Source organism: Ursus arctos, unplaced genomic scaffold (genome assembly GCF_023065955.2).
Source record: "Ursus arctos isolate Adak ecotype North America unplaced genomic scaffold, UrsArc2.0 scaffold_23, whole genome shotgun sequence".
NCBI classification, from domain to species: Eukaryota; Metazoa; Chordata; class Mammalia; order Carnivora; family Ursidae; genus Ursus; species Ursus arctos.
The window spans coordinates 5,678,841-5,750,929 of record NW_026622908.1 but is presented as its reverse complement, the minus strand read 5'-3'; positions in this window follow the sequence as shown (position 1 = coordinate 5,750,929).

The following is a 72,089-nucleotide window of genomic DNA, read 5'->3' as shown; positions in this document are numbered from 1 at the left end:
TACATCATCTCCAAAAGCAGTTTTCCTCACCCCATCCTTGTATTATATTATTGAGTGAATGGAAGGAAAAGTCAATACAATAACTTGCTTTTTAAATTGAGAAAATTACATTTTTATTTCCCTGGAACTGTTCTGAGCTCCAAGGCATCCCCAATCAAACTAGCTAGCATAAAGATGTACAAAGAAAAGTTTCTCAGGAATATCTTGTGCTTTTAAATCATCTCAAGTATTTTGATGCTCAGCCTAACTATTTTATGTACTTTTAAATTTTGAAACTGCTAGTCTTAAGCAATTTTAGAGAGAGATTCCATGTGCTAAACTTTGTGAAGTTTATTTTTATTTACTTTAACTTACTCTCTGTTCTCTTTACAAATTTCCTAGGAGAAATATTCCTTAGGAGAAAGTTTCATTCATGCAACAAATATTTACTTGAGGACCTACTATGTGCTGGACATCATTCAAGGCACTAGCAATTCATGGCGAACAAAACAAAAAACCCTGCCCTCCTGATGCTTGTATTAAAATGATGTATTTAACAGAAATCTTTGTATATTACCCTCTGCCCAAATAAAACACATTCCTACACTACTAGCATCCTCTCAACGTGGTAAGGTCAGATATTTGTCAGAAAGATATTCAGGGCTTACATTATTAAAACATGTAAATATTATTTATTCCCAGCTGATCCACATGGTGTACTTTGATTATATTTCCTGGTTCATTTGCTTTACTTCTAGCAATTCCCTCACTTTTCATTTGTCTGGTTTTCCTTCTGCCCATCCTTGTTTATTCCTTTTCCTGATCCTATTTGTTCTTCATTCTTGGTTTCCTCTCTCACTTTGGTGGATCACATTCACCATTTGATAGATAGATTTTCTGGACATGGAATTGAAAATTATTTTCCCTCAGATTTTGAAAATACTCTCCACTGTTTTCTATTCCCAGTGTGGAAACCTATTTATTTATTTATTTATTTATTTATTTATTTATTTATTTTTCTCCTTCTTCTTCTTCTTTTTCTTCTTCTTCTTCTTCTTCTTCTTCTTCTTCTTCTTCTTCTTCTAGGTATCTCTCTCAGAATCTTCTCGGTAGTGCTCTAAAATACCATGAGGCTGTACCTTGGCATAGGCTCTTTTTATTTATTGTTTTATTTATTGTTATGAGCACTGAGAGCACACCTATAATCTGAAAATTCATGTCCTTCACTTCAGGGAAATTTTCTTGCTTTATTTCTTTGATAATCTCCTTCCCCACCCCCACCCCCTTGGGTTCAACATTCTGAGAGGTTTTGGTTTTGGTGTTGTTGTTTTTTTCCAAATTTACATGGTTTTTAAGTTCTCTTGATCATATTTTTAATTTCCAAGAGCTTTTTTATTTTTATTCTGTGAATGTTACTTTTTACATCCTCCTGTTTTTATTTAATGGATACAACATCTTCTTGTAATTCTCTGAAGCTGTTAAATACAGGTTTTGTTTTTCCCTAGGGGAATATCCCCTAAGGAATATTTTCCTAGGAAATTTGTAAAGAAAACAGAGTAAGTTAAATTTTGTTTTTTTCTTCTCACATTAGAGGTTATCTTCACACCTCTAGTTCCCCTTGACCACTTATTTATACTTAAGAGGAAGGTAATAAACTGCTAATCAGAATATGGGAATGGCAGAATTGTCCATCAGTGGGCCTCACTATAGAGTGATTAGATGGAAAGCAACCTCCCCATTTTATTGGGGGGGGACCCTAAACTATGAGTAGGTATAAGATTTTTCCCTTGTCTTTTCATTCTCCCTAAGAGTCCTCCAATCACCTGCATGGGTCACTGGGATGGGAGTTTTGACGTAGAGTATAAACTAATGAGTAGGGAAGGAGGCCGAGAGTTTTGCCATTCTTTATGGTAATCCTCCAGTCTTTTCTAGGACCGAGGAGGAATAGTCATCTAACTGCATAGGATATAGAAAGAAATCTTGCGTCTATGTACTCCTCTGAAAGGCTTGCAATCACTCCACTTTTCAGCCCATGCTGTATCTCCACCAACAGAGGTAACCAACTGCTCAAAACCAGGACCCTGTCCTGGGTCCTTGCTTCTTAATGGATTTCCCTGCCCTACTAGAGTTTATAGTAGAAATTTATGTCTTTACAATGCCTTCTCTTCTACTCAACCAGTTAAGAACACTGGGTGAAGGACAGGAGATACAGACAGTCTTTGCAGAGCCTCAAATTAGACCCAATTCACTGGGTGCTTGACCTCAGCTGATCCCCACTCCCCATCACAGGCCACCTGCCTGGAGGCTTTTTCCCCAAACCTGAGAGAAATAGAGATGCCAACATTTAACCCACAGAAGTCCCTTCCAGAAAATATTTTTAGAGTTGTCTGTCCCTGCCAGAGAATGAGCAAAGCACAGTGGCCCGGACCCAAGCTGGTCACTCTGAGAGATGGACAGACTCAGTGAATGACGTCAAGGAATTACTCAGGTTGGGTTCCTCTGAGATGATTAAAATTCTCTCTTGGCTCAGACCCACAGGACCAAAATTGACTCTCTCTTCCCTGAGAGCATTGTTCCACACTACAAAGGAAGTAGAAATACAGGCCCTTAAAACTTTCTTATAAAGCTAATCAGAGCAAAATTTCCTGCATTCAACACTCAGAAAAATGAGAATTTTGGTAAATTCCCAGGTAACTGAAACATTCTTTAAATGCAAAAATGTGCAGTTTTAAAAGCCATTTTGGATGGTAACCCTTTTTAATGCATACATTCTCCTCTTAACCTTCTCTGGATGACTCATAGCCATCGTGGGTCACAGTACTACATCCTGAGCAAGGACCTGAGTTAGCTGGGCTATTTACCTCCATACCCGCTGACCCCAAGTGCTGTGCTTTTTAACTCTTGGCCCATCATTTTTAGTTATTGTATATTCCTCTTAGCATATTAGTTATTCTTATTTAGTTGCCTGAGATCCTCTCAGTCAGGACCTCAAGATGATGTTTTTGACTTTTGATGGTTTCTTTTGGTCACTAATAATATATCTGCCCCTAGCCCCAGGCCCAGTCTACCTGAATTTTCACCACCTAAATTCAATGCCATCAAAAAAAGAAAAGAAGCATGCTCAGTAGAACTGGCTGGAGCAAATCAAAAGGAGGGTGAAAGGAAAGATGTGAGTATCTCTCTCATGAGTAATGTTAAAGAGCTCTAATGCATTTTCCTATCTTTTCTGGTCCTTGGCTATGTCCCATATAGAGAATGTTTCTGGGGAAGTGAGCATTTCTATGGTGTTAAAGAAATATGAGATAGGCCATAGATATAAAAGAGGGTCTTGCATAACAGTGCTGTCCAACAGAACTTTCCACAATAATGGAAATATTCCATATCTGTGCCATCCACTACAATAGCCACTAGCCCCATGTGGCTTTTGAGCACTTGAAATATAGCTAGTGCCTATATTTTTTAAATTTAATTTAGTTTTAATTAATTTAGTTTTTTAAATTTAATTTTAATTTAATTTAGTTTTAATTAATTTAAATGTAAATAGCCGGGGCGCCTGGGTGGTTCAGTTGGTTAGGTGTCCACATCTTGGTGTCAGCTCAGGTCATGATCTAGCAGTTGTGGGATCGAGCCCCACATCAGGCTGTGCTCAGTGCAGAGCCTGCTTCAGATTCTCTCTCCCTTTCCCTCTCATTCACTCTCTGTCTCTTGCAAATAAATAAAATCTTTAAAAAAGTAAAAATAAATGTAAATAGCCATATTTAGCTAGAGGCTACCGTATTGGACATCAGTCTACAGAATAGAATAGTGGTTAAATGCATAGATTCTAGACTGTCTATTATTCAAATTCTGACTCTCACATTTATTAGCGGTTTGACCACAGACAAACCTCTTGAACTTTCTGTGATCTTCCTTTGTAAAATGGGGATAATAATATTGCTTATTTCATAGCGTTTCTGTGAGGATTACACAGGTAATAAATATAAAGTGCTTAGAATAGTGTATGACAAACTAGTAAGTGCTATATAAATGTTAACCATTGTCTTATATCGGGTTTTTCCAGAAGCATAACCCAAGACAAGAATTTAAGTACAAACTGTTTATTTGGGAGTTGTATCAGTAAGGGAACAGGGAAGTGAGACTGGAAAGGGAAGATAACCATTACAGAGTATAGCAATAGGTAGGTTACACCTGTAGGCAACTGGGGCTTTATCCTGCTTGAGACCTTCTGGAATACTGTAGAAAGAAAACCTAGAATTGTCCCATCCAACAAATGACTCCAGTCCATCATCGGTTAAGGGGTGCTTCCCAGAGTGCAAACTCCCAACACATCTAGCCAGTCCTGCATAGCCAAGCTTCTGGCCCAGGAAGAGAGTCATAGGGGCTAATAGTTGAAAGCTATGGGTGCAAATGGAACTGGTAAACACTGGTGGGGCATGCAGACAATCTGCTATAGTCATATTAATATTATAAAGAGTCTGCCACTCCTTAATGACCCTCCCTAGAAACAGGCAGGGATAAGTGTCTCATCCATAATATGTTGTGAAAGATTAGCAAACAGGTTGTTATCTGCTGGTGTCACCCCCACCCATCTGATTCTTAAGGTCTTTCCTCAGAGTATCTAGAAAGCCCTTTGGCAGCCCCCGAGTCCTACAGTCTGTTAACTTCAGCGCTCCTTTCATCAATAGACAAACACACAGAAAGATCAGTGCTCTCTATTCTCTTGAAGCAATAAATCAAACCCATACAGAAGGCTGCCATTCAAAGGTAAATATAAAGGCCATGCTGTCAGAAACTTATTAATGCTGGATAAAGGCCAGCAGCAGGAGTCAGGAGAGTGGGTGTGGGGGGTTCTCAATCATGATTTATTAGTTTTCATGAACCGATTTTTTATTTCTTGTTGAACAGACCATATTTTCTCAAACCTCACATCTTAGAAATTTCCTTGGCCAAGAAATTACTGGAGAATTTTTTCTGCTTATTGTTGAAGATAATTATAACAGCTTTTATTTTATTTTATTTTATTTTATTTTATTTTATTTTATTGTATATAGGTATTTTCAGCTTTCAACATTGGTGAGTTAAAATTAAATTTTCATACTCACTCCTGAAAGGATGGAGGGCTATGGGACATGGTAGAATGACTCTTAGCAATAATGCTAATTGTTAACATTTGACATCGTATTCAGCAGGGTGCTTAGTGTCATATAACAGAATCCTCTAAGCTAATTTAAACAGGACAGTATTTGTTACAGAGTATTGAGTAGCTTATAAAATTTTTTAAAAGGCCAGAGAATCAGGTCTGGATGCCACACAGCCAGGAGAAACCAACCACGCCATGGAAATGTTCTAGTAGGAAGTTGTTGCTGTTCACCTATAGCAGTTTAGCCTCCAGGCAACTACTCCGTGCGTGCCCCCCCGAATATCCAGGACCCTCTTATACAGCCAATATCTTAAAATTCTCACTCTTACCTTCATGAATGTCTGCCTGTTCGGAAAGATTGCCAGAACTTAAATTTTGTGTGGAACTCTACCTGTAAGAGGATCAGAGAGGAAATGTTTTTAATTTTCTAACCTCTAAAGGAAGGCTTCAAAGAAGGGGTTTGGATGGTTATCGGGTCAGCTACACTCAGCTTCACTTGGATGTGTAATAATCTTCTCTAAAAAGGAATTTTACAGGTGTTTTTCTATGCAAATCTATTTCTCCCCCACTTTTACCCATAATAGTAAATGGCAGCACTAATAGCTTAGTGTATTCAGCTCAAAATTTAGGTATTATCCTTAATTCCTCATTTCTCTTCATCTATATCCAGTCCATCATTAAGTCCTATTAATTCTACTTTCCCCACCCTAAACACATCCCAAATCCGTCCATTTCCCTCCATCTCCACTAGTGTCTTAGTCTGTTTGAGCTACTATGACAAAATAACAGACCAGGTGGCTTATAAACCATAGAAATTTATTTGTCACAGTTCTAGAAGCTGGAAGTCCAGGATGAAGGTGCTACCATGATCAGAGAAGAGCCCTCTTGTGGGTTACAGGCTTCTCACTGTATCCTCACATGGCAGAAGGGGGCAAGGGAGCTCTCTGAGGTCTCTTTTCCATGGCCATTAATCTCATTCGTGAGGGCTTATGACCTAACCACCTCCCAAAGACTCCATCTCATAACACCATCACACTGAGTAGTGGGATTTCAACATATGGACTTTGGGAGGTCACAAAAATTCAGGCCATAGCAACCAGGGACCCTGGTCCAAGCCACCATCATCTCTTGCCTGTAGAATCCCAGTAGTCTTTGAACTAATCTCCTGGATGTGACTGTTACCTCTGTAATCCCTTCTCCACATAACTTTTACGGTGATCTTTTAAAAGCATAGATTGATTGTACTGAGTCACCCCTCTATACAAGTCTGCAGTATAATTAGGATAAAAAATTAAATACTTTTATATAGATTTTAAGACAGATGTGATCTACCTCTTATCTGTCTCTCCAGTATCCTTTGATGGCAATCTTCCCTCACCCATATGCCCACACTGGCTTTTTGAAAAGTCCTACAGCTAACAAACAAAAATCTTTCTCACCCCAGAGTCTTTGTATTTGCTGGTTCCTGTGCCTAGAAAAGCCTTTCTTATCTGTCAATCTTCCCCTTCTATGACAACACCCCCCCCAACACATACACACCCACTACTCTTTTGATGGCTAGCTCCTTATCACTCCTTAGTTTTCAGCTTAAAAATCAAATGTCTCTACTTAAAAGACTTCCCCTGACCTCCCCATCTAACGAAGTCCCTTCAATCTCTTTATGATACTAATCTGTTTTTACCTCCTTTACATAACTTACCCTCTTTGAAATTATCTCTGAAATCTACTTATTTGTATATTATTTGTCTTCTTTCACTAGAATGTTAGTTCCTTGAGAGCAGCCTTCTTAAATATCTTGTTTACCACTGTATCTCTAGTACCCGAAAGTGCCCGGCACAAAGTTGGCTTAATAAACATCTGAAGAATCATGGACTGACTCTGTAAAACTTAGCAGTGTACTAAGAGCTCTACTTAGATCATTTTTTTAAAAAGATTTATTTATTTGACAGAGAGAGAGACAGCCAGCGAGAGAAGGGAACACAAGTAGGGGGAGTGGGAGAGGAAGAAGCAGGCTCCCAGTGGAGGAGCCTGACGGCGGGGCTCATTCCAGAACACTGGGATCACGCCCTGAGCCGAAGGCAGATGCTTAAAGACTGAGCCACCCAAGCGCCCCTCTACTTAGATCATTTTACATAATCCTTATGTATTAGTCTGTGTTATCCAGAGAATCAGAATCAATAGGAAACATATATGTATTTACTATAAGGAATTGGCTCACATGATTATGGAATCTGACCAGGTCAAGATCTGTAGTCAGCAAGCTGGAGACCCAGGAGAGTAGATAGTATAGTTCCAGTCTAAATCCAAGTCTGAAGGCAGGAAAAGACTGATGTCCCAGCTCAAAAACAGCCAGGCAGAGAGAAAGAATTATTTCTTACTCAGCTTTTTATTATATTCAGGATTCGGTGGATGAGATGAGGCCCACCCACACTGGGGAGGGCAATCTGCTTTAATTAGTCTACCAATTCGAATATTAATCTCATCCAGGAACACCCCCATAGACACATCAGAAATAATGTATGACAAATTTCTGGGCACCCTGTGGTCCAGTCAATATGACACATAAAATCAACTATCACACCTCACAACAACTCTTTGAAGTAGGTGCTGTTATCCTTGCTTTCCTTTTGAGAAAACCAAGTATAGAGAAGTTAAGTACTAGCCCAATGTCATATCAAATAAGCTTAAGAGTAGGATTTAAGCATAGACAGTCTGACTCCAGAGCTCACACTTTAAATATTGGTATTTATTTGCCTCTTTCACAGCAACTGTAGATATTTATGGAGAAGCAGAACACTCCTGATAAATGGCCGCCTCCTGAGCTCCTCCAATTCAAATAAGCATGCAAGGTAGAGCAAACTCCAGGCAGACCCAACTATCTTGGCAACCAGAAATAATTACTACAGAAGGCTTTTGGGGGACCAAGTTCACTCCTTTATAGACCATCACAATCCTTTGATCATCTCTTTTTATCTCTTAAGTATATTTGAAAAACATGGCAACACCCTAGCACTTTTCAGACAGGGAGTCTCCAGTCCCAAGACCAGAGCCCCATCTCTCCTGAGTTGATTACTTCTCCATAGAAGGTAGATGGCATTGGTCAGAGATGATGTCTATTTTCCAGAATTGAAAGAATAAATGAACTATGAGGTATAGGAGTCAGAATTTACCAAAAGTCTTGACCCAAGGGCAACAAATGTGATATTCCAATTGAAACCAATTCTAATCCTGAGAAGGTAAAAATGCTATGTATATTTCTGTCCAGAGATGGACAGTGCTTAGAACAGTTGCCTGGCACACAGTAGCCATTCAACATATACTTGTTAAAATGAAAAATAGTAGTATAACAACTTTTTTTGCTTATTTGTTAATTTGTTTTGCTTATTCATGATTACCACTGCCTTGCTGGATCATTGATGTGTTTGTATATCCAACTTTGTGGCCTGGACTTAGGAAAAACTGCATTGTTCTGTACAATAGAGGGATTAAAAAAAAAGGAGTTCCCTTAGGGCAGTCTGGAAGGGATGTGTGAAAGAGAAAGAGGAGACAACTGAAGCTTCAGAACTCACAGGGGTGAACAGCTAGTAAGAAATATTTCTTGGTAGTTAGGGAATGAAATGAAGGACAAAAAAAAAAAAGAATGAAAACAAAACCCCTAATATGAAAATTTAGTTTATTTATCTGGCAAATGGTGATGTCACTTCTCCCTTTACCCTTATACCTTTAATACAATTTATTATAACTTTTTTCTGTTTTGTTGAACTGGATATTTTTTAGGAAATCAAGGAAGAGTTTGGGTTTTATCTCAGACTCCACATGAGGAAGAATCAAAAGACAGTACGCACAAAAACCGAAACTTAGAGATGATGAGGTATGAAATCAGGGTTTGAGCTGACTCTACCTTGTAAGGGGACTCGTAAGGGGTTGGTAGAGCTCAGCTCACATCTGGGGCTGTTCTGGTATCAGGACAGCCTTCAGTGGAGAAATTTCTCAAGGTTATTGACTTCCATTCAGTAGAAATGGGAGTCATCCCCCATCCTTCTCTCCTGTGAGATCCCACTGGGAGCTGTTCATTGAAAAATCTTCATGCCATTGCATCAACCCCCTTGGACTCACCATGCCTGCCCCTAGGCAGCCTGTGACTCACAAGTACCTTGTTGCAAAAGAAATCCAGCAGAGGGCAAAGCTCTCACCTTACCTTCCTTATTAAGAGCTTCAATGTTCTCATGTGTCATTTGGTAATTGAGATTGTCAATTAGTTGCTTCATTTCTGATCCTCATTTTCCTCTCTTTCAGCTAAACTCAACCTTCAGCTCACACAATGGAAGTCAACAAAGTGAGGTAACAGCTTTCTATGTGAGTCACTCTGGGTGACACTGTGTTCAGAGAGCACTGTGGGGCGAGTAGACAGAGTCCTCCAGGCAAGTGTTTCAGCCATCCAAGAACTGGCATTCAGCCCAAGAAACACTCTCACCTGATGACGGACTAGTGGGATGAGTCCTGGGAGGAAATAGTTCCCAACAGCCAAAGAGAGTCTCTTGGCTCATGCACAACAATGCTCTTCTCGATTAAAAATGTTGTCATCATTCACACTGCAATGTAAAACCTTTTACACTGTGCTCACATTTCTATAGGCTTCCATCTACTCTGCATATTAAAGACAGGACCCTTCCATGAAACAGTGACATCTCTAAGTTACTGTTCTGCCCGAATAGCCCTAAATAATGGAGAGAAAATGGTTTGAAGTCCTCAAAGGGCAAATGCAAGGAGAGAGATTTCTATGAGCTATTTCTCTTTGCTGAGCACTCAGAGGAAAATTATAAGTGGTTGGGAGAAGGCTTTGTTTTCTAAAAGACTTTTAGTTATTCCTGAGAAATCCCTCTGCTTATTCCCGGAGAGAGGTCATCTCTTAGATGCTGTCAGTCAGACAGAGATCAGCAGTGAAGGAGAGGGGCTCAGAGAGATTTCCAACTAATGCAGCCAGAGGAAAATTGCCAAAGAAGCGGGACTCCTTAGGGTAAGTAAATTGAAGGATATTTGGGGGAAAAAAAATAAAGCCTTTGAAAATGAAAGATAGAAGGATGCTGTATATACAAATTGCCCTGTACGTCAAATTCTGAACAACAACGTCGCCATGGCTGGCTGTGCAGAGCAATGACGCAAGATCTTCTCAGCTATGCTTGCTGGCCCTTTCCTCCAAAGTTATCTATCCTGCTTCCATTCTCATTCTCATAGGACTTGCAATATGCTGCTCATAAAAATTTCACTTTGGTCATAATCTCAGTGGATCCTGGCTGAGAACTCTGGGATAGGGACTTCTATATAGAGATTGGGGAAATACAGCCTAAATACAGAGACTGGCAGAGGAGAGGTAGGTTGCCTAGCCTAGTCAGAGAGGACACTGCCCCAGAGCTTTAACTCCAGAAGTAATTGGCACTGACTATCAGATTTCAATGGTGAAACAAGGGATCAGGAATCCATAAGGGGAGGGACCACTCAAGAGTCTGAAATATTTCAAGTCACAGAGTATGGATCACACCCCAATACCCAACCAGAAAATTGGTGGAACTGGAGCCAACCTCCCCCCTCCACCCCATGAAGGTAAAGCTGAAATTGGAGTATTAGAGCTGTATCCTCATGATTGAGTAGAGACAGCTAATTAGTGAGGATCAACATAGGGGTTCGATACTGTGTTTGGTCATAAGAGAAGTAAGGAGAGTACTAACTTGATACTAGAGGATCCTGAAATGCTGGTTCCTAGTTATAACTATTAGGGGAAAAGAATGGTGGTCTGCAGGGAGAGGATCTAAAAGGACCCAAATGGGGGCTGAATGGCTGGCAAGTAGTCTGAGGACCATGACAATTCCAGGCCCTCTAAGGTGGTAGGACAGATACTATTAAGATATATTCTGCTACAGTGAGACTATTCTACCAGAGAGGATTTGTAATTAAAATAGGCGAACAGGAAATATAAGACAAGAGTCTGACAGTGGTTTTGTTGCAATTCTTAACGAACTCAAGAACAAAACCCAAAAGACCCAAATGACTAAGAAGCTCCTGGTTGAATTTTAGAGCACTAAACAAGCAGTCAGGGGTTTTTATGAGTTTTGTAAGTCTTGCCTACCCTTCCCTGTTCCACTCCCAGTCTCAACTATTCTGTCTACCAGAAATGCACTTTAGTCCTTGGGCTTGGCAAAGCAATGGGTGTGTTCAGTACAAAACTGGTAGTTCAACAGCAACGTCCAAAGACAGGCTGATTTCATGATATTTTCCGGGGCACACAGATCCTTTAAAGTAGGACCACTTATAATAACAATAATAATAACAATGGAAGACCACATTTATTTCACAATTTCATACATCTAAGCTAACGGCTAATATTTATTATCCATTGTGTAAGTCTTCACAACAACCCTATGAGCTAGGTCCTATTACTGATTCCATTTTACAGATGAGAAAATTGAGGCTCAGAAAGATTAAGCAATTTTCCCAAAGTCACATGGCTAGTAAGTGCATGTGACATATAAAGGAAACTGGCTCATTCAATACTCCCTCCAACTTATTTCTGGTATAACACCCAGTATCATAGAGGCTGGAAAAATTAGAAACTACACTACCCAGAGCCCCCTTGAAACTGGGCTCCATGTGCAGCTTAGGTTCTCACAAGCAACATCTGGAGGCAGAAATAACTAGGCAGAGCCTCGATGCACGGAGATTATCTGTGGTCTCTTCATGTGTTTCTTTCAGAGCAGCTGTGTGGGAAGTTCAGTTTCTGGTCCCCAATGTCATAACTGCAACAGCAGCAGAAACAGCGGGACTCCCCTAAAATAGTCCTGTGATGTGCTTGACTGTTTCTCCAAGCTGTTGTGTTCTTAGCTGTGTAGAAACCAGGCTTGGTTCGTTGGGCTCTCCAAAGTTCCTTTAAACTACATAATCTCCACTAACAAACATTTTCTGCTTAAATAAGTAAAAGTGAGTTTTGTCATCTACAACTGAAGCCCTGAATAATCAATGTGAGAGCTAGGATTCAAACCCAGGCTCATCTGACTTGAAGCCCAACACTTAACCTGAGTTTTACTGAGAGGCAAGGACAATCTTAATTGTAGGGAATTCTATCAAGCAACATTTGACTCAACTTTCTTTAATCACTTAAGTCTCTGTGAACTATTGAATGCTCCACATCCAGCTAATCATACATATCCTTCCTTCACATATCAGATGTCTCCGACAAGGAAGCCTTCATCATGCCCCACTCCTGTTATTTAACCCAAAGGCACCCTTATAGTTGCCCTACCCCAGCATTCACCTACTGTCCTGCTCATTTCATTGGCCATAATACCTACTAAAGTGTAAGGTCTGGGAGGGCAGACCTTACTCCCCTCCTTTTTTTTTTTTAAAAGATTTTATTCATTTATTTGACAGAGATAGAGACAGCCAGTGAGAGAGGGAACACAAGTAGGGGGAGTGGGAGAGGAAGAAGCAGGCTCATAGCGGAGGAGCCTGATGTGGGGCTCGATCCCATAACGCCGGACCATGCCCTGAGCCGAAGGCAGACGCTTAACCGCTGTGCCACCCAGGCGCCCCCTTACTCCCCTCCTTATTCCCAGCACTTATCACAACCTCTGGCACAAAGTGGGCACTCAGTAAATATGTATTGAGTTCTCAAAACCCACCCCAAGAAAAATAAATATATAAATATGAGAGGTGGTGGGTGTGTTAATAAACTAGATGTGGGACTCCCTTCCCAATGTCTATGTATATCAAATCACCATGCTGTACACTTTAAATAACTAACAATTATATTTGTCAATTATACCTCAACGAAGCTGAAAAATATAGATAGATAGATGATAGATAGAGAGAGAGAGAGAGAGATACTGAATGGATTAATTACAGAGACAACTCCTATGTAGTGGTACATAGCTAAGGGCATTTGCCAGGCATTGAAGGGGAGGATATCTGAATCCCTATGTCCTGTATCACATACATTTGTTGCTGATAAACTCTCTGCATCAGGGTTGGAAGTTTGGGTAACTGAAGACAAATAGGGTGAGAGTTCTCAGTAATAAGTGCGCTATCAATAGTATCAAGAAGTAGGCAGTTTAGGAGGATCGGTCTAAGTTGTAGAACATAGAATAGAGATTCCTGACCTGGTTAGTGAAACAAGAAACGACTAGAAAGAGTCTGCAATTCTCACAATTCTGGTTAAGGGCTTCGCTAATGCCCTAATGAGAAAGTATTAGTAGTTGGCCCCAATACACACTGCGGAAGTGCCCAAGTAATATTTGTAACATAAGACAATATTGGAAATATACATAATATATATTATTTACAATAGAAACTACATATAGCACATATCATAAAGTGTATATATATATATAAAATAAACATATAAGTAAATTCTCAATAGCTTCTGTTTTCATATACTTCATCCTTGCCAAATAAAAATTTGTTGTTTTTATTAAGAAAATGTTTTTAAAGACCTTTCAAATTGTTAATGAGTAATACCTGAATGAAGTAGAACTAACCAGCTGTCTAACTGAGTAGACTAGGCAGCCATCCCCTTCCATATCCATACATATCATCACCTCTGAAAGAACAGTGAAGATCTTTATTTAATATGAGTTATTGCAGATGATTAGCTCTATTTAAACCATTCCAATGACTGATTATATTTATTTGTTATATTGATATATGAATTCTCAAAGGATATAACTTACGGGTGTGGGTTGAATTTCACAAAATGATAGTTCAAGCACTTGAAATACTGACTGAGAGAACTAATTCATCAATGCTGGCAAGAAATCTTAATATCTTAATTGGTTGTAATATAGGATTCCCCGGTTTTAAAAAAGAAAAAAAAAAAGAAAGAACAAAAAACCTTCCCCTGTTTCCAATCAATATATTTCTAATGCTCCTTGGATTCCCTCTTATCTTCTACCCTCTCCCATTCCCCATTCTTCCCTATGAACTAAACATTAAATGTACCAATTAAACATGTAATTTGAGCTAGTGGGTTTTCCTGCTTATTTTAAATCCAAAAATAAAGAGCTCTACATTTTTATAAAAGGGCATAAGAGATACCCTAACTAGGAAAGATGGCTTGAATTCCTGTATGTTCGAAGAAAAAAATAGTAAACTTGTTCAAGAAAGGATTAAAAAAATCAGCCAGTAGATAGAGATTTAAGTTATAGAAATGAACCAGGTAATTAAATGTCCAAAACAGTGGGATTTTTCTTCTCATTCTCTTGCCTAATATGTACACTTTGTGAGACACCGATTCTATAAACCAGCGAGGTAATTTGTCCACTGGGTCCATCAGTTACTGGAGATGGCTTCAAAAGAACTACAAGGCTTCTAAAGCCAAATTGCCCAGAGCCTTTTATGTGGCAGGCACTTTGCTAGGTGCCCTAGAGAAAGCAAGAAGTATAAATGTTTTACAAGAATTCATGCTGGAAATGTATTCCTAATTACTCCTGTGGAAATTTCCAGTCAGATAAGAATCTAGCAGGGTATAGGTCTGGGGCAAATTACTATTTTGTGAATGTACTTACAGTAGACTCAGTTCATGCGTTACCCCAGATTCTTGCAGCCATACCTACTTGGCACTGCTTGTGCCCACTTCCACTCCCAACCAAGCATGCTTCATACAGTTCCCACCGTCACAAAGCACATCACTGAAGCTTCTCTACCCCTCACCACACACACACAGATCAAGTGGCCCCAGACATAGAACTGATTGGGAAGCCAGGACCAACAAGAGCTCTGCTTCCCCAACAGCTGCTTGGAGAGGTGAGGTAGCATAACCCAGAAGTGCTCAACCAGTAGAAGACAAGACAGGAGGGAGCAAATAAATGCACCTTCCTTTCCCTCTTCCTCCCCTACCCCTATCTGATGCCCACACCATGGACAGTTTGAAAGACGCAGTAAATGCTTATCTGGCCTCTCTGAAGACATCCTATGAGGCTGAGCAGTTAACAGGTTTGTTAGCCATGAGGTGGTGGCCAGCTCTGTAACGCATCCCTGGTTTGCCCTCCCTCTTTCCCCTGCCTCACCTCTCTTCTTCCCTCACTTTTACTTTCCTGGGATTAAACTCTCCTCTACAATGTTAGGACGGAGGGGCACCTGGGTGGCTCAGTTGGTTAAGCATCTGCCTTTGGCTCAGGTCATAATCTCATGGTCCTAAGATAGAGCCCCACGTAGGGCTTCCTGCCCAGTGGGGACTCTGCATCTCCCTCTCTCTCTGCCCCTCCCCCTCTGCCTCTCCCCCTTCCCCCATGCTCAAATGCACTCACTCTCTCTCTCCCAAATAATTAAATAAAATCCTTAAGAAATAAAATAAAATCTTAGGATGGAAATCTTTGCCTCAGATCCTGTTTTCTAGGAAACCCATGCTAGGATAGTCCCCATGGCTCTGGGAAAACAAACCTCACAACAGGATTTGGAGTTGGATTATTCATTGATCTGAGGGCAACAGGGACCCTGTGGAGGCAGTAAGCAAGGTGGCAATGACCCCTGACACACAGGCAATCACAAGTACTGAGACTTTTTTCCACCTGTGGTTAACTGGAAGGCAGAACAACAGGAAATTTGGTATTAAGATTATCAAGTGACTGTTTCACTTGACTGGTATAATCTTATGGGGTTAACCTGTTTCAGGGTCTAGAGAACACTCCATATACCCTTGAGGGGGCAGCTATTTGTCCTTACTGCAATTGAGACAGCCTATGGTTATGAGTTTGCCTTCCCCACTCAGCACCACTTCTCATGGACTTAAAAATGTGATCTGTTGATACCGTGCCCCACACAACATTCTCAAAGAAAGTGCAGCAATTGGCTTCCCACATACCCATCTCCAGCAGTATCCAGCTCATGGAATGATGGAATAGCCTGTTAAAGGCTCAGACAAGGCACCATGTCAGGGTCATTTTGCCAAGATGGGTGCTTTCCTCCGGGATACAACATATGTATTAAACCAACAATTTTCAAGGTGTGCTGTGTCCTCTGACCATTACTCCCAGTGACCTACTTATAGAATTTGTGCTTCCTGTCTCTGCAACGTTAGGTTCTGCTGTGAATCTCATGAAATCCTGGTGAACAAGAAATAGGTATTTGGAATGTCAGAAGGACAACTGGTTAAATGAAAAAAACAAAAACCAACAACTAAAGTGTACTGATCAATTGACACCGAGCTGGAGAGAAGTTTGTAGTTCTATGTCTAAGGCTACATGAGCATTTGGATCAATGATTTGTATATGTCTATTGAAAAACTTGCTCAACAGAAATGCATAAGTATTCAGAGGATGCTCTAGTGTCCAAAGGGATGGACATTTATCACCAGACAACAGATAGTGTTAGCACCAGAATGAACTTTAGCTTGACATTTTGGGGAGAGTATAGTGAGCAACCTGAGATCTGGGTCTTCGGTCAACATGTTTATATTTAAGGATATTCTGGATCCCCAATTTTTATCTCTTTGGAAAGCGTATTCTTAAATTCTCTTTTTGTATTTCAAATACTTCACTATTCCATTATTCAAGGAATTATTATTTTTGTAGAGTTATTTTAAACCAATAATACATAGGCAGAACCACTGACATTTCTACTTAGAGAAAATTTAAGGGTGCTGTACCTATAAATCCCTAGAATATCTGAAAGATGGTCTCTAGCAAGAGTTTTAAGGAAAAAATACATAAATCTAGTAACAAAGGAGAACCAGTGAAGTTGTTTAAAATAAAAGGAGAATTTGAAAAGTGTTGCTAGTAAACATTCACTAATGAAATATTCATAGAGACAGCTGTTCTAAGGACAAAGGTCTCTTTAAAGTTAAAGGATTATATTATTGGATGCAGTTCTATGGAACTTGTACTCTGAAGATTACAGAAACCATTATCTACAGCAAGATTCTGTTAACAGAATAAGAAAAACTCCAGAAAGATCCACCAAAAAGAGTGAATCAAAAATGTCTACATTAAATAGGCTAGTGGCCCAAGGACTCCCATGATGTCTAATCTGCAATATGAACAAATGAAAACACCTTCTGCTTAACTTACCTCAAAGTTTCCCAAAACATGGTTTCTAACTTCAGGGGCTAACTGTGCTTGAAGAGACAGGCCCTGTGGAGTTCAGTGTCGTATGTAACTGTATTATATATAACCTTCCACTCAAAAGAGGAATACACAACTGTATTCAAACTTTCTTAAAGCTTCTAAAAACCTTCGCTGATTCTTGGTATGAAATGTGTCCCCACAAAATGAGGCTTCCATGCAGACTTTTTGGATAGGTGGAATGTTGCGTATAAAGAAATTATGAAAGATCCTGAAAATACAATTCTATTTTATGTCCTGCAGCATTCTGGCACAGTTACCAGGTATGCTGACAAATATTCTATTCATGGGGTAGAGCTGTTCTGTGCGTGTGGCCAGGGAGATAACCTGCTGTGTAAATGAAGACAACGCAGGAGCTGGCAGGTGGCAACTGACATGCTCAGCCAGACTTGGCAAGTGAGAAGACAGAAGATGGGGTATATTAATGGATATACTGGCTGGCAAATTCAAGCAAGGTCTCACTGTGGTCAGTATCTTGGTGCACTCTCTAAAGCCAAGCTCTCATTCTAAGCTTTGAAGTGTAAAAACTCAATCTTTTTTTCAGTGCACTCAGAGTTGACCAGTCTTGGGGAATTGACCCCCCCCCACCACCACCACCATGAATTTAACTCACCAAAGGCTGGTGTATGTAATTTACAATGCCTTTCTCTTTCCAAGGACCAGAATGTTGTATCATTTTCTAGAGATTAATCTTTCTCATTAACATACCTGAGGAGCTAAATTATCAGGATCTTCCTTGGCAGAAAATATTGAGATGCAAGAAATTTGATGGCCAGTAGGGATATTTCATTTCATCACTGGCAAAGCCTGGTAAGATCCTGCCCCACAACAAAGGTTCCTTCTTTGATCAGAATCCTCTGCTAGATATGGTCATTTTACCCCTTGGATAGTACTGAACCAATAGTGACAAATTCTTATCTTCCAGTTTTCCTTTTTATAGACTTTACATAGGATAATACTATAAAACACAACTTCAAACAGATTGCAGAATTTGTTTACTTATGCAAATATTTATTTTTTGCAAATATTTATTTATTGCAAATATTATGTTCCCTTCCCCCAAAAAATAGGTTAATACTATCAGTCAGAGACTGAATGTTTGTGTCCCCCTCAAATTCCTATGTTGAGATAGTATTTGGAGGTGGAGCCTTAGGGAAGTAATTAGTTTTGGATGATGTCATAAGGGTAGGGCCCCTATAATGGGATTAGTGTCCTTATGAAAAAAAAAACCAGTGCTCTCTCTCTCTCCATATACAAAGAAGAGGTCATGTGAGAACTCAGCAAGATGACGGCTGCTACAAGCCAAAAGAAGAGGCATCAGAATGAAACCTACCTTGCTAGTACCTTGATCTTGGACTTCCTAGCCTCCAGGACTGTGAGAAACAAACTTCTATTATTTAAGCCACTCAGTCAATGGTATTTTGTTATGGCAACTTGAACAGACTAAGACAAATGCCATTTGCAATAAGATCACACACATTGTTACATCCACCTTCCCGGAGTGGTTTTTGAAGTATTTTTTTGCTGGCCCATTTGGAACAAACAGATCAATTCTTAACCACTATACCTTGGTCTGGTGAGTTGGGGGAGGGTAATGCCTAAATCCACCAATAAGTCTCTTTAATGGCACCTTGGAGATCTTCCAAGAAGAAGCATAAATACCCTGGGTTCATTTATAGGTCATAATTTGTAATTTGTCTCCAGGGTTTTTAAAAAGAAGTATGTATTTATATTCAGATTGATGGCCCATCATCTTTAACCCTGATTAAATAGGTTTGGGGCAATGTACAGGCTAGTAAAATTCCTGTGGTGGATATATTTCCTGAAAGCCACTTTGAGCTTCTTACTCTCAGGGGCATCAGGTAGTAAATCACTGGCTCTATGGAAATTCATCAAAAAGACCAGACCACAGATAGAGCCGTGGAGACCTGTGCTACAGCTGAAGTGTGAGATTATTGCTCTTATGGTCCTGTGATAGGTTTTGTCCATGTTTGTTTCCTAAAATATGCCAGGCACTTGGCAATGTTCTTTACCTACTTTAACATTCAAAGCCTCTATGGTAGGTATTATTATATCTACTTTACAACTTGGAATAGCCAGGCTAAAAGACATTAATTAACTTTCCAAAGATATATATCGGGTAGACGGTAATTCCAAGATGGGAGCTCTCATCCTTCCATTCTGTTTCTTTTTACCAAATGCAGGTGCTTCTTAAATCAACCAAAAGTTTAAAACATTATAGAAGTAGTCAGCTGGATAGGTACTCAAAAGGATCCATTAAATCCAAGAGTTAACCCAGCACTACTAATTAGCAGAAAATCTTTGCAGAAAATTAGCTTCTCCCCCCATCTATTCACCTGGAACTGATTGAAAAGACCCCTCAAAAAGGTTGAAAATATTTTAGTGGTAAAGTCAGTGCCCAAGAAAACCCAACAAATAGAGCTAGAAAAAGTTGCTTGAGCCATCTTTAAAACCCTGAATCTGTAATTGATCTGAGAAAGAGATTGCAGCAGTCTCTACATTTATCTCAAAAGACGACTCCCAATTTTTGAAAATTCCTAAAGCTTTCTTTTTTGTTGTTGTTTTGTTTTGTTCTATTCTGTTTCTGAAAATTCCTAGAGTTTTCTAAGTTATTCCAAAGCTATCAGCCTGGTATAACATATGGTACAACACATGCTGTTGTCACCCTTTTTGGAAATTCGGAAACTGTAGTTTCACACCCCTCAAGGATTCAGCCCTCAAGAATCCTTTCATTTTACCCCATCCTCACGTCAACAGCAGTAGCACATGATGCTTATCTGGGGCACTTTTTCAAATGTGTAGAAACATTTTGGCCTATGGACAATTCATGGGGAAACTGTTAAGGATGCACCAATAAAGCAAAGACTAACATGTTTAAACTTTCTATTGCTGTGTAACATTCATTCATAAAAATTTATAAATCTAACATTTAAATTAGATCTAAATACACACCATTTCTCTTCTCCTCTTCTCTCCAGCTCCCCTCCACAGTCCCTCCTTGTCTTCTGCCACTAACTTGTCCCTCTCCACCATAAGAAATCAGCTTTCAGATTCTCAAAGAGCAGTATAAAAGCCTTCACAAGACAGGCTAACATTAAAAATGAATCACACAAATTAATTCCCTTGTAAGCCCTACTGTACAAGGTCTGACTCTGAATTCCCACTTTGATTTTCATTTATGATTTCACCCTGTAACTCATGCTTTACAGACGCTTTATCTGTTAATTGACACGCACCCTTGTTTTCAACAATGTCCACCTTAACCACGGTATTGCTGGGACTCTGGGTGCGGGGTTTCTCCTGTATGTTCACAAATAAGACATATTAGTCACCACGCGATATCCACCACCACTCCCCTTTAGCACCCACTTGATGATGTCTACTGCTGCACCCAATGCCCATAGATGATCCTCATCCAATGGGAATCATCACCTTCTATCTGAACAGTAGCTCTTTAAGAACTATCTCTGCTCCATGCTCAGTCCACATATAGTTTGGAGAACTGACCGCACATCTTGGTTGTGCAGTAGGCACGTAACATAGGCCTAACCAACAGGAGCCCCCATCCTTTTTTATATAGTGATTTCTTCAGAGTTACAATTGTAACTTAACCAGTACAATGAAAGCCACACCTGGAAGTTTGCCTGGTGGGAAAATCTGCCGAGAAAGGAGCTAACATAGAAGAAAGCAGAGTCAAGTACAGAAACAGAGTCAATCCAATGACTTTGTTTCAATCCTGGATCTAGCCATACCTGAAGGTGGAAATGCCCTCAACTTTCCAGTTAGTACATCTTCCCTTTTCCTTTAAACTACTCCATCACTTTTAAATAAAAAGATTCCTGACTAATGCACTTAAAGAGTTATAGCTACTTTTTGGCTTGTAAAGTCTGAAATCTAATGTAAAACATGTAACTCCCTAATACCTACAGCTCCATCAGAAGTGAAATTTATTATATTTTAAGATCAAAATAACTTCCTTAAATGTCTTTTTCACCCACAAATTTTCCCTCTATTTAAGGATCTGCCCAGATCAAGAATTATTCTTCTTTTCCGGCCCTGAATACACTTTGATTTGTTAAACTGCTTTGAGACAGAAATCTCAGGACATTAAAAGAAAAAGAAAAAAAAAACAGGGCAGAGGGTTTCACGTGCCCTTTTATTCCATATTAAATATAATGTCCAATAATCCTTTTGTATCACCTTCCTAGCATTCCACAGTGCCTGGAGGCAGAAAGTATCAATTATTCAGGCAGCCTGAACCCCAAGCTAGATTGCTCATTCATGCTGGGGACAAATAACATTGGGTGGAGTGTCTGAAGCCAGAAGCCAAGCCTCTGTAGGAAATTTCTGAGTCATTTCTACAGTACGGTAAAAGAGGTGCTCTGACCTTTTATTACATTCTCTGAGATTGAAAACAGAAGATAAATTCTAGCCATAAACTCTCCTAAATTTAATCCCATCAAAACCTTGTTTGGTTGAAGTCCTCATTAGGGGAATCCAATTTGATCTTACACAAAGGTACTCACTTCCCCTAAATATATTAAGGCAACCATTCTCAACCTGCCTCAGAATCACCTAGGGCATATTTTGTTGTTTTTAATACTTTCAAAAATAAATTTTCTGATTGATAACTATTTGGGGAAAGGTAGGATTATTTGGGGATTTTCTTGTTTGTATTCTTTATTTTACTTTTTATTTTTAAATAATTTGAGACTTATAAGAAGTTGCAAAAACATCACAACACATGCCCTCCTGGGTGTTATACGCAACTAATGATTCGTTGAACACTACATCAAAAACTAATGATGTACTATATTTTGGCTAATTGAAAATAATAATAATAATAATAATAATAATAATAATAATAATAAAAGAAGTTGCAAAAACAATATAGAGAGTTCCTGGCACCCTTCACCAGCTTCCTTCAATGACCAAACCAGGAAACTGACATTAGTACAATACTATTAACTAAAGTACACACCTTCTTCAACTTTACTAGTTGCACATGTACTCATCTTTTAAAAACACAGGTGTCTTCTACCACCTCAGATTCTGAGACAGATGGTCTGGGGTGGAACCTGGGCATAAATATTTTATAAAAATTTTCCTAGGCAGCTCTGTAGTGAAGGTTAGGAACCACTGAATTAAAGACATACATTCAACAAGGTGAATTAGCAAAATTCCTAAACCAGTGAATAGAATCGGGATATGGTATTTATTTTTTCTCAGGGCAATCATATTTTACAACGTGTATGTGATATTTATCCTATGACTTTAGGTCCTCCATAATCTAAGAATAATGATAATAAATTAATGACCTACATCCCCATGAAAAGAAAAAATCATTATGTGGCCATGCAATATGATATTCAAACCCCCACATGAAGACTTTCTCAGATTCCCCTGTATCATCACTATGTGGTATCACCAAGGTCAGAGTGAATTGGACCAGTTGTCAACAGTAAACTGGACTCTTTCCTGAGAATCAAAAATAGTGCAAAGAGGTGACTGTATTTTTTTTCCAAAAAAGCAAAGCTCAGGAGATGTGGTGTGCTCATTTTAGCCACATGGACTGGATACCAGGAGCAGGCACATGGAAAGAAGCTGCCCGGATTTCTATCTGCTTTCCAGCTCCTGGTCCAGACCTTCCTGAGCCCCGACTGCACTCTTGGCCTTTGGTTCCATTTGTCATTCTACATCCTTTTAAGAAAATCATTTTTGTTTAAGCTCAATCAAGTTGGCATCTAAGGCTTCATCCAAAGAGCACTAACTAATATACAGGATTCCCTAAATGCTAAATTGATCACCATTTCTCATACACCAGCACTCCATTCTTCTGTGACTTTGCTCATGTTCTTTCCCCTGGCCTGGAATTCAGCTATTGGAGGGGGGGAGGGGTATCATTCATCTTTGATTTCCCAGAGCCCAATTTAGCGTTAGAAACAAAGCAAGTGCTCATATACTGTGGTAGACAGAATAAAGGCCTCCCAAAAATGTCCACATCCTATTCTTCAGAACCTATGAATACTATGACTATGTTGCCTTACATGGGAAAAGGGACTTTGTGGGTGTGATTAAATTAGAGTTCTTAAGGTAGGGAAATTATCCTGGGTTATCTGGGTGGGCCCAATGTAATCACAAGGGTCCTTATAAGAGGGAGGCAAGATGTTGAGAAAAAGTGAAAAAAAGAGATGTGACCCTAGAACCGGATGTTGGAGTGATGTTCATTGAAGATGGAGGAAGAGACTCATGAGCCAAGGAATATAGTCAACCTCTAGAAGCTAGAAAAGACAAGGAAACAGATTCTTTCTTGAAGCCTCCAGAGGAAACATAGCCCTTCCAACACCTTGATTTTAGGCTTCTGACCACCAGAACTAAAAAAGAATAAATCTATGTTATTTTAAGCCATTAAGTTCATGGTCATTTGCTACAACAGCAATAGGAAATTAATATGCTTGCTATTCACTGACAGGTTGATCAAATGGTTGAGTGAATAAATGCATGTGAAAATATGCATTTTCCCACTTTGGTCCCTGATATAAACGAAACTACCCGAAATCTACACAGCAGCCAGATCTACTGACTTCCCACCTGAGCCTCAGTGGCTGGAGCCTCACAGAGTTAAGATGAGCCTTAACTATCTGCAAAGAGTCAATGGGCTCCCCTTTGGGGTAGGAAAGTGGGCCACCTGCCACTTCCACCTTGCAATAGTTTCCTCAGCTGCATCCAGACGCATCAGGTAGCCTTTGGCAGGCTGGAAAATAAATATCAGCTCTTTCTCTTAAGCTACAGAATAATTGGAAGTCAAATTGTGTATCTCTGGGAGGTGGGATTTTAGATGGTTTTTACTTTCATACTATGCTTCTCTGTGTTCTTATAACTCTTTACACTAAATGTATATTTTTAGAATGAGGAAAATAAATAATAAAACAGTTTGCATTCTAGAAAAAAAAAATCCTCTTTTACCTAAGCTTTCAAAACGCAATTCCACTTTCGATGACAGTTTTCTTTCTGGAAAACAAGTCAACAACTTACAAGAACCATCTTGTTTTCAAAGGAAACGCATATTAAGATAAGAATGGAGTGTTATATGGGATTAGGCTGAATGTTTTTCTCTGACTGTCTCCTCTGATTGCAGTCAGCATCCACAGTCAAATGACAGTGCTGCATGTTATGAGTAGAAGAGCAAACAGAACCTGCCCCGGTGATACAGGACTCCAGCCTTACCAAGGATGCCTGTGGCATTATTTCCTTATTAGTCTATTTAAGGGACCAGGAGATGTTTTCTGCAAAGGGCAGATAGTAAATTTTTAAGCTCAAAACTTCTCAACTCTGTCATTGTAGAATGAAGGCAGCCATGCACAATATGTGAGTGGTGTGGCTGTGTTTCAATAAAACTTTATTTATAGACCCCGCAATTTGAATTGCATATAATTTTCATGTGTCACAAAATATCATTCATCTTTTGATTTTTTTCAACCATTTAAAAATGGAAAAAAAAAAAAGCTCACAGACCATAAGGAAACAAGCAGCAGGTGAACTTGGCCACGGACCAGAGTTTGTCAACCTTTAGTTTAGATCATTTTTCTTTCTAGTTTATATTATTTTTTTTTTTACAAAAAGTTCAAAGAGTAGACTTTTACTCTCAATTATGTAATATGGAGTTTTCTTTATAAAAATATAGCTCTATTTTTTTAGAAACATGCATTAAAGCCATTGTTTTATTATGTATATACTATGATTATGCCTAAATATTTAGAATCTTTATATGCTAAAAAGTTACTGATTGTCACTTCCAGTTTCTGGTTCAGCATACAAGGAGCTTGAAAATTCCCCCTCTATTGTAACAAGTAAAAAGCTAAACAGACTGAAAAATCAACAACTCTTCTAGGATCCATAAGACAAGTAAGAACACGGGGAAAAGTGCTGCCTCTAAAATTGGACAGACAGACAATCAAATTTAGGGAGTCACAACTTACCATAACAGAGACTTAGCAGAGGAAACTACCTTGGGAATCCATGTCAGGTGAGCTGAACCATAACTGATGGTTGAACCATAACTGAACCATAACTGATGAATAGCTGGAGGTTGCATAAGGACAACTCTGAGAGTTAAAAACTCGAGGCAGACCCAGCCATGGGGAAGGCACAATTTACCTTCAGAAGCATGACTAGGTTCTCAGAGTAAATACTAGAGAAAAATCCCCTTGTGCTTCTGGCAATGGAAAGGGCAAAGAGGCATTTTGAAATATACCAGATCATTCTGTTTTTCTTAACAAGGACTGCCCTCAGGAGAAACTAGTTAACCAGAGCCTAACCTGCTGGGGTATTATCAGAGCGTAACTGACCTAGAGGAAGAGAAATGCCCAATAATAGTCAGCCCTAGCCTTCTACTCTAGCCATCCACTCCTACTAGGGGGAGAAAAAAACTAAGGAACACTTGTGACATTCAAAATTCAGAGGCATAAAAAGTCGGAGACCTAATTATAAGACTATAAAACACTTCGCTTTCCCCCCACACATCACCACCATATTACTAAATTTACAGCAATCAGTTTTTACCTAGTACATTATATCAGGCACTCAAGAAAAAATTACAATGCATACTAAAATGCAAAAAAAAAAAAACAAAACCACCACCCCATACAATGTGAGTAGACTGAACAAACATCATAAACAGACATAGAAGGGATGTTGGAATTATCAGATCAGAAATTTAAAAACACTATGGTTAATATGTTAATGGCTGCTCTAATGGATAAAGTAGACAGCATACAAGAACAGATGGGCAATGTAAGCAGAGAGGTAAAAATCCTAAGAAAGAACCAAAAAGAAATGCTAGAGATCAAAAACTCTGTTAACAAAATGAAGAACACCTTTGATAAACTTATTAGCAGACTGAACATGGCTAAAGGATCTCTGAGCTCGAGGATATGTCAACAGAAACCTCCAAAACTAAAAAGCAAAGAGAACAAAAGCTGGAAAAAACAACAGAGAATATCCAAGAGCTGTGGGACAGCTACGAAAGGTGTAACATATGCATAATGAGAATATCAGAAGGAGAAAAAAGAGAGAAAGGGACAGAAGAAATATTTGAAACAATAATAACTGAGAATTTTCCCAACTTAAAGTTAGATACCAAGCCACAGATCCACGAATCCCAGAGAACACGAAGCAGGATAAAACAAAACAAAACAAAACAAAAAACCCACATATACTTAAGCATATCCTTTTCAAACTACAGAAAATCAAAGGTAAAGAAAAAATTCTGAAAGAAGCCAGAGGAAAAAAAAAGAAACCAAGATAAGAATTACATCTGACTCTTCCTCAGAAACCATGCAAGCAAGAAGAGAATGGAATGAAATACTTAAGTGTTGAGAGGAAAAAAAAATTCTGCCACCTAGAATTCTGTACCTTGCAAAATTATTCTCCAAAAGGGAAGGAGAAATAAAGACTTTTTCAGATAAAAAAAAATTGAGAGTATTTGTTGCCAGTGGACCTGCCTTACAAGAAATGTTAAAAGAAGTTTTTTTATAGGGAAGGTAACTCAGTTCTAGATAAAGAAAAAAGGAGCATCAGAGAAGGAACAGGTGAAGATAAGCTATGTTACCAATTACCAAAAATATTATTTTAATTATTAAAATATCATATTTTATCTAGTGAGATCCTGGATAGGTATTTTATAAATATCTGTTAGAAATAATATATACTATATATGGCATATATGATGTGACAAAAGTAAACCCAAGTGTTTGAGCTGCCATTTAGCTATGCAACTATTGTCCACATGAGAATGGACATGAAATGGTAAAACAAGAATGCCCCCACGTGGCAGCAGCCATGGGAGATAGAATCTCAACCTGGACCGAACAATTCCCAGTAAGGCAGGCAGAACTGAATCCCTGTGTTGCTACTATGAAGGCAGACTGCTCATCATCCAGATACAGAAGACAGAGTGCTCAAATTAGAGAAGGACAGGAAGCAAGGAAGCAACAAGACCTGGCAAGTGGAGAGATAGGTCATTCCTAGGGCAATTAGAAATTATACTTTGCAAAGTATATTGGCAGTAACAATACTCCGTAGAAGTACAATTGATAAATACCAGACTCTAAGTGAACTTTGAGCAAGTTCATAAACAGATTAAGAATGAATACCCTAATACAAGGAAGGAACAACCCAGAGAAAAAATAGCCATGGATAACATGCATATTCTGAGAGTTCTGAGAGTCCAGAATGTGTGAACTCTGAAGCCAGTTTGCCTGGAATTGACCCCAACTCTGCCACCTGCTAGCTCTGTAATGTAGCCTTCTGAGCCATCTGCATGACTACAAGGTAATAGTATCTGTCTCCTAGGGTTCTGTGAGTGAAAAAATGAGGTAATTTACATAAAGTTCTTAGAAGAGTGAAGAGTGCCTGGCTACTAAACTAAGGGCTATTTAAATGTTTAGCTATTGTTATTGTAAATTTTTAAAATTTTTGTTTTGAATGCTTATTTCATGTCAGGCACACTCCCAATACTGTGAAAGAGATGAAAAAATTTCATTATCAGAATAATCCCATGAGTTACACAATTATTTTCCATTTTACTGATGACAAAATTGAGCCATAGAGAGGTTTAAGAAAGTGCCCAGGAGCACAGAGCTAGTGAGTCTTGGAGCCAGACCTGAGCCCGAGTAATCAAGCTATAGACCCAATGCTTTTCATTGCCTCCCAGTGAGAAAGTATGGCTCAAGTTAACCATTTATATTGTTCATGATCTGACATCCCTACTAGAATATAGGTTTCATGGAGCCTGGGATTTTAGTCTGTTTTATGCACTTGGCAGCTGCAAGTGCCTACAAGAGTCTAGGGCACATTAATAGGCACTCAATAAATACTGAGTGATAAATATCCAGAATTAATGTATGAATGAATGAGTGGGCAAATAAATTAATGAATGATCAATCAATGGTTAAAGAAATGGAAATGATACCAGAATTTCATTTTATAGTAACCATTGTTATAGATTAACATTAGAATTAAGTCAAAATAACTATCAGTTTTTTTTAAAAGATTGGAGAAAGTGGTTTAGACCAGAGGTCTAATTCTCCTGAATTGGAGATTAACCTGGCTCAACTGTCCGGGCAAGACGAAGAAGCCAAAACCCAGAGAGCAGAAAACTGATCTCCCTTCCTAAGGCGGGGCTCAGCATCCTTTCAGAAAGCTGACTCGTTATCAGCAAAGAGCCAAAGAGAGGAAGAGAGACAAACCTACTTTTTATTACATGATATTTCCCCTACTAAAGTAGTCTGACTGCTGTTACATTCTCTTAAGCAACATCCATCAGATAAATCACTCCTTCTGCTATGGGAAGCAGTAAGTAAAAACAAGGAGAGAGAGAGGTCCAGGCTTCATCCTTCCTGAGAAAATGCATGATTAATAATAAATTAAAATCATAATAAATAATAAAAATAAATTATCCCAAAGTTACCCATATAATTAAGCTCACTCCAGTTTCCCATTCCATAATGCGGGTCAGATATTTTCAGCTTACCCTTTTTTTATTATTCTATAACCCTGACTTAAAGAATGTTCCCTGACATTATTATAAATAGATTTCTGAACTGGATAGACCCAACTAACAATTGCAGCCAGGACTCTAGGCCCTAAAATGAGTAATAATGATAAGAAGATCACGTGCATTAAACATGTGCTATATGCCAGGCTCCATTCTACGGTCTTCATAAAATGAATCATTTAGAACTTACTTGAACTTAGAAGGTTAAAGAATTTATCCAAAGATGCACAGCCAGGTAATAATGGAACATGAATCAAGCCAGTTCTGTCTGATGTCAAAGTCTATGTCAGATCACGAGACCTTATAAACTTCATCAATGTGGCAAGCCCCTGAATGTTTATGGAGTTTTATCTTCCTCCTCTGGAGCACATATGTCTTACATGAGCATTTAAAGCATTTACTGTTTCCTGCTCATCAGGGCCAAAAATATGATGTCATCGATATATCAAACTAATATGATGTTCTGCAGAATGTCTAGATGATCCAAGCCCCTTTGGACTACTATGTTGTGAGAGAGGGCAGGCACAGATCAAAGAGCAAGTTCATAAATGTGAACCATTGCTCATCCCAAATGAATGAAAACTGCTTCTGGTGCTCCTTACTTAGGGGAATTGAAAAGAAGGCATTTCCTAAATCAATAGCCACATAAAGGGTATCAGAACTGCATCTCTTAATCCTTGAGAGTCTATATAAGATTTATTTTGAAGAAAAAAAAATCCACAGCTTTAAAAATGTTCATAAACCACTATAGTAGATTGAGCCTGTTAATTATATGATTAAGATCTTCTATGGGCTTTTCTTATTTATGTAATCTGTCAAAGACTAAGATATGTTGAAGTCATATTCACTACTATTGTGTTGTCAACTTCTATTATTTTCTCACAGACCCTAATTGAAAAGTTATGAGGTAGAACCTAAATTTCTGTATTTTTATATACTTCCCTGCATAATTCTAATGATCACTGTTTATCACTATGCCATACCACTGTGGGTGAAATTGATTCACTCATTTAACAAATATTTATCCAGTACCAATGTTCTAGACACATTGTTTCTAAGTGATATATATGCAAAAACTTACATAAACATAGTATATCAAAATCAAGAATTAACATTGGTATAATATTATTTACGTCTAGAAGGTGATTTTTTTTCTTACCTGGGTTTTTCTAGTGGCTTTTTCATTCTGTACTATAAAATCTGCTGCTTAAATCCATTTTCTTTAATCTCCTTGAAAGCACAAAATGGTTACAGTTGAAATTTACTCTGTTTCCTAAAATCAATGTTCCCAAACATTATTTTCATCCATCTTTTTCATTAAACATCCCTATGATGCTTTTTCTCTAAGAATGTTTGTTTGCTTGCTGCTGTTTTCCTGCATATTTCTCTTGTAATGTAAATCTAACACTTGTCCCAGATTAGTATGGATAGCATTTCCTTGATTCTTCTTCCTATTTAGTCAAGCATTATTTTCATCTTTCTATTAGCACTAGAGCTAAAGAGATGGATTTTACAGTAAATATTCTCTCTTCTATTTAGCTGCCTATGGTTGATGGGGGAATGGGTGGGTAGAGAACTCTATCTATGAACAACTATTGTCTGCAAAATTTGACTCTGCATTTTCTTTCGGAATTTGTTGAAAATCTTTCATCATCATTGATGTTGTGCTATTCCCATTAAATTGGCACATCCTTTACTTCTTCTGATATAGAGCCTATTTTCAATATTAAGACTTGGTTTTAAAGGGTGCATGCTTAATTTTGTGAGTCAATACTATTATTTCTGGTCTACAGTTTCAAGAAAACTTCATCTAAAGAGCTCTACTGATTAGGAAGTTAAGTCAGAGAAAGAGAATGGTACTATTTAGACATACTGTTTTTCTCTTCTAGCACCCCCTACACTCCCCAAAACAGCTCACTCATACCACCTTTATCTGCTCCTCTAGGTGAGAAGATTCTTCTGCACATCTCCACCCACACTGTGCACAGGAGCAGGACAATCACGTGTCTGCCCTTGGCCTCCTTTATCCAAACATTATATTATGAAAATAAAGCCTGCCCTAGCTTCAGCATTAATGAAGTTTTCTTTTTCTTAGCTGATTCTTTTGCTTCCTTTCAGTAAACATTAGCCATGGATAAATGTGCACTTAGACCATCATCTTTCCCATTAATCCATTACTTTTATAATCAGAAACAAACAAAAAGCCTTTTTCATTTTTGAAAATAAAATCCATTTTAAAAAGATGTTTGACAGTAATTCCAATTCCAGGAAATAGATTTTTCTAATGAACAATCTAGTTTTCTTTTGAATGTATAATCAGTGGGTTATGATCACTCTTATCCAGATATAGTGAGATACCTGAAGTTTCTCTCTGACGTGAATTTTTTTCTGCCTTTAACTTTCTCTCATATCAAATGTCAAGCATTCAATAAAAGATCTCCCCTAAGCTTCCTGATCCATGCAACACCCCCCCTGTACTGGACTCCTCACCCTGTTCATAAACTGTTTAAAAGTTATTTATAGGGGCGCCTGGGGGGCTCAGTTGGTTAAGCGTCTGCCTTCGGCTCAGGTCATGATCCCAGGGTCCTGGGATGGAGCCCCTGCATCAGGCTCCCTGCTCAGTGGGGGAGCCTGCTTCTCCCTCTCCCCACCCTCCTGCTTGTGCTCTCTCTCCCTATCTCTCTCTCTTTCTCTCTCAAATAAATAAATAAAATCTTTTTAAAAACCATTTTAAAAAGTTATTTACAGATGTCTCATTAGATCTAACATATTTCATCATAGCCACAGTTCGATTTATAGATGATCTGTTATGATCAACATGACTTAAGCCACGCTTGCAACTGAGTTAAGCCTGGAAAAGATTTTCAAAACATATTTACTCATCGTTCCTAATACTCCTAATCAAACCACCTAAAGTGTTAACAACAACCAAAAAGTATTCCTAAAATTCATTAAAGATAAATGTTTGAAATCTAAGAATTTTATATCTCTAAGGCAGAAATACAATCCCCCTTGGTAAGATGCACACTACACCGAATCATCTATGCATCTATGGATATCACTTTGTAAACTGGATTTTCACAGGTGGGGTGGACATAAAACTGTGTATCTGTACAGAGGGATCATTTTTTTAGTTTTTGTTTTGTTTTTTGCCAAGCAAATAACAAGAGAGACTACTCTTCCACTCTCCCAGTTATCTGACTTACCCCTAGGTCAAAGGACCGCTTTGAAAGTGAGTGGAAGATAATTCACCAGTAGTTCAGAACCAATTGCCCAGGCAGAGTCTCATGAGATAGCATCACTGTCCAAGGCTGTGGTCTCCTATGAATCCAAGCTGGTAGTTCCCAAATTCCAAATAAACAATACATAAGCCAGAAGGTCAAATGTATTAATCTAGAGTAAAAACCATGGTTACGAAACACTAATCACATCTTCTAACCCCATGTAAATACATAAATTGACAATGGAGGGTGTACCTCCACCATGAATGGTATAATTGTGTTTGCTTCTTCACAGCTGGTTAATTGATTCGTAAATATACAAATTAAAAATTACTTGGCAAATTAAAAATTATTTTGGCAAGCGCAGAAACAATATAAACCAGAGAGAGATTTCACTCAACTCATGATAAAACCTAATAAAAAAAAAAGTCTCTGCTATACAATAGAGATATAAAACTGCCATTTTGGTTTTTCTCCACATTCAGTGTTTCTCCCTCAGATTCAGTCTTTCTCCATTTCCTGGACAACACTGAATGAATGCTGCCAGAATCATCCTCTTTGACTCCGTGTTTACCATATTTCATGCTGATTCTATCCATTCTTTTGACATACTCTTCTTTTAAGTACATTAATACTGTCAAGTCCTTCTTTATCTGTTCATAGCCTAGAAGATATTCTTTTAACATGACTTGCATAGATATCATCTATTAGATATTGATTTTATCAGTATCACCAGGGATGCTGGAAGAATGCACTGCTATTATGTTCATTATATAGCACTAAGATTGTCAGCACCATTCAATAGTTTTAACTGCCTTATTTTTAGGAAACAACTAGGCTAATGGGTCTTCATCGTCTTTTCTTCACACTGTGTAAAAGATGGGGCAAGGAATGGAGCTCAATCTTTGCTTTTCCCATTCTGATACTGTATATCCTAGGATTCGGTGGTACTCCTGATATTATTATCAACCACAGAATTCTGCGGTCAGTTTACTGGAGCTTTTGAAATCTTCCTCTTCTGTTCTTGTACTACTACCATGGAAACAGAGCTCTTATTATTTTTGAACAGCTCTGTTTCACTTTAACTGTCATAAAAAAAAGAAGAAATTTTTATGTGTGTGTGAAATAGCAAAATAATGTAGCTTTCAGTCAAATTAGATCTTATTCATAATCACAGGTCAGGATAAAATCCTTAAAATTTTTAAGATTGTCTTGGATCACATAGCTTGTAGAGTGTCATTTATATCTTAATAACTTGAATGTCAGCTTTGCATGTCAAAGCCCAGATTCCCCTAACAACAATAAAAACAAAAACAACAGAATTATGGATTTGCTATCTGTTCTTTTGATATAGTAAATAAAGCTGAGTAGTGCAAGTAGCACAAAGCAGTGATTCCCAATCTTTCCAAATACTTTCCATTCTGGGTTTTTTTTCCTCCCAGCTTTTATAACAGTACCTGAAACCTAGTAGGTTTCAGTACGTATTGAATGGATGAATGAATAAAAATTTCAATGGCGAGAGGTGCCTGGGTGGCTCAGTCTGTTAAGCGTCCAACTCTTGACTTCAGCTCAGGTTATAATCTCAAGGTTGTAAAACTGAGACCTTTGTCAGGCTCTCTGTTGGGCATGGAGCCTGCTTAAGATTCTCTCTCTCCCTCTGCGCCTCCCCACTCCCTCTCTAAAATAAATAAGTTAATAAATAAAAACAAAAAATTTCAATGGCTAAAGAAAAATTTTCAATGGCTACCTCCATGATCGTAGTGACAATATTATTTATTTAATTTAAAAGTATATTAAAGCACATATGGATTCCTGAGTTCTCTGAAACAGTTCCTTGGATCCCTTCGGGTCTGAAGCCAAAAGATGAGAAATCACTGGTATCAGGGATGTTCTTATTCTCATATAATCTCAGGACTGGCAAGTTACCCAAATGTATCTACATGTCTACACCCATTCAGATCTAACTATTTTCAAACAACTCAAATAAATCACATATTTCCACAATTTCTTTCCATTGGCCCCAGAAAGAATTTTCTGAACTATCTGAAGATAGAATGTTTTAACTGGTTGTTAAATTCTCAGTGAGACCCTAGTTGTCATGAAAGCAGAGACAACATCTTTCCTCATTGCTAAAACACAAGGTTCTAGTATCATGAATAACACATAGTGGGTACTCAATGGCTATTTGTAGAATGATTATTAAATCCCTGGATGTGTCAAGAATATGTCAGACATCTATTAGGTAGGTACCTATTCTACAAAGATTTAGGCATTGAAGCACGTTCAACTTCCAATAATTTTTAAGGGCCTTTGAAATAGTATAAAACAAATCTAATAGCCCTATATCAGGCTATCATTGTCCCAGCAGAGTCTCTCTCTCTCTAAATTAAATTCCCAATTCCTTCAACCTCCTTTTATATGATGTGACTTTGAATGTCTTCACCATCCGGAATCAATATAATGTTACAGTTTAGAATAAAATAGGAGTATCATTTATGCCACCCTAAATAATTATAATATTGTAGACTAAGATTGCATTAGTTTCTTTGACAATAACATTTAGTCTCAACTTTGGTTGCAAGTGATAGAAAGCCAACTGAAGTGAACTTAAGCAAAAAGAAATTTATCAAAAAGATGAGGGATTTTTTTTAATTTTATTTATTCATTTGACAGAGAGAGAGCACACCAGCAGTGAGAGCATCAGGCAGAGGGAGAGGGAGAATCAGGCTCCCCGATGAGCAGAGAGCCTGACATGGGGCTCAGTCCCAGGACCCTATGATCGTGACCTGAGCCGAAGGCAGATGCTTAACCAACTAAGCCACCTAGGTGCCCCAGATGAGGGATTTTAAAGAATGAAGGGTAAAGGAAATGATTTTGAAAGAAGTTTGTACAGAGGACAATAACTGGGATTTAAAATCTTATTTAATGGCACAGAAAGAGAAAAAAGTCTAAAAACAACCAGTACGAACATTAGTTCCTTCCAGGACTGAATCTTTTCAGGGCTCTCATGTCAGGAAAGATAGGAACTTGATGGGTACCATGTCTCATATCAATAGCAGAAACCAGCACATAGTTCTAGGTGACAAATCCTGAAAAAAGACTGTGGCTGGTCAGTCTTTATCAAATGGCATCAGAGCCAGTTGCCTGTGGGTAATTCATTTCAGACATGACCAATATAAGTCCAACCCTACGTATTACTATTGTTCTCAGAGAGAAGAGGGGCTAGTCAAACAGTCATCCCAGTTGATATCTACTACACTGTCACGTTGCCAATATATCTTAAAACCAAGAATAATTAAAACTACTAAATATTTTTCACAACTGTATCTGTAGAGCCATGTCACCCCCAACTTTTCTGCACATACGTACAGGTAGGTTTCAGAAGCCAAATTGCAGTGTTATATTTATTTGTCTTACATTAGATTTATTAGAGATAACTTCTCTCTCAAGCCTCTTCTATTCATTTTCACTTTCCCAAAGGCCTGATGAAGAAATGCCAATTCTCAAAGTGCTGGTCAGGAGGAAATAAACTACACTAAAATAGGAGGAAATTGTTAGGCTAATGAGGATATGGAAAAAAAGACATTTTGTAAAAGATTTAGCATGCAAAGTATATAATTATGTCATTATACGTTGCTGTGAACATTTTGCATGCTGTGTTTTATGGCAGAAATAGTATGAACTGACTCAGTGGAAAGAAGTAATTTAACTTAATAAGCATGAGAAATACATTTGGTCAACAAGGTGCCTGAAAGCAAAAGCATGAGAAGCAGGGACTATACATTTAATATTTTTCAATTATGAGAGAGAACATATTTGAGGTGGATTTTGAAAGAAGTGTGTACTAAGGACAGTGACTGGGATTTTAAAAAGAATTGTTACAACAGTATATAAAAGAAGACTTTAATTGCTGAGAATTTCTGAGGCCTGGTGCTTACCTGTTTCTTTGAGTGGTATGGTCATGGTCAGCATGAATACGACAAATATTTGTAAATCCTCATTGGATTTCTGGTGCTACCATTTAGCTTTTATGCAAGGGAAATGCCACAGATCGCATATGACAAAACAAGCTTTCCAAATAGCTTTAGTGAATAACTTGGATTCCCAGAAATAATAAAAGCCTGAAATCTCAGTAACTCACCCTACTCCTACCTGTCATGGGCAAAGGTAGAGCTCACTCACAATGAGGTAGGATGGGGAATACATAGAGGCTAAAAATATAATACTACTTCAAGCCAAAATTCTTTTTAGAAAATTGTTCATTATTAGTGGGGGTAGAATTTCTATTCTTACAATTAAAATAGTATGTCTATTTATGCCAAAAGCTATACTTGTAACATTTTTGCTTATTTAAAATGAAAATGTTTGGAATTGTGATTTTCTGAAACTACTTGTGGAGAGGTATTTTAAAGAGTGAAAAAATAGACAACAAAGTAAATCACTTATTCATGGTAAAAATCACAATGACATGTATTTTAGTGGTTTGGAAATTTCAGTTGACTATGAGAACAGACTTAAGGCATGACTGCCAGTTGGCTCACAGTTATAGCTTATAATACATGATATTCAATGGTGAAAATGTTCTGTATCTGTGCTATCCAGTACAGTAGCCATTAGCCACAGATGCTGAAACTGAGGCATAGAACTTTTAATTTTACCTAATACATAGGAAATTGAAACTAAATAGCCACAGGTGGCCAGTGAAAGATGCAATTATAGTGGGTTGACACCAGCAAGGAGGGTATTTTTGTCTTAATTTCCACTAGAGGGCACTATCGACTTCAGCAGAAGTGGGAACAATGTACATTTCACCATTTTCCATCTGGTACTAGAAAACAGAATGAACAGGTACCATATTTGCAATTGTCTAGAGATGTTTTAGCCTCCTTAAACATTGGTGCTCCAAGCAACCAACCAGCTTATCTATCTCTTCACTTAAGACTTCTGCAGCCTCACTTCATATACGAATGTGATTAGTAGTGTTTTTATTTTTCCCCATTTTTATTGCGGTAAGATTGACAAATAAAATTATAATATATTTATTTATGTATAATATTTACATATTATATATAAATTATTATATGCATTATACATAAGTTATAATATATTTATAATATATAAATTCTATAATTTACTTTACATATTTATATTATATTAAAATGGTATTTTTATATATAATATATTGAAAGTGTACAACCTAATGATGTGATATACATTTTATGGTAAAATAATCGGCACAATCAAGTTAATTAAGACGTCTATCACTTTACATAGTTACCTTTTCTTTGGTGAGAATTGTTAAGATCTACTCTTAACAAATTTCAAGTACACAATATAGTATTATTAACTATAATCATTATTAGATCTACAGACCTTACTCATCTCATAACTGAAAACTTGTACCCTTTCTCCAACATCTCTCATTTCCTTCAGCCCCCAGCCCCCAGCAACCACCAGTCTATTCTGGTCGACCATATATGGGTTTATTTATGGGCTCTCTCTTCTGTTTCACTGATCTTTGTGTCTGTTTTTATAATATTTTGATTACGGTAGTTTTGTAATACAGTTTGAAATCAAGAAGTGATCCCTCCAGGTTTGTTCTTCTTGCTCAAGATTGCTTTAGCTATTCAGGGTCTCCTGTATTTCTACATGAATTTTAGACTGTTTTTTCTATTTCTGTTAAAATGTTATTGGAATTTTGATAGGGGTTACATTGAATCTGTAGACAACTTTGGGTAGTATGGACATTTTAACAATATTAATTCTTCTGATTCGGAAACATAGGATATCTTTCAGATTATTTGTGACTTCTTCAATTTCTTACATTGATGTTTTATGGTTTTCAATGTATAAATCTTTCCCCTTCTATGTTAAATTTATTCCTAAGTATCTTGGGGTTTTTTTTTTTATGTTATTTTCAATCGGATTGTTTTCCTAGTTTCTCTTTCTAATAATTCATTGTTGGTGTGTAGAAACATAATTGATTTTTGCATGTTGATTTTATATCCTATAACTTTATCGAATTCATTTATAAGTCTCACAGGGTTGTTTTTTTTTTTTTTTAGTAGCTTCTGTAGGATTTTCTATATGTAAGATCATGTCATCTGAAAACAGGCAATTTTATTTCTTCCTTTGCAATTTGATACCTTTTATTTCTTTTGTTTGCCTAATTGCTCTAGCTAGAATTTATAATAATCTATTGAATAGAAGTGATAAAAGTGGATGGCCTGATCTTGTTCCTGGTTTTAGATGAACAGCATTTAGCTAGGGGCAACTAGGTGGCTCAGTTGGTTAAGCATTCAACTCTTGGTTTTGTGGGATCCATCCCCACATCAGGTTCTGTCCTCAGCAGACAGGTGGATTTTGGAGATTCTCTCTCTCTCCCTGTCCCTCTGCTCCTCCCCCTGCTCTCTCTCTCTCTAAAATAAATAAATAAAATATTTTAAAAAGAGAGAGAGAAAAAAATGGGGCGCCTGGGTGGCTCAGTTGGTTAAGCATCTGCCTTCTGCTCAGGTCATGATCCTGGGATCCTGGGATCAAGGCTGTCAGGCTCCCTGCTCAGCAGGGAGGCTGCTTCTCCCTTTGCCTCTGCCCTTCCCCCTGCTCATGCTTGCTCTATCTCTCTCAAATAATTCAATAAAATCTTAAAAAAAAAAAAGCTTTTAGCTTTTCACCTATGGGTATGATATTAGTTGTGGGCTTGTCATATATGGCCTTTGTTAGGTTGAGGTACATTCCTTCTTTTTTTTATTATAATAATATTTTTTATTATATTATGTTAGTCACCATACAGTACATCCCTGGTTTTTGATGTAAAGTTCGATGATTCATTAGTTGTGTATAACACCCAGTGCACCATGCAGTAGTGCCCTCCTTACTACCCATCACCAGCCTGTCCCAATCCTATACCTAGTTTGTTGATCATTTTAATCATGAAAGGATGTTGAATTCTTTTTCTGCTTCTGTTGAAATGATCATATGATTTTTTAAATTTTTTTAAAAAGATTTATTTATTTATTTATTTGACAGAGATAGAGACAGCCAGTGAGAGAGGGAACACAAGCAGGGGGAGTGGGAGAGGAAGAAGCAGGCTCCTAGCGGAAGAGCCTGATGTGGGGCTCGATCCCATAATGCCAGGATCACGCCCTGAGCCAAAGGCAGACGCTTAACGACTGCGCTACTCAGGTGCCCCGATCATATGATTTTTATTTTTCATTTTGTTAATATAATTGATTGACATATAATTGATTGACATATATTAAAACATCTTTGCATCTAGGGATAAATCCCTCTTGGTGTATGATCCTCTTAATATGCTGTTGAATACAATTTGCTAGTATTTTGTTGACAATTTTTGCATTTAGTTCATCAGGAATATTGGCCTGTAATTATCTTCTCTTGCAGTGTACTTGTATGGCCTTGGTATTAGGGTAATGCTGGTTTTGTAATATGTATTAGGAAATGTTCCCTCCTTTTTAATTTTTTGGAAGAATTTGAGAACTGGTATTAATTCTTCGTTAGATGTTTGTTATAATTTACTAGGGAAGCCATCTGGTCCTGGACTTTTCTTTTTTGGGAGATATTTGATTACAGATTCACTCTCCATACTAATTATTGTTCTGTTCAGATGTTTTATTTATTCATGATTTATTTTTTCATGATCAGTCTTGGTAGGTTGTATGTTTGTAGGAATTTATCCATTTCTTCTGGGTGAAACTTGCTGGCGTATAATTGTTTACAGTAGTACAGTAGTCTCTTATGATCCTTTGTATTTCTGTGGTATAAGTTGTAATGTCTCCTCTTCCATTTGTGATTATATTTACTTGAGTCACTTTTCTTTTTTTTCTTAGCCTAGCTAAGTGTTGTCTACTTAAAAAAAAAAGTTCTTAGTTTTATTGATCTTTTCTTTTCTTTTTTTTTTTAAAGATTTTATTTATTTATTTGACAGAGATAGAGACAGCCAGCGAGAGAGGGAACACAAGCAGGGGGAGTGGGAGAGGAAGAAGCAGGCTCATAGAGGAGGAGCCTGATGTGGGGCTCGATCCCATAACGCCAGGATCACGCCCTGAGCCAAAGGCAGACGCTTAACCGCTGTGCCACCCAGGCGCCCCTTATCGATCTTTTCTATTGTCGTTCTAGTCTCTATTTCATTTCTTTTTCCTCTGATCTGTGTTATTCTCCTCATTCCATAAACATTGGACTTAGTTTATTCTTTTTTTAGTTGGTTGAGGTGTAAAGTTAGATTGTTTATTTGAACTTTCTTGTTTTTTTAATTTTATTTATTATTTATTATTTATTTGACAGAGAGAGAGACAGCCAGAGAGAGGGGGAACACAAACAGGGGGAGTGGGAGAGGAAGAAGCAGGCTCCCAGCGGAGGAGCCTGATGTGGGGCTCGATCCCAGAACGCTGGGATCATGTCCTGAACCGAAGGCAGACGCTTAATGGCTGAGCCACCCAGGCGCCCCGTGAACTTTCTTTTTTCTTAATGTAGGCATTTATCAGTTATGAACTTCTCTCTTAGAACTGTTTTTGTTTATCCCATAAGTTTGGTACGTTGGGTTTCCGTTTTCATTTGTCTTAGGATAATTTTTTTTAAGATTTTATTTTCAAATAGACAAGGCAAGAAACAACAATTGTTGGAGAGGATGTGGAGAAAGGGGATCCCTCCTACATTGTTGGTGGGAATGCAAGTTGGTACAGCCACTCTGGAAAACAGTGTGGAGGTCCCTTAAAAAGTTAAAAATTGAGCTACCCTATGATCCAGCCATTGCACTACTGGGTGTTTACCCCAAAGATACAGAAGTAGTGAAGAGAAGGGCCATATGCACCCCAATGTTCATAGCAGCATTGTCCACAATAGCTAAATTGTGGAAGGAGCCGAGATGCCCTTCAACAGGTGACTGGATTAAGAAGATGTGGTCCATATATACAATGGAATATTACTCAGCTATCAGAAAGAATGAATTCTCAACATTTGCTGCAACATGGATGGCACTGGAGGAGATAATGCTAAGTGAAATAAGTCAAGCAGAGAAAGACAACTATCATATGATTTCTCTCATCTATGGAACATAAGAACTAGGAAGATCGGTAGGGGAAGAAAGGGATAAAGAAAGGGGGATAATCAGAAGGGGGAATGAAACATGAGAGACTATTGACTATGAGAAACAAACTGAGGGCCTCAGAGGGGAGGGGGGTGGGGGAATGGGATAGACTGGTGATGGGTAGTAAGGAGGGCACGTATTGCATGGTGCACTGGGTGTTATACGCAACTAATGAATCATCGAGCTTTACATCGGAAACCGGGGATGTACTGTATGGTTACTAACATAATATAATAAAAAATCATTAATTAAAAAAAAAGATGTTATTTTCAAGCAATCTCCACACCCAGTTGGTTGTGATCTCTCCTCTTTCATTCATGATTTTATTTATTTGGGTCTTTTCTCTTTTCTTTTTGATAAGTCTAGCCCAGGGTTTATCAATCTTATAATTCTTTCAAAGAACAAGCTCCTAGTTTCGTTGATCTGTTCTACTGTTCTTTTGGTTTCTATTTCATTGTTTTCTGCTCTAATCTTTATTAATTTCCTTCTCCTCCTGGATTTAGGCTTTATTTGCTGTTATTTCTCCAACTCTTTTAGGTATAAGATTAGGTTGTATATTTGAGACCTTCCTTGTTTCTTGAGAAAAGCTTGTATTACTATATACTTCCCTCTTAGAACCTTTGCTGCATCCCAAAGATTTTGAACAGTTGTTTTCATTTTCATTTCTTTCCATGAATTTTTTAAATTCTTTAATTTCCTGGGTGACCCATTCATTCTTTAGTAGGATGCTCTTTAGCCTCCATGTATTTGAGTCCCTTCCAAATTTCCTCTTGTCACTGAGGTCAAGTTTCAAAGCACTGTGGTCTGAAAATGTGCAGGGAATAATCCCAATCTTTTGGTACCAGTTAAGACCTGATTTGTGACCCAGTATGTGAACTTTTAGAGAATGTTCCATGCACACTCAAGAAGAATGAGCATTCTCTTGCTTTAGGATGGAATGCTCTAAATATATCTGTGAAGTCCAACTGGTCCAGTGTGTCATTCAAAGCCCTTATTTCCTTGTTGATCTTCTGCTTAGATGATCTGTCCATTGCAGTGAGGGGGGGGTGTTAAAGTCCCCTATGATCATTGTATTATCAGTGTGTTTCTTTGATTTTGTTATTAATTGGTTTATATAATTGGCTGCTCCCATGGTAGGGGCATAAATATTTACAATTGTTAAATCTTCTTGTTGGATAGACACTTTAATATGATAAAGTGTCCTTTTTTAAAAAAAATATTTTTTTGTTTATTCATTTGAAAGACAGGGAGAGAGAGTGAGTGAGAGCATGAGTAGGAGGTAGGGTCAGAGGGAGAGGGAGAAGCAGACTCCCCACTAAACAGGGAGCTTGATGTGAAGCTCAATCTCAGGAACCTGGGATCATGGCCTGAACCAAAGGCAGATGCTTAACCGACTAAGCCACCAGGCACCCCTGTAGTATCCTTCTTCATTGCTTATTACAGTCTTTGGTTTAAAACCTAATTTGTCTATTATAAGGATTGCTACCCCAGCTTTCTTTTGATGTCCATTAGCATGATAAATGGTTTTCAACCCCATCACTTTCAATCTGGAAGTATCTTTGGGTCTAAAATGAGTCTCTTGCAGACAGCATGTCGATGGGTCTTGCTTTTTTAATCCAATTTGATAAAATTGTGCGTCTTTTGATTGGAGTATTTAGCCCCCTTACATTCAGAATAACCATTGAAAGATATGAATTAGTGCCATTGTATCACCTATAAAGTCACTGTTTCTGTATATTGGCTCTGCTCCTCTGGTCTATGTTACTTTTGAGCTCTCTCTTTAACATTTCTTGCAGGGCTGGTTTGGTGATCACAAATTCTTTTAGTTTCTGTTTTTCCTGGAATCTCTTTAATCTCTCCTTCTATTCTGAATGACAGCCTTGCTGGATAAAGTATTCTTGGCTGCATGTTTTTCTCGTTTAGCACCTTGAATACATCATGCCAGTCCTTTCTGGCCTGCCAGGTCTCTGTGGATAGGTCTGCTGCCAGCCTTATGTTTCTACACTTGTAGGTTAAGGACCTCTTGTCCTGAGCTGCCTTCAGGATTTTCTCTTTGTCTCTGAAATTTGCAAGCTTTGCTGTTATGTGTCAAGGTGTTGACTTATTTTTATTGATTTTGAGGAGGTTCTCTGTGCCTCCTGGACTTGAATGCCTGTTTCCTTCCCCAGATTAGGAAAGTTCTCAGCTATAATTTGCTCAAATATACTTTCTGCCTCTTGCTTTCTCGCTCTCTCTCTCTCTCTCCTCTTCTTCTGGGACCCCAATTATTCTAATATTGTTTTTCCTTTATGGTATCACTTACTCTCAAATTCTCCTCTCATGATCCAGTAGTTGTTTATTTCTCTTTTCCTCGGCTTCTTTATTCTCCATCATTTTGTCTTCTATATCACTAATTCTCTCCTCTGCCTCATTTACCCTAGCAGTTAGAGCCTCCATTTTTTATTGGATCTCATTAATAGCCTTTTAATTTTGACCTTATTAGATTTTAGTTCTTTTATTTCTCCAGAAAGGGATTCTCTGGTATCGTCTATGTGTTTTTCAAGCCCAGCTATTATCTTTATAATCATTATTCTGAACTCTAGTTCCAACATCTTACTTATATCCTTACTAATTAGGTCCCTGGGCAGTCAATACTGCCTCTTGTTCTCTTTTTGGGGGTGAGTTTTTCCATCTTGTCATTCTTGCAAAAAGTGGTCACTTTTCTATTTGCGGAATTGTAGCCAATTCTTTTCTTAGCTCTCCAGTTGAGTTCACAGGTGTTCAGAATGATTTGATAGCTGCCTAGCTGAATTCCCAGGACCAGAAAAAACTAGGGTCCCCTACTCCTTTGCCATCTTCCTCCTCTCTCAAGTATGCTTCCACTTAAACAAAATTTAAGATTACATTTTCATCTAGAATTTTTTCAGTCTTTAATATACCATTATCATGAGTTTCCAAGAAGAGATTTAGTATTTAGAATTTTCTAAGCTTATCTGACTACAGAATCTTTTTTAATGCAACACAAATTAACATCTACCTGACCCACTGTTTTCCACAAAGCATGTTTGGAAGGCATGAGAAGAATTTTTCCAAGATAGAATTGATTGATTAATGATTACCCTTCAGACATGCTCATTAAACACCATTATGTGTCCACATTTTGTTGTTGCATCCATCCCATAAACCTCCACGTGGTTCTTAAAGGTTGTCCTCCTAAGTTGTTTCTCCCTTGAATTATTTTTCTTATGTTTATCAATACATTCAATTCAGTCAACCCACTTATTGAACACCTACTACATGGCAGACACTTTTGTAGGTGCTGAATATATTACAGTAAACAAAACACACAATGATTGCTACACTTTCATATTCTAGTGGGGGAGATAAATAAAAAAGTAAAACATGGAATGTCAGATGTTAATGAGAATTATGGAAAAAAATAAAGTAAGGAACGAAATGCACTTGAAATTTAAATATAGTGGATCAGGGAAGGTCTCATTGAAAAGGTTTCATTTCAGTGAAAACTGAAGGAGACAGAGGGACTCAGCCATATATTTGGTGAAAGAACCTTCCAGGCAGAGATAAAAGTAGAAACAACTGAAACGGGAGTACACTTTGCATGCCTGAGAAGCCTCAAGATGGCTGAGCAGAGTGAGCAAGTAAGTGGGTCCTGAGACAAGAAGTTAGAGATATATCAGGAGTCAAATCATGTAGGGCCTTGAAGAAGCCCTTTTAAGGATTTGACTTTTATTCTGAAGAATACAGAAAGTCATTCAAAGATTTAAGTAGAATAACATGATCTGATTTATATTTTCATAGAATCGCTCTGTGTTGCAAATTGACTACAGGAGATGAGGTGGGGGTTATGAGTGAAATCAGGAAACCCATTTAGGAAGCTATCCCATTGTGAGACCAGAGGCGGTTCAGACCAGAATGATACCAGAGAATGTAAAGAGAGGTAGTCCTAGATTTATTTTGGAGTTTAGCGCTGTCAGAACTACTGATCCAATTGCATGTAATAACTTTTGCTGCCCTGCACTAGATTTCTTCCTGCTTTCAAAATTATGGACATATTTCTCTAACAAGGTAGAAAACAAAAAAGAATTATTGATTATCTTTTCATCCCTACTCCACCTTTAAAAAAAAGATGAAATCTATGTTTTAATTTTTTCCCTTCTTCTCTCTGGTGTAAAGTTAGATTTCCTAGAATCAGAGTCTGTGGCAGGAAATTGTGGGGAAATGATTCCCTGAGGGAATGCTCTCAGGAGAACATGTGAGGAAAGCAGGATAGGGCAGGAGAGGAAGCTGTCTCAGCTGGGCACTAGCTTCAGCCTGGTCCCATAGGGGCTCTGGAGCAAGAAGTATATCACAGAGTTGTTTCTATCTTGAGGCAAGGGGATTGGCCTTTTACACCCACTGGGAGTTGGAGGGGGGCACAAGGCATAACCTCAACCAACAATATCCCCTACACCCCACCCCCCATTTTTTCCCTTGAATAACTTGTTTAGATCCAGATCATCATCTCATTATCCTTTCATTAATTGTATAATAGAATCATTTCCTTTTCTCTGAATTATATACTTTTTGTGCCTTGTCCAGATTCCCTTCACCAGCTGCTCCGAGTTTTGACTCTAATATCTTACAGCCACAGCCTTCTCCAGAGGATTTCTCTCAGCTGATGACTGCTACCTTCCTAGGAGATGCCTATTACCCCTTGCCCAGCAGTGGCAGCCTTCAGCCAATGACTAACACAAAATACAAAAGCCCATCTCCTTTGCCTCAAGGTAGGAAAACTATGTGGAGCCATTTATACTACAGACCTCCTCATGTGATCAGGCTTAGGCTAGACTTTAGCTAAATTCACATCTTTGGCTTCCTCCCCTGCCCTATCTTCCTTGCTTCATTTTCTTACAGGCTATTCTTGAGAGCACTTTCTCAATAAATCACGTGTAGAAGAATCCCCATCTCAGGCTCTGCTCCTGAGTACCTGTACCTAAGGAATGGCCCCTTTTTATCTAATTAGGTGGGATTTATATATATTTTTATATATTATAGTGATGTATAGTGACATCATCGATTTAAAAAATAAAAGACCAGGCTCTCCTTTAAATCAGAAATTTTACATTGTTCTACTTCCTTTGATTTTATCATAACATATTACATTTTATGCCTAAGAGTCTTTCGCTTGTTCATTACATTCTTCTCTGGAAAAACAATGAATATATTTACAAGAGATAAAGAAGGGCACTATATCGTAGTAAAGGGAACTATTCAACAAGATGTAACAGTTGTAAATATTTATGCCCCCAAAATGGGAACACCCAAATATATAAAACAACTAATAACAAACATAAAGGAACTCACTGATAATAATACAATAATAGTAGGAGAACTAAATAGCCCACTTACATCAATGGACAGATCTAAGCAGAACATCAATAAGGAAACAATGTCTTTGAATTACACACTGGACCAGATCGACTTAACAGATACATTCAGAACATTTTATCCTAAAGCAGCAAAATACACACTCTTTTCAAGTGTACATGGGACATCATCCAGAGTAGATCACATACTAGGTCACAAATCAGACCTCAGCAAGTACAAAAATATTAAGATCGTACCTTACATATTTTCTGACCACAGTGCTATGAAACTTGAAGCCAATTACAAGAAAAAATTTGGAAGTACCATATATACATGGAAGTTAACAACATGCAACTAAAGAATTAATGGGCCAACCAGGAAATCAAAGAAGAAATTTAAAAAATACATGAAAGGAGGGGCACCCAGCTGGTACAGTTGGTTACACACCCAACTCCTGGTTTTGGCTCATGTCATGATCTCAGGGTCATGAGATGGAGCCCTGTGTCAGGCTGCATGCTCAGTGCAGAGTCTCCTAATATTCTCTCTCCCTCTCCCTCTGCCCCCCTGACAAAAATAAATAAATAAATCTTTTTAAAAAACTCATGGAAACAAATGAAAATAAAAACATGGTCATCCAAAACCTTTGCGATGCACCAGGAGTGCTCATAAGAGGGAAGTATATAGCAATACAGGTCCTACCTCAAGAAGCAAGATAAATCTCAAGTAAACAACCTAACCTTACACCAAAAGGAGCTAGAAAAAGAACAACACATGAACCTAAAGCCTGCAGAAGAAGGAAAATAAAGATTAGAGTAGAAATAAATGATATAGAAACTTAAAAAAACCATAGAACAGATCAGTGAAACCAGGAGCTGGATTTTTGAAAACACTAATAAAATTGATAAACCCCTAGCCAGACCTACCAAAAAGAAAAGAGAAAGGATCCAAATAAATAAAATCACAAATGAGAGAGGAGAAATAACAACCCACACCACATTAATACATATAATTATAAGAGGATATTATGAAAAATTATATGCTCCAAAATTGGGCAATCTGGAAGAATAGATAAATTCCCAGAAACATATAAACTGCCAAAACTGAAACAGGAAGAAATAGAGAACTTGCACAGACCAATAACCAGCAAAGAAATTGAATCAGTAAACAAAAATCTCCCAATAAACAAAAGTCCAGGGCTACATGGCTTCACAGGGGAATTCTACCAAACATTTAAAGGACAGTTAATAACTATTCTCAAACTGTTCCAAAAAGTAAAATTGGAAGGAAAATTTCCAAACTCATTCTAAGAGGCCAGCATTGCCTTGAATTCAAAACCAGACAAAGTCCCCTAAAAAAAAAGAGAGAGAGAGAATTGCAAGCCAATATCCCTGATGAACACGGATGCAAAAATTCTCAATTAAAATACTAGGAAACTGAATCCAAAAGTACATTAAAAGAATAATTCACCACGATCAAGTGCGATTTATTCTTGGGCTGCAAGAATGGTTCAATATTCACAGATGAGTCAATGTGATACACCGCATTAATAAAAGAAAGGATAAGGACCATATGATCCTCTCAATAGGTGCAGGAAAAGCATTTGACAAAGTACAACATCCATCCATGATAAAAACCCTCAAAAAGTAGGGATAAAGGAAACATACTTCAACATCATAAAGGCCATGTGCAAAAGCCCCACAGCTAATATCATCCTCAATGCAAAAAACCTGAGAGCTTTTCCTCAATGGTCAGGAGCAAGACAGGGATGCCCATTTTCGTCATTGTTTTTTAACATAGTACTGGGAGTATTCGCCTCAGTAATCAGACAAGAAAAAGAAATAAAAGAATCCAAATCAGCAAGGAAGAAAAGTCAAACTTTCACTATTTGCACATGACATGATACTCTATGTGGAAAACCGGAAAGACTCTACCAAAAAATTGCTGGAACCAATTACACATTCAGTAAAGTCACAGGATACAAAAATGTACAGAAATCTGTTTCATTTCTATACAGCAATAATGAAGAAGCAGAAAAAGAAATCAAGGAATCAATTCCATTTACAATTGCACCAAAAACTGTAAGTATCTAGGAATAAACCTAACCAAAGAGGTAAAAGATCTGTACTCTGAAAACTATAGAACACTTATGAAGGAAATTGATGATGACACAAAGAAAAATGGAAAAACTTTCTATGCTCAGGGATTGGAAGAACAAATATTGTTAAAATGTCCATACTACCCTAAGTAATCTACACATTTAATACAACCTCATCAAAATACCAACAGCATTTTTCACAAATGCTAAAATTTATATGGAACCAGAAAAGACCCTGAATAGCTAAAGCGATCTTGAAAAAGAAAAGCAAAGCTGGAGACATCACAATTCTGGACTTCAAGCAATATTACAGAGTTGTAGTTATCAAGACAACATGGTACTGGCACAAAAATAAACACATATATCGATAGAACAGAATAGAAAACCCAGAAATGGACACACAACTATACGGTCAACTTACTTCTGAGAAAGCAGGAAAGAATATCCAATGGAAAAAAGTCTCTTCAACAAGTGGTGTTGGGAAAATTGGACAGCCATATGCAGAAGAATGAAACTGGACCACTTTCTTACACCATACACAAAAATAAATTCAAAATGGATGAAAGACCTAAATGCGAGACAGGAAACCATCAAAATCCTAGAGCAGGACACAGGCAGCAACCTCTTTGACCTCAGTCATAGCAACTACTTACTAGACATGTCTCCAGAGGCAAGGGAAAAAAAGCAAAAATGAACTACTGGGACTTCATCAACATAAAAATGTCTGCACAGTGAAGGACACAATCAACAAAATTAAAAGACAACCTTCTCTATGGGAGAAGATATTTGCAAATGATATTTCTGATAAAGGGCTTCTATCCAAAATCCACCCCCAAACCCCCAAAACAAATAATCCAGTTAGAAAATGGGCAGAAGACATGAATAGACATTTTTCCAAAGAAGACATACAGAGGGCTAACTGACACATGAAAAGATACTCAACATCACTCATCATCAGGGAAATACAAATCAAAACTACAGTGAGATATGACCTCACACCTATCAAAATGTCTAAAATTAACAACATATGCTGTCGAGGATATGGGGAAAGGGGAACCCTCTTACCCTGTTGGTGGGAATGCAAACTGGTGCAACCACTCTGGAAAACAGTATGGAGGTTCCTCAAAAAGTTAAAAATAGAACTATCCTATGATCCAGTAATTGTACCACGAGGTACTTACCCAAAGGATACAAAAGTACTGATTTAAAGGGATACATGAACCCCAATGTTTATAGCAGTATTATAACAAGAGCCAAATTAAGGAAAGAGCCCAAATGTCCACTGACTGATGAATGAATAAAGAAAAGGTGGTATATGTACAATGGAATGTTACTCAGCTATAAAAAAGAAGGAAATCTTGCCATTTGCAGTGACATGGATGGAGTTAGTATTATGCTAAGCAAAATAAGTCAGTCAGAAAAAGATAAATACCATATGAGTTCACTCATTTAAGAAATTAAACAAATGAACAGAGAGGGTAAAAAAAGAGAGGCAAACCAAGAAACAGACACTTAACTATAGAGAATAAACTGATGGTTACCAGAGGGAAAGTGGGTGGGGAGACGGGTTAAACAGGTGATGGGTATTAAGGAGGGCACTTATCGTGATGAGCACTGGTTGTTGTATGTAAGTAATGAGTCACTAAATTCTACACCTGAAAGTAATATTACACTGTATGTTAACTAACTGGAATTTAAATAAAAATTTGGAGAAAAAAATGAATAAAAGATTGATATTAGATATGAAAAAGAATTTTACATTCCTCTATTTCCTTTGAACTTTATCTTAACACATTACATTTTATGCCTAAGTCTTACTTGTCCATTACATTCTTCTCTGAAAAAAAGAAAGATGAATATACTTTTATTTTCTGTATCTATACTACTCTGAGTATAAGATTTTCTCCTGAAATAAATTATTCTTCCAAATAATATTAGTAATAGAATTGATGAAACATTATAAATTTGTTACAGATTTTAAAAAATCAATATTATATATAAAAAGTAAATTTTTACTGGAAATACATTAACAAGATGGAAAAGATATTTTTTAATCAGTTCCAGTATCCATGGATAATTCTTACTTACTACTAAAATGAAAAAAATGCCCAGCAGCAATTCTATTCCTATTTTTGCAATTGTTGTTTCAATAGATGTAAGAGATAAGACACCTCATTCAAATAAAAAAATAAGAATGGGATTGGAACAACTTTTTTATTGAAGTATAATTAACATTCAGTGTTATATTAGTTTCAGGTGTACAGTATAATGATTCAACAATTCTATACATTTCCCAGTGCTCATCAAGACTAAGTATACTCTTGATCCTCTTTACTTCACCCATCCTCCCTTCTGGCAACCACCAATTTGTTTTCTGTTTTTAAGACTCTGTTCTTTTGTTTGTCTTTTTTTCTTGGTTTGTTCATTTGTATTGTTTCTTAATTCCACATGAGTGAAATCATATGGTATTTGTCTTTCTCTGTCTGACTTATTTCACTTACCATTCATTATATCCTCTAGATCCATCCATGTTGTTACAAATGGCAAGATTTCATTCTTTGTTATGGCTGAGTCATATTCCATTGTGTATATATACCACATCTTCTTTGTCCATTCATTGATCAATGGACACTTGGGTTGCTTCCATATCTTGGCTATTGTAAATAATACTGCAATAAATATAAATGTGCATATATTTTTTGAATTAGTGTTTTTGGTTTCTTTGGGTAGATACCCAGTAGCAGAATTACTGGGTCATAGGGTAATTCTATTTTTAATTTTTTGAAAAAAGCTCCATACTGTTTTCCATAGCAACTGTACCAATTTACATAATTTACATTCCTACCAACAGTGCATAAGGGTCTTTTTTCTCCACATCCTCACCAAAACTTATTGCTTACCTTTGATTCTAGCCAATTCTGGCAGGTATAATGTGATATCTCATTTTGGTTTTACTTTGCATTTCCCTGATGATGAGATGTTAAGCATCTTTTTATGTGTCTGTTGGCCAGCTGTATGTCTTCTTTGGGAGAAAAAAAAAGTCTACTCAGGTCCTTTGCCCATTTTTTAGATTTTTTTTTTTTAATTTAGAGAGAGTGAGTGAGAAAGCAAGGGGAGGGTCAAAGGAAGAGGGAGAGAGAATCTCAAGCAGTCTCCACACCAAGCAAGGAGCCTGACACAGGGCTCTATCTCACAACCCTGATATCATGACCTGAACCAAAATCAGGAGTCAGATGCTTAACCAACTGAGCACCCAGGTGTCCCTATGCCCATTTTTTAATTGGTTATTTGTGTTTCTGGTGTTGAGTTGTATAAGTTCTTTATATATTTTGGATAGTAACCCCTTATTGGATATATCATTTGCAAAAACCTCCCATTCAGTAGGTTCCCTTTTTGTTTTGTTGATGGTTACTTTTGCTATACAAAAGCTTTTTATTTTTGTCCCAATAGTTTAATTTTGCTTTTCTTATTCTTGCCTGAGGAGACATACCTAGAAAAATGTTTCTATGGCTGATATCAACTAAATTGCTGCCTATGTTTTCTTCCAGGAGTTTTGTGGTTTCAGGTGTCACATTTAGGTCTTTATTCCATTTTGAATTTACTTTTGTGTATGGTGTATGAAAGTGGTCCTGTTACATTCTTTTGCATGTAGCTGTCCGGTTTTCCCAGGACCATTTGTTGAAGAGTGAATGGAAGAAGTTTTATCATAGCAATATCACAATTTTTTAAACTGCTTCTGCGTTAAATGCCAGAAAGCACTTGGTGATCTAACTTCAATAACAAATTTTAATAATTTGAAATAGCATCTTGATAAAGTCCTTTTTCAATTTTGTTGATAACAATAATTGGAAATCATTTGACTTGCCACAGATTTTTTAAAAAGATTTTATTTATTTATTTGAGACAGAGAGAGAAAGAGAGAGCACAGATGGAGAAGGAGAAGCAAGCTCCCCACTGAGCAGAGAGCCTGATGTGGGGCTCAATCCCAGGACCCTGAGATCATGATCTGAGCCAAAGGCAGATGCTTAACCAACTGAGCCCCCCAGGTGCCTTTGCCACAGAATTTTTAATGCAATATCTAAAGATTTTCTTTCTCAATACCAGCAACAAGAAGTCCAAATAACTCTTGGCATCCAAAGGTTTTTGACTCTAAAAGGAATGAACCACAGTAAATAAAAGATATTCTTTGCTTCCAAAATGACTCTATTTTTCCTCAGATATGCTAGGATTTTTTTACATCGAGTCAATTTGGGTGCATGGTATTTTGAAACAGTTTATCCAGGTTGGAGTCAACTAATCACTTTTCTGCCTAAACAAATCTTGTATTTATATTTCAAATTCTTTTCGATTGGCCCTAGATATAACTCTAATATACTTTAATGTCTTTTCCTCAAGCATGTAAATTCCTCTCATGCTTTATCTGGTCACAACTCTTAAGTTGTGTTAATGACAGTGAGCATAAAATAAAATGAAATTATAAAACTACATATAGATGTGTGAAAAAGATGAGGTCATCAATTTGCAGAATTTGCAGGATTTGCGTGAAATAGATTTAAAAGATAGAGTAAAATAGCTATCTATTTTCAGAGAGGACCACAAAAGGGCTTTTGATTTTTGTTTTATCCATCAATCTTTGTCCTTTTGATTGTCTTTTTTTTTTTTAAAGATTTTATTTATTTATTTGACAGAGATAGAGACAGCCAGCGAGAGAGGGAACACAAGCAGGGGGAGTGGGAGAGGAAGAAGCAGGCTCATAGCGGAGGAGCCTGATGTGGGGCTCGATCCCAGAACACCGGGATCACGCCCTGAGCCGAAGGCAGACGCTTAACCGCTGTGCCACCCAGGCGCCCCTTGATTGTCTTTTTTGTTTTATCTATCATGGTATTGAGGTGATCATTTAGCACTTGGTAAGAGTTTTAATAAAAAGGATCAAACAAAGTAACCATAAAAATCAATATCCTTCCAGTGACCTTTAGACATTTAATCACACCCCAAGAAAGCTCTATCATCTGTGTGGTTTAAAAAGCTAGTTCTTTTTCTTTAAGATTTTATTTATTTATTTGACAGAGAGAGAGCACAAGCAGGAGGGAGTGGCAGAAGGAGAGGGAGAGGGAGAAGCAGGCTCCCCACTCAGTGGGGAGCCTGATGGGGGGCTTGATCTCAGGACCCTGGGATCATGACCTGAGCCAAAGGTAGCTGCTTAACCAACTGAGCCACTCAGGCACCTGAGCATTCTTTTTCCTTAAGGTTGTTTGAAAGTTTCCAGTAATTATTTTTTATTCACCAGGTGACAATCTAGTTATACAACTGAAACTCCTCATGCTTTAAAAACAAACAAAAAACCTTGATGGTAATAATAGACCTTTTGAGGAAGAGTGGAAATTACTTCAAAGCATAAAGAGATTTCTTTTTCAAATTATGGTCAAAATCACACATTCTAATAAGTGCTATAAGGAAAAAGATCAGAGTTCTGGGAGAAAGAATAACAGTGGAATCCTAGTTTAGATTGGGAAATAAGAGAAAATCTCTCTAAGTAATTAACATTTAATTCACGATGCAAAGGAGAAATAGGCGTTAGAGAGTGATGGAAAGAAATATGTAAACCTCAAACTGAAGAAAAACAATTCTCAGATAAAGCGAAATAGAAACCAAGGAGAATTCATTCAAAGAAAACAAACAATCCAGAAAGTAAGCCCTAACTGACAAAGGATGCAGTTTGAAAAATAACACGTGATGAGACGCAGCAAGTGCTGGGCTTTAAAGAACTAAAGAATGAATGCAGTAAAACAAGTGGTTAAAGACTAAATAAAAAATAAATTAACAGAATAGAAAGAAAAATCGAAATTTTAATGCTGCTAAGGAAATAAAAGGAGATCCAAACAACATTACCTATAAATGAGAAATTGCATGGACAGACAGATACAGCTAAAACTCAAATGAAGGCAGAAGAAAAATTTAATGTAATAATAATGAATGAATAAAGAAAAATATAAAGAATAAAACAAATGGTGTAAAAATATAGGCATAGAAATCAGAGAGACAATTTCATATTAGGATATTAGGATATTTATCTATCCCTGAAATAGTGAACCTAACAAAGAGAACCAAATACATATAAATATATGTATATATTTATTTTGTATATTATTTTAATATATTATAAATATAAAACAATTATATTTTATATATTATTATATATTTTTATATTCATGTGTTTATATTAAATATATATTTAATATTTAATTTAAATATATATTTAAAAATCGAATACAGGAAAAATTCCCTGAAATAAACAAATCTGAAAATCAAAATCTGCACATAAAAATGGTATACCACACATCAAAAATAATAGTAATAATAGTAATACTGGGCATAAATGACAGATCCTGCTTATTATTGAACTTTAAGAATAAAAACAAAAACAGAGCACCTGGGTGGCTCAGTTAGTTAAGCATCTGCCTTTGGTTAAGGTCATGATCCCAGAGTCCCAGGATCAAGCCTCACATCAGGCTCCCTGCTCAGCGGGGAGTCTGCTTCTCCCTCTCCCTCTGCCCCTCCACCACCTCCCTGCTCGTACTCTCTTTCTCTCTCTCTCTCTCCCCTCTCAAATTAAATAAATAAAATCTTTTAAAAAAAGAAAAAATAAAAACAAAAGCAAACAAAAAAAAGAATAAAAACCGAAGTCCTCAAAAACATGAGCAAAAAATAAAAATAAAATCACTTAAAAGTAGAGCTGGGAATCAGTAATGTTCAATGACAGAAGCAAATGGAGAAAGGTCTATAAATCATAAGGGGAAAATGAGTATGATTCACAAATATTAAACCCATATAAGCTGTCATTTAAATAAAAAGGTTAAAAGGTGTTTTCAAACATGAAATCTCTCTGGACACATAGCACCCAGGAACTTCTCAGTGAAAAGCACTTCACATTGATAAAACAGTTAATCAGAAGTTCAAGACCAAAATGATTTTATTAATGACTTTTATCAAACATTTTTTAAAAGGTATTATACCAATCCTTCACAAATTCCTTCAGAAGATTCAAAAGGAAATACCATATCCCTACTCATTTTCTGAAGCCAACATTACCTTGATACCAAAACCAGATGAAGACATTATAAGAAAAGGAGACTACAGACCAATGACGTTATCTACATAGACAAAAACAATTCCTTAATAAAATAACAGTAACAAATTAGATCAAGTAATATGTATAAAGAATAATATATCTTGACAAAATGGAATTTACCCCAGGAATGCTAAATTGGTTTAGTATTTGGAAATCAACAATTTAACATGTTGACAAAAATTTTAAAAATATAGAACCATCTTAATCGGTGTAGAATATGCAATTGACAGATGCTCATAATTAAAAAAAAAAAAGTCTCACTTCCTGTAGAATAGAAGGAATTTGATTAAATCTTTCATAAATATCCTAAAGCTAAAATCACACTTACTTGTGAAAAAAATAAATGCTTTCACCGAAAGATCATGAACAAAGAACGGGTGTCAACTCCCACCACTTCACAATTTGTTCTAGAAGTCATAGGCAATCCAATAAGGTAAGACAAATAAATGAAAATGATACATATTGGAAGAAGAGGGTGATATTGTGATTTTCAAAAGAAATATATATTTAGTCTTCCTCTTGTTCCTAGAACAGAGCTCCAAAAACCCTAGGAATTTCTTGTGATGAAGGCAATAAAGTTGTCTTTTGATATGTTAATAAGGTGTACTTTCGGAAAGATCCTAAGGTCACCTAAGGGTGAGAAATGTTCACCTAGAGGAACCAATCATGGGATTAGAAGTCTGGAACTTTCAGTCCCACCCCCTGAACTCTGAAGAAGGGAGAGGAGCCAGAGAGGGGGTGGAGTCAATCACCAATGACAATCATGCCTATGTAATAAAGCACTGATCAAAACCCAAAAGAAAGGGATCTGAAGAGCTTCCAGGTTGATGAATACATTCATGTAGGGAGGATGATGCAACCCAACTCCATAGGGAGAGAAGCTCCTGCATTCAGGATCCTCCTTGACTTCACCTTATCTATCTCTTCATCTGGATGTTCATCTGTATCCTTTATTATATCCTTTAATAAACTGATAAATATAAGTAAGTGTTTCCTTCAGTTCTATGAACCTCTCTAGCAAATAATCAAATCCAAGTCTGGTGTGCCTGGGTGGCTCAGACAGTTAAGTGTCTGACTCTTGATCTCAGCTCAGGTCTTGATCTCAGGGCTGTGAATTCAAGCCTGAAGTTGGGGTCCATGCTGGGCGTGGAGCCTACTTAAAAAAAAAAATCAAACCCAAGGAGAGAAGGTCATGGGAACTTCCAATTTATAGCCAAGTCAGACAAGTTATGGGTAACCTGGGGATCTCCAATTCGCAAGTGGCATCTGAGTTGGGGGATGGGGCAGTCTTGTAGGACTGAGTCCTTAGCCTGTAGGATCTGATGCTATTGCTAGGTAGATAATGTCAGAATTTAGTAAAATTGCAGGACACCCAGCTGTTGTCACAGAGACACCAAAAGTGTCAGAAGTGTTGTGGGTGTGGAAGCAGTGTGAGAGTAAAGGAGAAACACAAGAGGAGAATTGGGTTTTCCCTAACACAGAAAGTAAAATTGCTTTTATTTACAGATGGCAGGGCAATGTATATAGAAAATCCTGAGGAACCTAAAAAAAAAAAAACCTGTTAAGACTAGTAAATGAGTTAAGCAAGGTCACAAGATACAAGGTCAATATATAAAACACATTGTTTCTAAATCCAAATAATGAACAACTAAGAATTGAAATTTACAATAACACCAACAAATATAGAACACTCAGGAACAACCTTATAGCGAAAACTACAAAACATTCCTGAGAGGACTAAAGAAGACCCAAAAAAATGGAGAGACATATCAAGTTCCATGGACTGCAATAGTCAATATCATTAAGATTTCAAATTCTCCCTGGGGCTTATTGGTGGTGCAGTTGGTTGAGTGCCTGACCTTTGGTTTCAGCTCGGGTCATGATCTCGGGGCCGTGACATTGAGCCCCACATCAGGCTTTGTGCTCAGCGGGAATTCAACTTTCTCCTTCTCCCTCTGTTCACCCCCTCACCCATGCTTTCTCTCTAAAATAAATAAATAAATTTTAAAAAATATTTCAATTCTCCCCAATTTTTTGTAATTAACAAGTTCATTCTAGACTTTAGACGGAATTATTAAAGACCTAAAATAGCCAGAACTGTTTCAAAGAAGACTAAATTGAGAAAACTTACACTACTTGATTTTAAGACTTAATATAAAGCTACAGTAATCAAAACAGTATGATTATGGAGTAAGGATAAACATAGATCAATACAACCAAATAGACAGTTCAGAAATAAACACATATATGTAGTCAACTGATTTTTGACAAAAGTTCTGAGGCAATTCAATGGGAAAGGGATAATCATTTCAACAAATGGTGCTGGAACAACTAGACATCTATATGGTAAAAAACAAATATTAATCTTCATACCTTACCCAAATATTAACTTGAAGTGGATCATAGACCTAAATGTCAGTACTAAAACTATAAAACTTAGAGGAAAAAAAAAACAAGAAAATCTTCCAAGTTTGAAGTTGGCAAAGATTTCTTTAGATAAGTTACAAAAAGGATGAAACACTGGACTTGATAAAAACTAAAACCTTCTGCCTTTTGAAAAAGAAATATTCATAATACATAAATCTGATAAAGGACTAGTATCCAACATATACACACTCTCACAATTCAATGTTAGGAGACAACTCTATTTAACAATGAGCAAGAAATTTGAACAAACACTCCACAAAACAACGTACACAAATTGTTAATAAGCACATCAAAAGATGCTAATATCATTAGTCATAAGGAAAGTGCAAATCAAACCGTGATCAGGTACAAATACACAACCAGTAGAATGGCTAAATGTTTTTAAAGCTGACAATGCCACGTGTTTGTCAGCATGTGAAGCAAGTAGAATTCTCGTATGCAGTTGGTGGGAATGTGAATTGTTATAATCATTATAGAAAATGGTGTAGCAGTTTCTTACAAAATTAAATATATGCTTACCAAATGACCTAGCAACCACACTCTCTTTTTACACCCCCACCAAAATTAAAACATATTTCTACACACAAAAAGGATATGTACAAGAATGTTCACAGGTTTGTTTGGTTTTTTTATGGTACACAAAACCCACAAACAGCTAAATTGTCTATTAACAAGTGAATGACCAAACACAATGTGACTTATTCATGCAATGAACTCGTATTCAGCAATAAAAAGGAACAAACTGTTGTTACACACAACATGAATAAGTCCCTGAAAGAAGGCAGAAAAAGAAGTATATGCTGTATATGGTTACATTTATTGAAAACTCTGGAAAACTAATCTAATCTATGCCAGATAGCAGATCAGTTATGGGATAGAAAGCAGTGATTGGCACAGAAGAGGAAAAAGGGAACTTTGGGGTGATGGAAATGTTTTATGTCTTGAATACGGTGGTAGTAACATGTTCAAAACTCGTGAAACTATATATTTAAAATGAGTGCATTTGATTGTATGTAAGTTGGACCTCAATAAAATTGGGGGGGGGAAAAAGCAAAGAGATATATAACATCTTCTTCTCAATATAACTTCTCCTAAAATAATGTGGTACCTTTCATGCGAGGCTTTGGTTTAAAATATGTGTATTTCAAACTTTTTATTAATTAAATCCTGTCTTCCTATTGAAAAAATACCTTTATGTTCTGAAAATATAAAAATACTGTAACAAAAATGAGAAGGTATGAGGCTTTTTTTATAGTAGGGAGAAAACCCATATTGTCTATAAAGGAAATATACACATGCAAAAAGAATGCAAAGTATAGCTCTAAATTTTTAGGACAGTAAAAATACTCTATATGATATCATACTGACAAATATGAGTCATTATACTTTTGTTCAAACCCATAGAATGCACATCACCAAGAGTAAAAACCCTAAGGTAAACCATGGACTTTGGGTGCTTGCAATGTGTCCATGAAGGTTCAACTTTGGTTAAAAATGTACCATTCTGGAGAGTGATGTTGATAATAGGGGAAGCTGTGCATGTGTGGGGATAGGAGGCATAAGAGAAATCTCTGTACCTTCCTCTGAATTTTTAATATACCTTAAACTGCTCTAAAAATTAAAACCTTTAAAAAAATTAATAGCACTCTTCATCTAAAAAGGGTAAATTTAACTTTATGCAATTTATACATCAATAAAAGAAATTGATGGGGGACAAGTATAGCTTCAATTCATAACAATTTTTATGGTCATGTTGTTGAATAAATATCTGCAATCCAGCAGTTCCTGCAGCATATTTTTTCTACTATATTCAAGTATGATAAGTATAATATATTGAAAAGGCATGTATAGTATGGACCTAGTTTATAAAACTGTTTTTATTCATCTACTTGTGCACCACCTACATATCCCCAGTTTTGTCTGTGTTCATAAAGGTAATGTTTGGAATTATTCTTACCAAGTGCTAAACCTTGCTATCTCTGGCCATTTTGAGTAAATTGTTGCTTTCTCCTTGAGGCCTTCCCTGGTCAACTTAAAAGTAAACCCTCACCGCACCTAGCATTCTGAACCTCTCATCCTTAATTTATTTTTCTCCAGTGAACTCTATCACCACCTGACATACTATTTTATTTTTTAAAATTTTAATCAACTTTATTGCAATATAATTTATATGCAATTAAATGCACCCATTTAAGTATATGCTTGGTCTGTAGGATGCTATTCCTGTAATGACTTTGATGCTAGTGTCAGGGTAATTCTGCCCTGAAAATGACTTGGACTCATAAAATCAGTTTGTAGAAGATTGGTATTATATTTTCCTTAAATGTTTGGTTGAATTCGCCAAAGAAGCCATCTGAATCTTGATTTCTCTTTGTGGAAAAAATTTTAGTTCTGTATTTAATTTTCTTGGCTGATAGAGCATTGTTAGTTTTGTCAGTTTGGTAGCTTGTATCTTTAAAGGCATGTATTTTAATTTGCATGTTTTATTTACTGACATGAATTTGGTCATGATAACATTACTTAATATCTTTTTAATACTGGGTATCATTAGTAATGACACTCTAACATTCCTGATATTGGTAATTAGTGACTTTTCTTATTGATCAGATTCACTAGAGCTTTACCAACTTGATATATCTTTAAAAAGAACCAGCTTGCAGTTCACTGACTATCATTTGTTCATTTGCTGTTATACCAGTCTCTGCTCTTATCTTTATAATTTCCTTACTTTTATTTACTTTGGGCTTAATTTGTTCTTCCTTCTCTATCTTCTTCAGATGGAAGCTTAGTTCATTGATTTTAGAACTGCTTTCTTTTCTAACATTAGCATTGAAACCTATGAATTTCCCAGGAAGCAGCTCGTTAGCTCTTTCTTACAAACTATGGTATATTTTTTCATTTTCCTTACATTCAAAATATTTTCCAACTTCCCTATGATACTGTCTTTGACCCATGGGTTATTTAAAAGTGTATTATTATTTCCAGTATTTGGCAATGTTTCAGAAATCTTTCTAGTATGGATTTGTGATTTAACTCCATTGTGGTCATAGAACTCATTCTTTATCGTTTCAATCATTTTAAGATGCAAAAGAGTATAAGCTATGTGATTTTTATTTCATTGAGAACTGTTTTATGATCTAGCACACGGTCTCTCCTGTTGGTTATGTGCACATTCGTAGAGCATGTATATTGTGCTGGTGGTGGTGGAGTGTTGCTGGTGGTGTTGTTCTGGTCTTTTCTAGCCCTGCTTATTTTTTGTGTACTTCTTCCTACTACTAAGAGGAGTGTGTTCATTTGCCTATTTTTCCTTCCAGTTCTGTCAGGTATGGCTTCCTATATTTTCAAGCTCTCATTGGGAATAAACAGATGGAATGGTTATGTTTCCTTTACCGATTAAATCTTGTTATCGTGATAGCAATGCTTCTTTTTATCCCTGGTAATAGTCTCTGTTCTGACATCTTTGTCTGACATTCAACTTTAGGGTGATTAAAATTTGCATAGTATATCTCTTTTCAGTATTTTGCTTTTAAGGTAACTTTATATGCAGCCTGACAATCTGTCTTTTCATTAGAGTTCTTTAATGGTTTATTGTTTATGTTATTACTGTTATTGTTGGGTTTTTAACCTACTACCTTGCTATTTGTATTATCTGAGCCTTGTTCTTTTTTTTCCTATTTTTTTGATTGACCATTATTATTCCATTTTATCTCTACTATTGTTGTATTTTATTGGTTTTTCTAAGATTTACAATATATGTGTTTAACGTATCACGGTCCATCTGCAAATAACACACCTTTGCCCATATAACATAAAGCCTTCACAAAAACATACTTCCATTACCCAACTCTGGTTTTCCTTTTTGTGCTCTTGTCATGTTTTAATTCTACATACATCTAAGTCCATAGCACATTGCTATTATTTTTGCTATAAGCATTTAATTATCTTTCGAAGAGTTAAAAATATTTTAAACATGCATACCACAGGCCCATGTTTCCCCAGCTGTCCCCTGAGGGGCCCCAGGACACTGTAGCAAACTCACAGGGACATGATAAGGTACTTACAATTTTCTAGGAAAACCTAATATTTGACATCCACTGGATGAGGCATGAACAACTAGCTTGTGACAGTTAATAGCTTCGATACTCGATCATGCTTCCTTCCTTTTGCGAATGTCTTATTTTAAGAAGCTGGCAGCTTCTGTGATATACAGCAAGTATCACACCAAAAAAATCAGTGTGAACCAGGCAAGGGACATAATGGTCTCTGACCTGCATCTAGTGTTTGAAAAGCTTTGCCATATCCAACAGGTGCATGCATACCGTTAGTAAGTAACTGTGGCTGTTTAATTCAAATTAAAATGCTAGATTTTCTTCCAATTTACATGTATTATTATTTCAAATGGCTACTACGTTATTCAGACATTAATACTTGAAGCTGTGTGGCCCTAACTATTCAATAAACACAAGGGCTAAGCATTTCTTTTGGCCTATGGATGCTGTGGGGGTGGGGGGATCACAGAGCCAGTAAGGACATCATGAATAGAGAGACTTTGAGAATCTCTTCCATTGAATATTATCCAGCCACTAAAAATAATTAATTAGATGTTTTTCAGATGACTTGGAAGAACTTCTAGTAAGTACTGTCAAGTGAAAACATTAAGGTTCAAAAAAGCATACATAAAATGGGCCCATTTAAAAAAAAACAATTAACAAAATCTTCCATTTTGGGTGGATTTGAATTTGATATGATTGCCTTTTCCCCCCTTTTCCAATTCTTTTAAAGAACATGAGCACAGTTCACAGAAAAATGAAAAAACTGAAGTTTCCCTAAAGAAGAAAGGTGTGTTAAAACCAGAACTTGCTATTGTATAGAATGGGAGTTTAAATCATTTTCATTTAAATATTAAATAAAAGAATGACCCTAGAGAGGCGCCTGGGTGGCACAGCGGTTAGGCGTCTGCCTTTGGCTCAGGGCGTGATCCTGGCGTTACGGGATCAAGCCCCACATCAGGCTCCTCCGCTGTGAGCCTGCTTCTTCCTCTCCCACTCCCCCTGCTTGTGTTCCCTCTCTCGCTGGCTGTCTCTATCCTGTCGAATAAATAAATAAAATCTTTAAAAAAAAAAAAAAGAATGACCCTAGAAGCTGGAGAAATAGTTGGGTTATAGTGTTAAAAAGAGAAAAGAAAACAACAATAACAACAACAACAACCACCTCTTCATTTAAAAGAATAACCAGAAACTGTGACTGACCAGAAACATAAAGATAATGTGAATAATCCTACCTAATCGTGTCTTCAATGTTTGATGGCTTCAGAGGACAAACGGCTGGGCCAGGAATATCACTACATCTTCTCCCAAAGTACAGATATTAGAAAAGAAAAAGATGGAAGCCCTGTCAATTTCTTGATTTTTTTTTTACTTATTTCTGTAAATTATACCTCACCAGCAAGTTCATCCACATGAGAAATACCTCTTAATCTCTCTCATATGGACTTCTCAATATTTTTCTCTAGGGGACAGGAAATTAAACACTGTATATTCTCAGCCACATCAGGACATCAGAGTCCTCTTTTTACAATCCAGAGATATTGCCTGACCTCCGTGTACTTTAAGATGTAAGCACCTAGAAGCTTCTGACACATCACATTTGGTGTCTGTGAAAGGGAAGAAAGACAGTAGGAAAAAAAATTCCAATACAGGCACTAAATGACACCTATGACCAGAACTGATTAACTAATTATCCTAAGGCCCCATGATCTCTCAGGGGTAAGTCCACACACATCACATCCTATCACTATGCCCGGCACACAGCAATGCTCAATAAATTTCTTCATTGAGTGAATAAATACATTTCTCCCTCTGAATATGGGCATTATGGAATTGTCATTTCCTGTGATTTACGCACTTTCATTTAGGACATACGGTATATCCCCACAGTGCCAAAACATCCAAACAAAAAGAACAAAAAATCAGCCCCAAACTTTGACTATTTTGGTTGAACAGCAAAAAATTTCTAGAATCCAGTTTGTCCAAAACAGTACCCACAAGCCATGTGGCAATTTATATTTAAATTTAATAATATTTAAAATTAGTTTCTCAGTTGCCCTAGCCAATGTCAAGTGTTCAATAACTACATGTGGCTAGTGGCTATGGGATCATCCAGGTCAATACAAAACATTTACATCAATATAGAAAATTGAAAGTTCTGTGGCACGGAAAGTTCTAGATGATTGCCTGAAACTTTTCCATTTCATCTGGATGTTCTTTTGCTTTTATAAATATATCAGAGGTTCAAGACCTTTTCTTTTCTCTTTTTTTTAAGATTTTATTTATTCATTTGAGAGAGAGAGAGAGACAGAGATAATGACAGAGAGCACACCAGCGGGGAGGAGAGGGAGAAGAATGGGATCATGACCTGAGTCAAAGGCAGATGCTTAACCGACTGAGCCACCCAGGCATCCCAAGACCTTTTCTAAATATATGATAGAGTCCCTTATGGGAAATGATTTGGAGAGTCGGGTGTTCCTGTGATTACGACTTGTGAAAATTTCTACGACACTGAGGAGGACCTATTAATACATGCTGAAGTAGACCTAGTATTCTCTGAGAGCAGAATTCTTTTCTTTATTCATATCTCTCTTCCCAACAGTCAAGAAATTGCACTTAGTACGGGCTGAATAATGAATGTGTATGTATGTATCCTAACAAATCATACACTCACGTTCAAACATCTCACATACCTCTCATATATGACACATTTAGTTCAGATGTCAGAGGTGTAGTGGATTCCACTGCATAGGACTAAAGAAAGGGTTATCAGCAACTTTTTCTTCTTATGAGATCTGCGTTCCTCCCTCCAGCTCTAGTGTAGTCAATCTTTCCTATCTTCTGTAGTACTAGACCTCATCTAATGATGTCACCTTCAGAGTTTATGATGACTGATCAAATGCCCTAGACTGATGCTGAATGTACTAGGCAACAATAGAATTTATTATCAGCTATGGTCTGAAATGCCCCCCATTCATATGTTGAAATCCTATTCCAATATGATGATATTAGTAGGTCGGAAGACGATACTTAAGTCATGAGGGTGGAGCCCACATGAATGGGATTAGAGACTCCAAAAAGATCCCTAGCCCCTTCCACTGTATGAGGACACAGCAAAAAGACAGCCATCTGCTACTCAGGAAATGAGTCCCCACTGGCCCTGTGTGGTACCTTGATCTTAGACTTCCAGACTCCAAAAATGTGAGAAATAGATTACTGTTGATTAAAAGCTACCCAGTCTGTGTAATTTGTGACAGCTGCCCAAATGGACTAAGACATTTTCCATACTGGTATCCTTTTGAGAGTAAAAGGGGTAGTACTAATAGTTACACTGGGACACTAGACAAAACCTAAGGCCACCCAACTGGTTTTGTTCTTATCTTTCAGTAGATTTATGCTGCTGTAGACTCTAAAATTCATATGTTGGGGGCACCTGGGTGGCTCAGTTGGTTAAGCGTCTGCCTTTGGCTCAGGTCATGATCCCAGGGTTCTGGGATCGAGCCCCACATAGGGGTCCCTGCTCAGGGGAGAGTCTGCTTTTCCCTCTCCCTCTGTCTGCTGCTCTCCTGCTTGTGCTCTCTCTCTCTCTGTCAAATAAATAAATAAAATCTTAAAAAAAAAAAACTCATGTTGAAACCTAATCCCCAGTGTGTTAGTGTTTGGAGGTATTGGAGGGGATAAGATCATGAGGGTTGAGCTCTCATGAATGGGATTACTGACCATGTGAAAGAGAGTTCCCTCCCGCCTTCTGCCATGTGAAAACAGCCATCTCTGAACTAGCAAGCGGGCTTTCACTGGACACCAAATCTGCCAGTGCCTGGATCTTGGATTTCCCAGCCTCCAGAACAGTGAGAAATAAATTTCTATTGTTTATAAGCCTCCCAGTCTATGGTATTCTGTTATAGCAGCCTAAACCAGACTAAGATATATGCCTGGTTTTGTCTTTAATCTTTTAACCACGAGGAAATGTTAACCTTTCCTGGGTTTTTGGACCATGGTTTCAATGAGTTTTAGACATCTTCAACAACATGTTTCTACACATATAGCCAGATCTGTGAACATTCATCATGCTCGTTGAGCTCATATTATTTATGTTCATTGATTAATATAGTCCATGTTTTACTATTGTTTTGGCAGCAATTAATTACAGAGGCTTGTGTCATAGAGGTCTATACAATATTGCCAAATGAGGATTTCTCACTATCTGTCAAGCTGCTAGATATCCTAAGATAAGGCCTTTGTTCAGGACTTTGTTAAAATGGCAAATAACAGCCTTAAGCAAGGCCATTAGTAAGTTCCCATGAAAACATAAGTCAGACTGGACCTTAGGTAAAAAGGAGGCAGCAGGAGGAGGAAGTTGATCCAAAAAGGATGATCCTGAGGTCATCCCTGCCTAAAAGCCGTGTCACTAGACTCTAGCCAATCATTGATCAAGAGAGGATCCTTGGTCAGATCATTTTTTATTTTCAAAAAAGATTGATTTCTATTCTGTAAATATCCTCCAGTTCATTTAAATTAAAGAGCATTCCTTCTTTGGCATTCTTCCCCTGGCTACATTAGCAAAGGAGAGCGCAATCCGTGACTCAGCCAGCCTGACTAAGAGCACTGATGCGATGTCTCCTCCCTGACCCCCATCTTCCCTTAAGGGATAGTGAGGAGGAGGTGGTTCTCAGGAATCACTTTCTCTCAGAAGAAAAAAAAAAGGCTCTCAGAACACACAGTCTTCCTTTTAACCATTTATAATATTCTCTCAGTGCTCAGCAAAGAGAAATAGCTCCCTGCATTTGCTCTTAAAGTGATAAAAAATGGTCTGTAATGCTTGTCTATGGATTTGATCACAATAGAGATGTTTAGTGGAACAGGAAGTGAAGGATTTTACTCTTTTATGTAAGGGATCCCAGTACGCAGTGTGGAATGGGTGCCTGAATTCCCAATAGAGGGCTTTGACATTTCTGTATGCAGAATGACAGCACTTTCAATAGAGGACAGTGCTGCAGTGCTCAAGTGACAGCTTCTTTCTTGCCCTTTGGGAACTGCTCCTCCAGGACTCATTCTTAAAAGCAGTATCAGATGAGAGTGTCTGGTGGGCTCTCTTCTAGTTCTTGGATGGCAGCAGCCCTGGCCTGGGCCATGGGTGCTTACCCCACAGAGCTTCTCCAGCACAGAATGATGCAACCAGTACAAATATACCTCCTTTGCACATTCCATTATGTGCACTCACAGTTGTGTTTCATCACAATGGAGGAAAGTAAGACCCTAAGAGGGGACAACCCAGTTGATAGCCTCAATTATAAAATTACACAAGAATAGATGACATTCCTGAGCAGTAATAAATTGAAAAGTAAAGGTTTTAACCTCTATTGGATATTCAAAACCACAAAGCTAAAAAAAAAAATTGGTAAAAGATCGTGTACATGTTAAGATCTGAAGAGCCTTCCTACCACCAAGAAAAAAAATACTTTCTTTCAGTGATGGATGAAATTCCACTATTAGAGACCCATTCCTTACCTTTGAGCCTTATTCATGGAAGGTTGGGAATATTCAGAGCACTTGGATGTTATGATGGGAATGGTGTCAGCTAATAAGGATCCCTTCAACTCTCCCAGTCAGCTAGAAAACAAACAAAAAATCACTGTTTCCACAGTTTCTTTGTTTTGCCTTTGCTCCTTTGTCAAAGATCAGTTAAATATGTTTATGGGGATCTGTTTCTGGGCTCCCTATTCTATTCCATTCATCTGTCTATTCTTTCACCAATACCATACCATCTTGATTACTGTAGCTTTATAATGAGTCTTGAAGTCAGATAGCATCAATCCTTCAACTTTGTTCTTCTCCTTCAAATTACACTGACTATTTTGGGGCTTCTGCCTCTCAATTTAAACGATAGAATGAGTTCATCAATATTAATAAAATAATTTGCTGACATTTTGGTTGGGATTGCACCAAATCGAAAGATCAGTTTGGGAAGAACAGACATCTTGAGGATATTGAGTTTTCCTATCCCTGAATATGGAATATCTCTCCATTTACTTGTTCTTTGATTTCATTCATCAGAGTTTTGTAGTTTTGCTCGTATAGACCTTGTACATATTTTGTTAGATTTATGCATAAGTATTTCATTTTGAGGGGCACAAATGTAAACAGTATTATGTTTTGAATTTCAAAATCCACTCGTTCATTTTTGGTATATAAGAAGACAATTGAAATTTTATATTAACCTAACATCCTACAAGCTTGCTATAATCATTAGTTTCAGGGGTGTTTTTTTCTTCCTTCCAATCTGTGTACCTTTTATTTCCTTTTCTTACCATATTGCATGAGCAAGGACTTCCAGTTTGATGTTAAAAAGGAGTGATGAAAGGATGTTGCCTTGTGCCTGATCTTAGTGGGAAGGCTTTAAGTTTCTCACATTAAGTGTGATGTTGCTCTAGGTTTTTTGTAGATAGTCTTTATCAAGTTAAGGAAGTTACCCTCTATTCTTACTTTACTGAGAATTTTTATCATAAATGAGTGTTGGATTTTTGTCAAACGCTTTTTCTCCATCTATTGATATGATCATGTGATTTTTATTGTTTAGTCTGTTGATATGATGGATACATTGATTTTCCTGACACTTCCTTAAAGGAAGGGTCTAAAATGCTAGGGTCTAAATGCAAATTTTGTCCAATTAGATGCCTTATGTGGTATTGGAAGGCGGAGTGAGACAGTTCTATTTTTGTGCTCTGCTGTTTCCTGCGGGAGGACACAATAAAAAAGCCAGGGGTTCCACAGCAACATTCCAGAACCCAGCATTTTGTGGGTGTTGACAGGCAGTTGTGGCAGCCCCAGGCAGCAATTTCCTGACCCATAGATCACAGCCTCCATGGAATTTGTTTTATGTCTACAATTCAAGTGTGTGACTTCTTAGTCTCCACCTTTCTGGTAGAGACTTTCTCTTCCAGAACTTCGAATATTATTTTTTAACATCTAATTCCTGTATGAAAATCCTTTCTGCTTAAAATACCAAGAGAAGCTTCTATTTTTTTTTAATAATAATTTTTTATTATGTTAGTCACCATACAGTATATCCTTAGTTTTTGATGTAATGTTCGATGATTCATTGTTTGCATATAACACCCAGTGCACCATGCAATACGTGCCCTCCTTACTACCCATCACCAGCCTATCCCAATCCCCCACCCCTCTCCCCTCTGAAGCCCTCAGTTTGTTTCCCAGAGTCCACAGTCTCTCATGGTTCATTCCCCCTTCTGTTTACCCCCCTTCATTCTTCCCTTCCTTTTTCTACCAATCTTCCTATTTCTTATGTTCCATAAATGAGTGAAACCATATGATAATTGTCTTTCTCTGCTTGACTTATTTCACTTAGCATAATCTCCTTCAGTCCCATCCATGTTGCTTCAAATGTTGTATAATCGTTCTTTCTGATGGCTGAGTAATATTCCATTGTATATATGGACCACATCTTCTTAATCCAGAGGCTTCTATTTCTAAAACCGAATAGGGACTGTCACAGATGTGAATAAGCATGCCTACTGGGGAGAGGGAATGAAGCAAAAAAAGGAATAAAATTCCTCATGAAAGCATGAGCTCTAAAATATGGGGAGAAAACAAGGATCACAAGAAAACCACTCCCATTTCATATGTGACTGAAAGATGGACTCCCTGAAAATCGCTTCTTTGAAAAAAGTTTATCAGCAGGTCAGGCTGGCCTTTCTCACAAAAATACAATATAAAATCATCAACATTGTCTTCCAACTAATCTCCAAGTAAATCCTATTGCCACAAAATATCTTTCATCTGTTCTTTGTTCTTCTATATCACCTCCTTCAACCCTAACCATTTTAATAAAATAAAAGAATGAGAATAGAAGGCATCTTACAGCTATTTTAGTTTAACGTTGCTATTTTCTAGACATACAAAGAGGCCAAGTCAATATGATTTTCTTAATATGATCTATACATGATCTAATGACTACATATGATCTAACATTACCTCACACCAGGTAGGACTACAGAGGAAAAAAATAAATGCCACAAGGCAATTCTAGACATTTAATGGTCAACATGCATGACAAATAGGAATAAAGTTTCTCAATAACCTCCCCCCTTCCTGCCTCATTACCTGAAGGAATCTAGAATCTCTATCTTCCTACAGAGAAAGCAGAAAGTATTTCTTAATAGCATTTTGGCATGTAAAGACATCTGAACTTATGAGGCAAAAGAAACAAGCGCTTCCCATCTTTACTACAAGGCAAAGTAATGACAAGAAGTAACAAAGCATCTTTAACCAGTGGTTTCTGCTCAGTCTTTGGACTCCCTGAGGAGTCTATCCATACATTATCATTTTAACTGGAGGTTAAAATCTATCCATACATTATCATTTTAACTGGAGGCACCTATTGGGACTGAAGAGGAGTTAGGCACTGATGGCTTAAGTGTGTTTGACTACAGCTTAAAGGTGTGCTGAAGACAACTGGCCCAGGGCTGAGGGGTGCCCAAGGGCCTTGAAGGTCCTCTGGGATCTTTGGCTTTGATCTGAACATTTGACAGCTGACTGATCTCTCACCACCATCTTCAGGGACCGATTACATACCTGCCTAGAAATGAAAACACTTTCTACTTGTGTCCTCAGAGCCCAATTATCCAGGGACACACCCCTCATAAGATGGCAGCCTGGATCGCTGGGCTCGTCCCACAGTGGACTTGGATCTTCACCATGGCTGTGCCTCGTCAAAGAAACTACAAGAACATCCACTCATCAGGTGTCCCCTTGCCTGCAGACCTCCCTTAAATCAGACAAAGCCGAGGAGAAGAGACCAAGAAACTCGCCTCAAGGTAAGTGGCATAGGTGTCATGACAATTTATTGCTGCCGCCATGACCACGACTGAGTTCTCACTCAATGTCCATAGGCTCTGCACTCACACACAGCTCTCACCTGCTTGGCTGCTTTCCGCTGTTGCCCTGAGCATGAGCTAGTTGAAGCTGAAGAACCATGTTGTTGCAGAAGAACCATGAAGTTCCTGACCATTATTTGTAAATGCTCACTTGGTATCTATTTGCCCTGTGTTTACACATAATTGTGGCAAGCCCTGTTTCTGTTCTCATCAGTACAGATTAATTGTGTAGATGTCCAAAAACCCTTTTTATGGTTATTGACCAATATTTAGAGCTTTGCATTCAGTGCCTATAGGCTCTTTGTTCCTATAGCATTTGGCAAAGCTTGGGTTTTGTTGTTGTTTTGTTGTTTATTTCACTGGGTACCAAATTAACGTAGGAGTGGGTGGGTTTTGCAAAAGACAGTTACGTTGACATGAGCAAGAAGTGACTGTTAACAACTTAATGTGAAAAGATTAAACAGAACAACCATAAAATTATATAGATATTAGACATCAAAAAGAAAGATAGCATGATACATCTAGTTTGATGTGACTGCCCGTACACATCTTACAGGCCCTGAGAGCAGACAGTTTAGTGCCCAATACATTAAGTGATATTTTTATGATGGTGTCAATATATCCTCAAGAAAGGTTTTATATTATGCTCAGTTTATTTTATTAAAGGTACAGGAGCATACAATGCATTTTATCCAACTTCCCTAAAAATTGATATAATTTGTCACTTGGAGAGGTAAGCTTTTGTTGTAATTATAATAATAGCCACCATTCTTGAGTGCCTCCTTCATGCCAGGCAATGTGCCAGTTATTTAACAAAAATTGTCATTAATCCTGCTAGGCAATGATGCTACTACACGACCAGCCATGGATCTTAATGGTTTGGGAAGGTAGGTTCATTCTGTTCCAGCCTTGGCAATTGATCTTACTTTGAGAATTAAAGACTTGTAGATTTTTCTTCTTTCTTTATTTCTTAAAAAAAGAGAAGAATGTACAATGATTTCATTCAATTTACCATACTAAG